General features: G+C 47.0%; 5 protein-coding genes across 7 annotated transcripts in view; 2 read left to right on the top strand and 3 right to left on the bottom strand.

Annotated features, from left to right (window-relative positions):
- Positions 1 to 3375: 3375 nt before the first annotated feature.
- On the bottom strand, positions 3376 to 21828 carry cpda (carboxypeptidase D, a). Of its 2 annotated transcripts, XM_061216645.1 has the most exons (22): positions 20893 to 21828; positions 20294 to 20541; positions 15859 to 16001; positions 15409 to 15578; positions 14584 to 14939; positions 13651 to 13842; positions 12844 to 13011; positions 11305 to 11414; positions 10876 to 10978; positions 10145 to 10287; positions 9815 to 9984; positions 8598 to 8882; positions 8150 to 8345; positions 7868 to 8003; positions 7014 to 7160; positions 6882 to 6914; positions 6075 to 6170; positions 5907 to 5971; positions 5344 to 5475; positions 4525 to 4710; positions 3860 to 3962; positions 3376 to 3688 (listed from the first exon to the last, which is right to left on the bottom strand). In XM_061216645.1, exons 1-22 carry the CDS (start codon positions 21549 to 21551, stop codon positions 3462 to 3464), a joined length of 4068 nt encoding a protein of 1355 aa, XP_061072629.1. In that variant the 5' UTR covers positions 21552 to 21828; the 3' UTR covers positions 3376 to 3461. The 2 variants fall into 2 exon arrangements, with proteins under 2 accessions (XP_061072629.1, XP_061072630.1); XM_061216646.1 differs by lacking the exon at positions 6882 to 6914 and having other exon boundaries at positions 20893 to 21824.
- A 9466-nt stretch (positions 21829 to 31294) lies between these two features.
- Positions 31295 to 34949, bottom strand: LOC133107632 (beta-crystallin A1-like). Its single transcript, XM_061216650.1, has 5 exons — positions 34824 to 34949; positions 33359 to 33477; positions 32865 to 33006; positions 32466 to 32608; positions 31295 to 31546 (listed from the first exon to the last, which is right to left on the bottom strand). Exons 1-5 carry the CDS (start codon positions 34860 to 34862, stop codon positions 31399 to 31401), a joined length of 591 nt encoding a protein of 196 aa, XP_061072634.1. The 5' UTR covers positions 34863 to 34949; the 3' UTR covers positions 31295 to 31398.
- Positions 34950 to 39397: 4448 nt separating this feature from the next.
- LOC133107633 (beta-crystallin B1-like) lies at positions 39398 to 42923 on the top strand. The gene is made up of 5 exons (XM_061216651.1): positions 39398 to 39466; positions 40471 to 40589; positions 41232 to 41364; positions 42179 to 42321; positions 42755 to 42923. Exons 1-5 carry the CDS (start codon positions 39398 to 39400, stop codon positions 42921 to 42923), a joined length of 633 nt encoding a protein of 210 aa, XP_061072635.1.
- Positions 42924 to 45901: 2978 nt separating this feature from the next.
- On the top strand, positions 45902 to 58834 carry unc119a (unc-119 homolog a (C. elegans)). 2 transcript variants are annotated; one of them, XR_009704602.1, is made up of 6 exons: positions 45902 to 46750; positions 51408 to 51521; positions 52543 to 52642; positions 56504 to 56676; positions 57323 to 57555; positions 57617 to 58834. XR_009704602.1 is itself a non-coding variant. In XM_061216648.1 (5 exons), the coding sequence occupies exons 1-5, from the start codon at positions 46462 to 46464 to the stop codon at positions 57433 to 57435; spliced, it is 789 nt and encodes a 262-aa protein (XP_061072632.1). In that variant the 5' UTR covers positions 45902 to 46461; the 3' UTR covers positions 57436 to 58834. The 2 variants fall into 2 exon arrangements, 1 of the variants encoding a protein (XP_061072632.1); XM_061216648.1 differs by having other exon boundaries at positions 57323 to 58834.
- Positions 58835 to 59686: 852 nt separating this feature from the next.
- foxn1 (forkhead box N1) overlaps positions 59687 to 70854 on the bottom strand; it is a 15595-nt gene continuing 4427 nt past the window's right edge. Inside the window, exons 3-6 of the mRNA XM_061216580.1 lie at positions 66249 to 66345; positions 62217 to 62439; positions 60788 to 61216; positions 59687 to 59808 (exon numbers count right to left, since the gene is read on the bottom strand). Coding sequence (XP_061072564.1) covers positions 59687 to 59808; positions 60788 to 61216; positions 62217 to 62439; positions 66249 to 66345 — 871 coding nt within the window. The remainder of the gene's footprint in view (positions 59809 to 60787; positions 61217 to 62216; positions 62440 to 66248; positions 66346 to 70854) is intronic.

Below are 70854 nucleotides of genomic sequence, written 5' to 3'. Positions count from 1 at the left end.
ATTTATTTATTTTTTTTTACACAATAGATACCCTATGGAGCCCCGTGTCCAAAATCTTGTCTAAGGTCTGGAAGAATTAAATGTGGGGGGAAAAAAGGCTGAGGCTTGCTAGCTCAGTAGTTAATATAATTAACAGAACATGGTTTCAGCTTAGCTTTATGGCTAAATAGCTGACTTAGCAAGCTAGACTTGTTACATAAACAGCAAAAGGTAAGTGTGCATTGCGTTACCGATTAGCTGCCAGGTCATTTTCATTCTGCACAGTTACAGTGCAGTCTGGACGCATTTGGGCATTTACACATTTTTTGCTTCATACTCCAGCCAACAGTTGAAATAAACAATCACTTTGTGGTTAAATTGCTTTCAGCTTTAATTTGAGGGTGAACCATGTAGGAAGTATAGCCTGTTCTATACGTAGTACCTCCAATTTTAGGGGACCAAAAGTAATTGGACAAATGAACACAAAGTTAAATAAGGTCATCATAGTCAATATTTTGTTGTCATTTGCTATCAATGAACACCTGGAGTCTACGGCCCAATGACATCTCCAGTTGCTTTGACTTGTGGTAGAACCTATGCACTTGTAAGTCACTTTGGATTAAAAGCGCCTGCCAAATGACAAAAATGTAAATGCTGGGTCTCTTCCCTGGTGATGCTCTGCCAGGCCTGTACTGCAGCCCTCTTCAGCTCCTGCTTGTTTCAGGACCTATGTCCCTTCAGTCTGGTCTTCAGCTAGTGAAATGCGTGCTCAACTGGATTTAGGGCAGGTGATTTTCTTGGTTGCCTTGCTTTATGTTTCGGTTCGTTGTCCTGCTGCATGATAAAACTTCAATCAGTTTTGAGGCATTTACTTGGATCTGAGCAGACAAGATGTTTCTGTACACTGTGAGATTCATCCTGTTGCTGCTGTCAGCAATGACATCATCAATGAACACAAGTGAGCCAGTTCCAGTGGCAGCCAAACATGCCCAAACTATAACACCCTCACCACCGTGTTTCTCAGATGAGGGGCTGCTTTGGCTCCTTTCAGCCTCCACCCTCTTCTCCTTCCATCACACTTTCTTTTGCAAACTGCAACCTGGCCATTCTGTTCTATGTTAAGAGACAACATGGCCATTCTGTTCTATGTTAAGAGACAACATGGCCATTCTGTTCTATGTTAAGAGGCAACCTGACCATTCTGTTCTATGTTAAGAGACAACCAGACTTGAAATGCAGATGGCACTATTGGAATCAACTCTAGACCTTTTTCTAGCTCTTTTATGCATGAACCAATGATGAAAAGTAGCACGTGTCCAAGAAACATTCAAGCAGCCAATTGTCCAATTACTTTTGGTCCCCTAAAATTTGGGGGTCCATGTATAACAATGGCTACAATTCCTACACTGTTATATATCTATACATATATATATACGCTATATATCTATTAAAAACCCTCAAATTTAAGCTAAAAGTCTGCACTTCAACCACACAGTGATTGTTTTATTTCAACGGTTTGTTCCCAGAGTACGAAGTGAAAACAACTAAAAAATAAATGTGTCAATGTCCAAATACTTACGGACTGCACTGTCATTTTTGCACAGATCGTTCTTATGGAAAGTCGAGTGTTCTATCTCTGGTATTTGTGCCGTTGTACGTGGTACACAAATGCATTTTATAAGCTGGCTAACACTCCATCCATTCTGTCACACAGCTACCTATATAATTCAGTGTAATATGGTGTGCAGAGGGAAACTCTTCATCGCATCCATAGCCAACTCTGACCAGTTCAGTCATAGACAGTTTTAGCTAACAACCCAATATGCTGTAAAAGCAGTCCAAATTACTACGACAGCTACGTAGCAATGTGTACTTTTATTAATTACTGTATATCAATGACATGGCTGGCTAGCTAGCAAGCCTCATCGATTTGACATGTTCAGGTCAGATTGATTACTTGCCATCTAACTAGAAATGTCTTCAATCAATGCAGTATCAATGACTTTAGCTTAGCTAGCAGACTCTATTAGCTGCATTGTTACTTATCAGCTGAACCACAGCAGTTAGATAAATATATTTCAAAAATAGATAGGCTGTCAACATTTTACATTATATTCTTACAGACATCATAGACAGGAGATTGGACAGGAGATTGGAGGCAGGGCTCCATAGGCTTTCTACTGTAAAAGCAAAAAGGTATTAAATCCACTTCCAGTGAGACAGGGTCAGAGGTCACATGGCAGGTAGGTGGGTGAGAGGAGTGTGGTTTGTGGCAGATCATAGGGGTTCACCCCCCGCCCCCTCAGATCACACCCTTTAGCTCACACACCCCCCCACCCCACATCATCACCACACCATCTCACGTCTGGCCTCCTGACTCATGGCTGGACATACAGAACACAAAATCACCTTCAAGATCATTTATCAACAACGTCCTTCGGCTGAGACAAAAAGCACAGTTTACAGGCGAAACACTGCATGTGCAAATGAAATAAATAACGTTTCGCCAGCGCTGGGGAGCGAGGGCTCGGGACCCTGGGGAGCCTCACCCCCACTGGCTGATTCACAGCCCATCAACCAGTCACTGTGAGTACACCAATTAAGGCCTTAATTAAAGCCAGGGGCGGAGTCATTAGGGCCCGCCTCCTCAGGAAGAACCCTCCCCACACTGCGATTAGCCTGCCAGCATCTTCATCACCAAACAGTCAAGGCACTGCGCTGTGTGTGTGTGTGTGTGTGTGTGTGTGTGTGTGTGTGTGTGTGCGTTGGGTTAAAATCCAAGTCCAAGTTGATGGATGAGGCGGCTGTACGCCTTCATTTGTGTTTGTAAATGGGCGTAACCTCCAGTGCAGGGCTGCCACGATTGGAGCGGAGAGCAGCACAGGAAGTGAGGGCAATTCTAGGAGAGCACTGCTCCTGTGGGGGGGTGGGCGGGGCTCAGAGCAGTGGGTGGGGCTTGGGGCAGTGGGTGGGGCTTGGGGCAGTGGGCAGCTCAGAGCAGTGGGCAGGGCACAGGGCAGTGGGCAGGCCCTGGGGCAGTAGGCAGGGCCTGGGACAGTGGGCGGGGCTCAGAGCAGTGGGTGGGGCTTGGGACAGTGGGCGGGGCTCAGAGCAGTGGGTGGGGCTTGTGGCAGTGGGCGGGGCTCGGGGCAGTGGGTGGGGCTCAGGGCAGTGGGCGGGGCCTGGGCAGTAGGCAGGGCCTGGGACAGTGGGTGGGGCCTGGGACAGTGGGCGGGGCCTGGGACAGTGGGTGGGGCTCGGGGCAGTGGGTGGGGCTCGGGGCAGTGGGTGGGGCTCGGGGCAGTGGGCGGGGCCTGGGCAGTAGGCAGGGCCTGGGACAGTGGGTGGGGCCTGGGACAGTGGGTGGGGCCTGGGACAGTGGGCGGGGCTCAGCAGTGGGTGGGGCTCGGGGCAGTGGGTGGGGCTCAGGGCAGTGGGTGGGGCTCGGGGCAGTGGGCGGGGCCTGGGACAGTGGGCGGGGCTCAGAGCTTGTTGGCGTACAGCGTGTCCTCCTCACTCTCGCTCTCGTCCTGGAACTCGGGGCTGAGCAGGGACTTCTCCGAGCCCATGGAGGTCAGCCTGATGTCGTCCTCGTAGTCCTGCCTGTGCTGCCGCAGCCGGTGGAAGCCGTCCTTCTGCTGTGTGGATTTGGCCGAGCAAACGCACCAGATGATGCAGGCGGTGATGACCAGAGCCGTCATGGAGGCCGCTGGGGGGGCAGGAACACACAACCCTTTCAGTCCCAAGCGTAACTTCCCTAAAAGAGTGCTCCACCTTATACCCTTTCCACAAATGTAAATGACTGCTATAGTAATGCAGTAGCTGCCTGAGCAGCAGCTGTCCTCCAGCCTACAGCGGCAGTGTCCCGACTCGAGCGTACCTGCGCTGGCCACCACAAATTCCCGCGGGAGGCCGAAGATGTGGTTGTCCATGTCGAACTCGATGGTGATGGAGCTGGCGGCTTCATACGATGACACAAACACCTAGCAGACACAAACACAGACCAACACCTCAAAAGACCCATATTATAATTTAGTTTCCATGTGTCCTCTTGGAGTCTCCAAATAAAAAGCAATGCAGAATACACATTTTTGCTGATATTTGAAACATGATTTGTCCAGTGTTGTGACTTAACTCCATTGTGTTTCTAAGTGCACCTGCCATAGCTATAACAATCTGTATCCAGTCAAAATCTTTTCAGTGAGGAAAAAAAGCTTCCACTTTCACTTTGTTTGAGCTCCTGTAACTTTGTTTTAGTAATACTTCGGAGTAATTCCCACTCTTGGAAAACAAACCCCAAAGGGTTAACCTATTCAGAAGAGTCAAATAGTCTGTAGTCAAAAGGGTTTAAGAATAGTATCCATCTTATTTTGGGCATGTCATTTTGAAGCTTGTGTCAAGAAAAGGGGCGATACTCAGCGAGAACCCAGAATGCCGTGTACTTTATGGGGGCGGGCCTTCCCTCGTGGGTACTTATGAGAAACATTGTATGAGCCATCGCTGATGTCATTATGATGTCATCGATGGGCACGGCCCTCCACCCACCTTCTGCCGCTGCTGCTGGTAACCATCGGCGACGGCCTCGATGTTGTGCGCCCCAGGGGCCAGCAGGGCGTGGAAGTACCCCCCCTCGCTGGTGAACACCCGCACCCCCCCGTTCAGCACTATCATGGCCCCCGCTATGGGCCTGCCGCTCCGGTCCTTAACCACGCCCCGCACGCCTTTATGCACCTGGGACACAGCCAGAGACACAGGGACACAGGTGAGCAGGGACACAGGGACACAGAGACACAGGGACAGAGGTGAGCAGGGACACAGAGACACAGGTGAGCAGGGACACAGGGACGCAGAGACACAGGTGAGCAGGGACACAGAGACACAGGTGAGCAGGGACACAGAGACACAGGTGAGCAGGGACACAGGGACACAGAGACACAGGTGAGCAGGGACACAGAGACACAGGTGAGCAGGGACACAGAGACACAGGTGAGCAGGGACACAGAGACACAGGTGAGCAGGGACACAGAGACACAGGTGAGCAGTGACAATTTTAAATAAACATTCCATTCATTCAGCACCAATGCCTTTTTAATACTAATGGACGCAACTTGGACTCAACAATGCAAGCTAGTTGATTAGCGGTTTAACTGGATTTTCTTTTTTTCAAAGGGCAAGAACAAATATTCCATTGATTCAAGTATATTATAACAGACAAATGACGGTCTACTTTTGCGTCTTCCCCATCGGAAGCCATTTTAGTTTGCACCCTACCTTCTCATACTGTTAGCTAACGATAGCTAATCGCTAATGGCAAACTGAAAAAAAGTTAGAATACGTTGTCAAACGTTAGTGAACGGGCCTCACCTCCACCAGCATGCTGAGCAGAGACTTGCTGTTCTGGGCCCACAGGCCGGAGAGCTGGCTGGCCGACGGGAACAGGCAGCAGCCGGTGTACACACTGATCTCAGGACAGTGGCCAAAATCCAGACTGAAATCCTGAGAGAACACAGGACAGAATCAGCATCAAACACACTCACACACACTATAGACACACACACACACTGCACAAACATGTGCACACACACTATAGACACACACACATACACTGCACAAAAACGCTCACACACTATAGATACACACACACTACACAAAAACGCTCACACACTATAGACACACACACACACACTGCACAAACACGCTCACACACTATAGACACACACTGCACAAACACGCTCACACACTATAGACACTCACACACACACAGACCCACACATACTGCACAAACACACTCACACACACAATATACACACTATGCACTCACCACACACACACACACACACACACACACACACACACACACACACACACACACACACACACACACACACACACACACACACACACACACACACACACACACACATTACCTTCATGCTGCCCATGTGACTGTGCCATTCCGCTGCACGCAGGACCCCACCCGGAATGTTCTCCACTGAGGACACAAAACCAGGGCGGTGAGGAGGATCTACTGTACCTCCTCTATCAGCAGACTTGCTCCCAAATCTAAACCCCTCTGAGCGTCACTGCCCGCCTACCTTGACTGTTTGGACATCCGGGACGCCCAAGGTGCATTGAGGGATGGTTGTTCGCATAAACTGAAGCGAGGTACTTCAGCGTGTCTTCATTCTCCACTGAGGAAAAACATGAGCAGAAGCCATTTGTCAGGAAACCGAACATAACAGGGCATCAGAGCCTTTCAAGAGGAAACGGAACATCATATGAAGCAGGGTGTCACGGGAAACAGTGACACCAGAGACAGAGCGACACAGGCAACAGCAACACAGGAAAAAGCGTTGCAAGAAACGGAGCGTCACAAGCCAACACGGGCCTGTTGTAGGGGTGCATGCCTGGTTGGACGGGCTTGTTGTAGGGGTGCGTACCTGGTTGGACGGGCTTGTTGTAGGGGTGCGTACCTGGTTGGACGGGCTTGTTGTAGGGGTGCGTACCTGGTTGGACGGGCTTGTTGTAGGGGTGCGTACCTGGTTGGACGGGCCTGTTGTAGGGGTGCGTACCTGGTTGGACGGGCTTGTTGTAGGGGTGCATGCCTGGTTGGACGGGCTTGTTGTAGGGGTGCGTACCTGGTTGGACGGGCTTGTTGTAGGGGTGCGTACCTGGTTGGACGGGCTTGTTGTAGGGGTGCGTACCTGGTTGGACGGGCTTGTTGTAGGGGTGCGTACCTGGTTGGACGGGCCTGTTGTAGGGGTGCGTACCTGGTTGGACGGGCTTGTTGTAGGGGTGCGTACCTGGTTGGACGGGCTTGTTGTAGGGGTGCGTACCTGGTTGGACGGGCTTGTTGTAGGGGTGCGTACCTGGTTGGACGGGCTTGTTGTAGGGGTGCGTACCTGGTTGGACGGGCTTGTTGTAGGGGTGCGTACCTGGTTGGACGGGCTTGTTGTAGGGGTGCATACCTGGTTGGACGGGCTTGTTGTAGGGGTGCGTACCTGGTTGGACGGGCCTGTTGTAGGGGTGCGTACCTGGTTGGACGGGCTTGTTGTAGGGGTACGTGGCGAGCAGTGACCCCCCATCCAGAGCCACAGAGAGGGTGAAGCCCTTTGTCTGGATCAGCTTCATCACTGCCTCCGTCTCTGGCTGCATCTCCCGGAAGCGCTGCGATGCATTCCCTGCACACAGGTACACAGGTAAACACACACACACAGGTATACAGGTAAACACACACACTCATGGGTACATAGGTAAACACACACACACACACGCATGGGTACACAGGTAAACACACACACACAGGTCACACATCGGTACACAGAAACACAACACAGGTCACACACACACAGGTACACAGAAAAACACACACACAGGTACAAAGTTACACACACACACACACAGGTACAGATAAACACACACACACAGACACACTGGTACACACACAGAATCACACATCTGTCAGAGATGTGTACTCCTTACATTAGCATCTTCAGGGTAGTTAATATGTATTAAAATGGCGTAGAGATTCCTGCACTTAATCGCCCTCTAGCCTGATCCTCCTATTTTTTGTCCTGCCCACAATTTTACAATGTCAGAATTTCCCAGCAGAGAGAATTACATACAAATAAGTAATCAAACCTTCACTGGTAAAAACAACAAGGCTAAGCTAACTAGCTATCTGAAATGAGCATGTTCAGAATAGCAACTACACCAATCGTATATAAAATATATAATATTTTAATGAAATGACAGTGATTGTTCATGAGAATGCAGCAGAACAGATTCAAGCTGTACATTGGGGCATTTGTCCCAGGGAATAAATGGGAGTTTGTTCTCTGGATTGGGACGGCTCTGGGGAATGTCTGAATGAGCAGGACGAACTGACCGAAGAAGTCCGTGTCCAGGTCCTTCTTGTTGGCGTTGGTGAGGCCCTCGGTGGAGGCGCAGTGCCTCTCCTGGGCCAGCTCTCTGCCGTCCGGGTTCACCAGCGGCAGGATCACGATCCTCGTCCTGTCAATCAGCTACAGGGGAGAAGAGGGGGCGGGGCATGAGAGGAGGGGCCTCAAGAGGCAGAGGGCAGGGCGGCTCATAGCAACTCACCTTGGAAACGGCGGGAGTCACCTTGGTTACGGCGGGACTCTCACCTTGGTTACGGCAGGACTCTCACCTTGGTAACGGCGGGACTCTTGCCGTAGTTGATGCACAGGAACGCGGCAAGCTCCAGCAGAAGCTCCGTGCCCACGGGCGCGTTGCCGTGGATACCGGCCACAAACCGGATCTTGGGCTCAGCGGGCTCGTCGACCGTGGGCTTGTTGGAGATCTCCAGGGCCCAGATGGTCCGGAACTCCACACTCTGTCCCAAACTGTCCCAGCCAATCAGAGAACAGCCGCAGGGAAACAATGAGAGAGGAGGGAATAAAAACTTGAGTTTCCATACTAGTTTCACAATGGAAAACACACATGAGTCTGAGCAGATGAGAGCAGGTCACTTACTTGTGCAGATGGGAACAAGCTAGTGTAGGGTTACGGTTAGGAGGTTATGGCTAGGGGGTTAGGTTTAGGTTTAGGGTTAGGGTTCGAGGGGGGTCAGGGTTAGGGGGTTAGGGTTTGCGTACCTGTGCAGGTGTGTGATTTTGGGAAAGTTGTAGGTGAGGCCCCTCAGGAACTCGGAGAGCTCGATGTAGGGCCGGTAGCGGAAGCTGCTGTGGGGGGCGGTGGACCGCAGCAGCTCCTCCAGGCCTCGCTCGGAGGAGAGCTCCTTAATGAAGTGCTCAAACTCCTCCTCCGTGGGGTCCCGGGTCGGCCCCGCACCCTCCTCACTGCGCACCCGGGTCAGCCGGAAGTCCACCTGCTCCACCCCCCCCTCCGGCACGGTGGCGTACACAGAGACGGGAGTGTACCTGCGGGGGCAAAACCAGCACTTACAGGCAGCAGGGAGGCATCACGGGTCACTGGGTAGGACACGGCTGTGGTACTCAGGCAGGATGAACCTGCATCACTGCAGTGCATCCAGCTGTGCGAACAAGCTGTGCAGATATGATGGCGGACACTGTGGAAAAGAGCATCTGCTAAATGCCAGCAATATAATGTAGCCCATGGGGGCGGCAGGGACAGGGTGGAGGGGGCAGAGACAGGGTGGAGGGGGCAGGGTGGAGGGGGCAGGGTGGAGGGGGCAGGGTGGAGGGGGCAGGGTGGAGGGGGCAGGGGCAGGGTGGAGCGGGCAGGGGCAGGGTGGAGGGGCAGGGACAGGGTGGAGGGGGCAGAGACAGGGTGGAGGGGGCAGGGTGGAGGGGGCAGGGTGGAGGGGACAGGGTGGAGGGGGCAGGGTGGAGGGGGCAGGGGCAGGGTGGAGCGGGCAGGGGCAGGGTGGAGCGGGCAGGGGCAGGGTGGAGGGGGCAGGGTGGAGGGGACAGGGTGGAGGGGGCAGGGTGGAGGGGGCAGAGACAGGGTGGAGGGGGCAGGGTGGAGGGGGCAGGGTAGAGGGGGCAGGGTGGAGGGGCAGGGGCAGGGTGGAGGGGCAGGGGCAGGGTGGAGCGGGCAGGGGCAGGGTGGAGGGGGCAGGGTGGAGGGGGCAGGGGCAGGGTGGAGCGGGCAGGGTGGAGGGGGCAGGGGCAGGGTGGAGCGGGCAGGGGCAGGGTGGAGGGGGCAGGGTGGAGGGGGCAGGGGCAGGGTGGAGCGGGCAGGGGCAGGGTGGAGGGGGCAGGGTGGAGGGGGCAGGGTGGAGGGGGCAGGGTGGAGGGGGCAGGGTGGAGGGGGCAGGGGGCAGAGACAGGGTGGAGGGGGCAAGGTGGAGGGGGCAGAGACAGGGTAGAGGGGGCAGGGGCTGACTCACCCGCGTGCGGAGGCAGTCAGCCGGTACGTTCCCGGGACTAGGAGGCGCCAGTAGTCCCCTGCCTTATTGGTGGTGATGGGGTGATCCACCTCTGCCACAGTGATGGTAGCATTGGAGATACCCGTGCCATCTTTACCATCCATCACCATGCCCTTCACCCCCCTGTGAACCTGGGAGAGTGGGGGGAGACTCAGTCAGAGAGGGGGGGAGAGAGGCAGAGGGACAGAGAAAGAGGGAAGGAAGGATGATAGAGAGAGAGAGAGAGAGAGAGAGAGAGAGAGAGAGAGAGAGAGAGAGAGAGAGAGAGAGAGAGAGAGTGTGAGTGCAGACCTGATGTATGAATTGCAGCAGGGCCCGGCGGTTCTGTTCCCAGTACATGGGCAGGTCTTTGGCTAGCGGGTATTTCACGCAGCCCAGCTCGATGGTCACCTCAAAGCAGTTGGTGTTGAGGTAGTTCCAGTCTTGCATGCCCCCTGCAGGCCACACAGAGAACAGCAAGGGTCAGAGGTCCAGACACAAGCAAACAGGCAAGCAATCAGCTACCGTATTACTGTTTACACAACTGCAATCAGCAACCACATTACTGTTTACACTACATAAATTAGCTGCAACCTTACTGTTGACACTACACAAATTAGCTGCAATGTTACTGTTTACACTACACAAATTAGCTGCAACCTTACTGTTGACACCACAGAAATGAGCTGCACCCTTACTGTTGACACTACACAAATTAGCTGCAACGTTACCGTTTATGCTATAGCAACCAGCTACCACTTTAGCGTTTACACCACCCTACCAGTACTCCATCAGAACAAAGTCAAACTAGAGTTTCAGTCGACAGGCGTTAATCAGTAACATAGCATAACATAATGGCGGGAACAGGCCATACAGCCTGTTTCTTCTGCTTAGTGCCTAAAAATTAAATAGTATCTCCCACTGTATCAAGCCTGGTCTTGAAAATGCCCAGTGTCTCCACTACGTGTCCTTGCAAGTAAGGATTCCACCCTCTCTGTGAAAATATTTCCTAATATCTGTGTTAACATACAGTGCACACTCACCTGGCACATTGTACCAGCCCGCCCCGTTGGTGATGCCATCCTGGAAGAACTCTTGTGGGTACAGCTTCAAGCAAGGTACCCCCTTACTCATGAGAGGATTCCCCTACAGAAACACACACACATCTGGGTACAGCTCTACACACGGTGCACCTTACATATGAGACAGTAGCCCACACACACACATACACACTTCCAAGAACATGATCAGCAGAACAGAAATCCCCAATGAATGACAATGATGCTTTTAATTTGTACCACACAACCTAAAGCCTGCGATTTTACCCTGATAAAACCTGTGAGCAACCATAAAACTAAGACTATGATCCTAGGTGTGTCTGGGCGTGTGTGTGCAGGTATGTGCACACTCAAGCATATGCCACTAACAGTGCGTATGCTGCTACCTGTGCCTATGCCACTACCTGTGCCTACCTGTGCGTATGCCAGAGACACCATCTTGAAGACGGCGTCATCGGGAGACTTGCTGTAGGTGGTTCGCCCCTCTGCGTTGTCATCGTAAGGGTAGTTCACCACCAAAGACCCTGAAGCAAAGCCAAAGCAGATCAGCTCCACACAGCTTCCCAGACCTGGACTGCACCTTCACTCAAACCCAGTTCAATCCTGTCTGCTGCCTTCCCTTTTGGCCCCAGCTCCACCCCCGTCTCTGCAGGACAAATTTATTATTATTTTAGGATCATTTCTCTTTTTGTTCCTGTGGATTCCTCACAGCTAAGACAAGCACTTGAGCTTGTCTGTGATGTGTAGGAAGATTCAATTCTTCAGGCCCAGACCTGTTCAGGACCTCTCCTCCAACTAAACATCAAACTGTATTTGATTCACGTTTCACGTGTTTTTGAATCACAGTTGTCGAACTATGTTTGCAGCAAACAGTTACTGTTTAACGATTTTAAATTAACATTCCATTTAGTTCGCCACCAACACATTTTTAATACAAATGGATGCAACATAGATTTAACAATACCAGCTAGCTGATTTGTTGCTTGTCTGCTATCAATGCAAGAACAAATATTACATGGACTGCGGTTCCTGTGCATGAAGCAGAGGACCTACTGCAGTAGTGCTTTTCCACACCTCTCTGAAGCCGAGTTTGAGTTAAGGTAAACTCGAGGACAGGCAAAAAGAGCAAGAGCATGAAATCCATTTGAGGGAAGAATAATAAATAAGAATAAGAATAAGTTGTTGGAGCATGAAATAGACTCCTGTTTTACTTGGAGTTCTATCACCTCACATTATCAGTTTTCCATGTTTTCACCTCCCTCAGGATTTGATGCTTGGAGGCATGTTAAATGATTCCTTGTTTTGTTGAAACAGATACTAAAGTATTTCCTTACTCCTAGGAGCTACTGAAAGTTGGAGCCAGTCCAATTAGGAGCCAACCTAATGTTGAGTTTTCAGCAGAAAAAGAAAACTTGTTTGATAGATGGTGCCCCTCTAAAAAGTAGAATCTGAAAAAGAAGTAAGACACTTGATTGATTCTCCTTGCAGAGTGAAAAAAAAAAATGTGTGACTCAAGCTCTTGCCACTTATCTAAACTCAAAATTGCCAATTAGCAGATGAATATGTGCTGGCACACAGTTCATTTTGAGCAAAAGCAGTATTCTGCGGTTTAACTGCCGTGACATGCATGACTCCACCATGGGAAAACAGGCTCTAGCTTTGATTTCTGCTCTGGAGAGCATTTGTTGCTGTGCATGTCGGTTCTTTCAGTTTGCCCCGTTGCGGTGCATGCAGACCGCATGCTTTCACAAGGCTACAACCTGGAGATCTGACATGGGAGAGACAATGTGCTGGCAGACGGTTCTCTCAGTTGTAAATTGTGCTCTGTTGTGGTACCTTTGCTTTTTATTCTGGTGACATTAATCATTGGTGACCTGCTCAGAAACCCCAGGTGTCCTCCCCTGTTCTCTCTCTCTGCCAGGAGGACCCTGGAGGAGCAATGGCGGGACTTACCTCCATGCAGGTTGGCGGACAGGACGAAAGGGAACATCCTCAGCCAGTTCATCACGGCGATGGACTCTGGCTGCTGGGGGTCAGGAATGGAGACAAACTGGTCCGGAAAGTTCCGGTTCAAGTCAAAATTGTTGCTGTTGTTGCGCCCCATGTAGCCTTTGACGTCACCTGAAAAACAAGAGCAATTTAGCAGATCCATTCCACCTTAAATGCACAGCATGTGCACAGCAGCACACGATAAAGAACAAATCCAGTGCAGCACATGACAATCAGGTCTACACTTGGTACTTCTGGGAGTGTCCGATTGATGGTCATGTCAGAGACAGGGGTCAGGGTCTAACCCTCCTGTGTGTGTCTGAGGGGTCAGGGTCTAACCCTCCTGTGTGTGTCTGAGGGGTCAGGGTCTAACCCTCCTGTGTGTGTCTGAGGGGTCAGGGTCTAACCCTCCTGTGTGTGTCTGAGGGGTCAGGGTCTAACCCTCCTGGGTGTGTCTGAGGGGTCAGGGTCTAACCCTCCTGTGTGTGTCTGAGGGGTCAGGGTCTAACCCTCCTGTGTCTGTCTGACGGGTCAGGGTCTAACCCTCCTCGACATGTCAGAGAGAAGGGTCAGGGTCTAACCCTCCTGGGCGTGTCAGAGAGAAGGGTCAGGGTCTTACCGTCCTGGGCGTGTCTGAGAGAGGGGTCAGGGTCTAACCCTCCTGGGCGTGTCAGAGAGAGGGGTCAGGGTCTAACCCTCCTGGGCATGTCTGAGAGAGGGGTCAGGGTCTTACCCTCCTGGGCGTGTCTGAGAGAGGGGTCAGGGTCTTACCCTCCTGGGCGAGCTCATATCCGTCCGGGTTCATCGAGGGCATGATGTGGATGCGCGTGCTGTTGACCAGCTGGGTGACCTCAGGGTCGTTGCCGTAGTTACGGCACAGGTACTCGATCAGGTTGAGGAGCACTTCGCGACCCACCACTTCGTTACCGTGCATGTTGCCGATGTACTTGAACTCTGGTTCCCCTGGAAACGGACAGAGAGAAATAGCACCACGTTCATGTGGTCACTGTGAAACAGGGTGGACACAGAAAAGCACTTCCTCCAAGCTCATTTTTGTGAGTATTCAAAAATCATATGAAAAACATATTTCAACAAATCTTTCTAAATATTCCTTTCTAAATTTCCTATCCTGACAAACACTGAAAACCTGAGAATCATTCTGGGAGAAGGGTCAACAGGACAACCTGAGGGAGACTGAGAAACCACCCAGATAGAAGGTACAATGTCTTATCTGTTCAACGTCTACATACAGTTACCCATAGGAACTGAGCTGAACTGAACTGAACTGAACTGAACTGAACTGAGCGCCTGGGGCCGGAAGTGGGCGTGGCCCAGGCGGAGCAGTAACGGGCAGATGGGGAGCAGTAACGGGCAGATGGGGATCAGTAACGGGCAGATGGGGAGCAGTAACGGGCAGATGGGGAGCAGTAACGGGCAGATGGGGATCAGTAACGGGCAGATGGGGAGCAGTAACGGGCAGATGGGGAGCAGTAACGGGCAGATGGGGAGCAGTAACGGGCAGATGGGGAGCAGTAACGGGCAGATGGGGAGCAGTAACGGGCAGATGGGGAGCAGTAACGGGCAGATGGGGAGCAGTAACGGGCAGATGGGGAGCAGTAACGGGCAGATGGGGAGCAGTAACGGGCAGATGGGGAGCAGTAACGGGCAGATGGGGAGCAGTAACGGGCAGATGGGGATCAGCACCTTCCTCGTGCACGCCCGGGTTGTCTGTGATCTCCATGACGTAGAGGTGGCGGTTCTGCACGGAGGTGCCGATGGAGTAGAGGCGCGTGATGGCAGGGTACTCGGTGCTGTAGCGGATGAGGAACAGCTCCATGTCGTTGTAGTGATGGTGTCTGAAGTCCTGGGGCTGCACGGGCGGTGGAGGGGGGGGCGGGGTGTCGGGGGTGGAGCCTCCGCTTCCGCTGCCACCGGGGGGGTCGGGCGGGGCTGCCGGAGTGCTGGGGGGGGGCTCTGCTCTCACCGCGGCCAGAGTGAAGTTCAGCTCTGTGGCCTTCCCCTCCACAACCTGCACACCCCCCACAGTCATGGGCAGGTACCTGAAACACACACACCCCCCCCTACAGTTATGGGCAGGTACCTGAAACACACACACCCCCCCCTACAGTCATGGGCAGGTACCTGAAACACACACACCCCCCCCTACAGTTATGGGCAGGTACCTGAAACACACACACCCCCCCCTACAGTCATGGGCAGGTACCTGAAACACACACACCCCCTACAGTCATGGGCAGGTACCTGAAACACACACACCCCCCCTACAGTCATGGGCAGGTACCTGAAACACACACACACCCCACAGTCATGGGCAGGTACCTGAAACACACACACACACACACACACACACACACACACACACACACACACATACATCCACACAACCCCCCCCCCCCTCAGTCATGGGCAGGTACCTGAAACACACACCCCCACACACACACCCTCAGTCATGGGCAGGTACCTGAAACACACACACCTTACACTCATGTTCAGGTGTCACACACTCACCCTGGGAGACTGGCTGTGATGTTGTAGCTGCCAGGCAGGAGCAGACGGTAGTAGTCTCCAAACCTGGCTGTGCTGATGTTGTGGTTGATCCCTGCCACAGCTATCCTCACGTCAGAGAGAACGCTCCCATTCTCTGCCCCTCTCACATACCCGCGAACACCAATGTGCACCTGCAGCACGCAGAGGGGGGTCCAATCAAGACCTGTGAATGTGTGTGCGCGTGTGTGTGTGTGTGTATGAGTGTGTATGAGTGCGTGAGCATGTGTGTGTGCGTGTGCGAGAGAGTTTGTGCATGTATGAGTGTGTGTGTGCGCATGTGTGGGTCCCGCGCATGTGTGGGTGTGTGCGTGTGCGCGCGTGTATGCGTTCATGCGTGTGCGTATGCACACAAAGCGTCTGCATCGCAGTGGGATGCAGTTTTAAGTGGCTGGTCATGGTTGCCACGGTTACCTTTTCCATGTAAGCCAGGAGAGATTCCCGGTTGTTGTCCCACTCGGCGTGGAGCTGCGAGGCAAGGGGGTGTTTACAGCAGCTCAGCTCCATGGTGATCTCCAGGCAGCTCCCCTGCAGGTAGTTATAGTCCTGCATCCCCCCTGAACAACCACAGGAACATTACAAACGGTGTCAGAGTCTCCACTTTGACATTATTCTGGGTCAGTGCAAGACAAACGTAACAGCCAACACAGAAAACGTATTTCGGGATGGATCTGTAAACAAAGACTTTGACATTAAATTAAGGCCATACCTGAAGCGTAAAGTGTGTATGTGCAAGCCTACCTGATGTTAAACACATTAAACATTACATAATAAAACACACATATCCACAGTCACCCCACTGGGCGTGCACCATGTTTCAATATTAGCAGTTTGTGTGCATTTGCTCAACGAACTCAACAGCAGCAGGTAAAGACAAACAGAATGACCTGTCACAAACGGTCCCAACCAGCACAGGGACTGCAATCTGACACCATGAGGCGACAGAGCCCAGCCAATCAGAAATGTCCCTCACAGAGCCCAGCCAATCAGACATGTACTTTACAGAGCCCAGCCAATCAGACATGTACTTTACAGAGCCCAGCCAATCAGGCATGTACTTTACAGAGCCCAGCCAATCAGAAATGTCCCTCACAGAGCCCAGCCAATCAGGCATGTACTTTACAGAGCACAGCCAATCAGACATGTCCCTCACAGAGCCCAGCCAATCAGGCATGTACTTTACAGAGCCCAGCCAATCAGGCATGTCCCTCACAGCCGATTGGGACAGGGCCTGAGAACAGCACTCCTCTCTCCCCATCACACCCCACCTTACAGAGCACCGATTGGCCGTTCACAGGACTTGGGGGGCTTTAACTGGTTAGCGAACTTAGTAAAACGATACACCGCTCCTCTCCGCAGTGCTCGTTTATATTTTAATTCCGACCTCATTTTGAGTTCATCACTCATATCCTGTACGCCCCAGACTGCCAGGACAGAACAATGCCCGGGGGGCTTTAATGGCATTGAACACAAAGGCAGAGGGAACTGGTCAGACTAGAAAAGCAGAGCGAGGCAACCTGAGAACGAGGTTGGAAGAAGCGTACGGTCTGAACGGTGTGAGGACCCTATAAAAGCACCTCTTCCAACGAAGGTCCATGCCCTCTCCATCTCTGACTATTGTTTGTTGGCTTTACCCGGTAGTAGGACTTGACTTGGGTGTCCTGGTTTCCTTCGTTTTTTGGAAATAAAATTCTCCTTCGTACAACCCCGGTGCCGTAACACACTAGGGGGCTAATTTATTTGGACCTTTTTTGGATTGAGAAATTTATGTGGACCAGCGAATGGTTGTAATAGCTACGGTAGTCCTGTCTCATCCCAGTCTTAGCTGTAGTCGGTGGGCAAGCTAGGGGGCTTGTCACTTTTTTTGTTTTGGGTGATGTTTATGAGTGGGGGTACGCTTTGGGGCACTGAAGCAGACTGATCAACTGGTTTGCTGACCGTGTCAAGCGTTTAAATTTGCCTCAGGCTCAGAAAGGCACTCTGCTCCCTTTAACACGGTATAGGTGGCACTCTGCTCCCTTTAACACAGTATAGGTGGCACTCAGCACCCTTAAACACAGTATAGGTGGCACTCAGCACCCTTAAACACAGTATAGGTGGCACTCAGCACCCTTAAACACAGTACAGGTGGCACTCAGCACCCTTTAACACGGTATAGGTGGCACTCTGCTCCCTTCCTCCAGTGATCCACCATGGAATTGGCTTCAAATATTGATGGCTTTATTGCAGATCCGTCATAAGAACTGCTGGAGGTATACATACATTACGGTATCAAAATTCACAGTAGTAACAAGCACCTTAAAAATATGGTTAAAATTATTTTAAAAGCCACGCTGAATTGCATTTTACGGTATACTGCTAACTGCTACGCTCGCGCATATCATCAACTTCATATAAGCAAATGAAGCATTACATCGTTCTGCAAGCACAAAATTACAAGGCTCCATATCATCAGCAAATTATCAACATGCAGCTTTTAAATATCGTAGTTACAAGTGTGCGGCCATATTTGTCTACCAAACACCACTGCGCTTGACATCAGACATCAGATGCAGGTTGCCATCGATAGGCTACTGGTTACACATATGTATCCTATTTGTAATCAAGTTTATAAGTTAAAATAATGCTGGTTAAGTCAGATTTTTAAATCGAGGTGATAAATGTATACAGACACACTGTCGGTGGCATTAGGGTGGTCCAATTGTGGAAATGTTGTTACTATTAAAGGGAAAGCATTATGGAAGTTCAAACTCAAGCACCAAGTAGTTTGCTTATATTTAGCTTTGGCCACTAAGTATACGGGAAGTATCGTTCCCGAAACATCCGCTTTACCTCCCTAGAGAAAATTGAGTTCTTCCAGCTATTACAGAGAGGGAGGAAGAAGATATTCCTCAAAGCCCAGGGACACACAGCTACTGAACACAGGGACACACATCTACTGAACACAGGGACACACACCTACTGAACACAGGGACACATTGCTACTGAACACAGGTACACACATCTACTGAACACAGGGACACACATCTACTGAACACAGGGACACACATCTACTGAACACAGGGACACTTTGCTACTGAACACAGGGACACATATCTACTGAACACAGGGACACATTGCTACTGAACACAGGGACACACACCTACTGAACACAGGGACACATTGCTACTGAACACAGGGACACACTGCTACTGAACACAGGGACACACTGCTACTGAACACAGGGACACACTGCTACTGAACACAGGGACACACATCTACTGAACACAGGGACACATTGCTACTGAACACAGGTACACATTGCTACTGAACACAGGGACACACTGCTACTGAACACAGCGACACATCTACTGAACACAGGGACACACATCTACTGAACACAGGGACACATTGCTACTGAACACAGGTACACGCTGTTGCCTGAACACAGGGACACACGCTGTTGCCTGAACACAGGGACACACATCTACTGAACACAGGGACACACTATAAGTTAAAATAATGCTGGTTAAGTCAGATTTTTAAATCGAGGTGATAAATGTATACAGACACACTGTCGGTGGCATTAGGGTGGTCCAATTGTGGAAATGTTGTTACTATTAAAGGGAAAGCATTATGGAAGTTCAAACTCAAGCACCAAGTAGTTTGCTTATATTTAGCTTTGGCCACTAAGTATACGGGAAGTATCGTTCCCGAAACATCCGCTTTACCTCCCTAGAGAAAATTGAGTTCTTCCAGCTATTACAGAGAGGGAGGAAGAAGATATTCCTCAAAGCCCAGGGACACACAGCTACTGAACACAGGGACACACATCTACTGAACACAGGGACACACACCTACTGAACACAGGGACACATTGCTACTGAACACAGGGACACACTGCTACTGAACACAGGGACACACTGCTACTGAACACAGGGACACACATCTACTGAACACAGGGACACTTTGCTACTGAACACAGGGACACATATCTACTGAACACAGGGACACATTGCTACTGAACACAGGGACACACACCTACTGAACACAGGGACACATTGCTACTGAACACAGGGACACACTGCTACTGAACACAGGGACACACTGCTACTGAACACAGGGACACACTGCTACTGAACACAGGGACACACATCTACTGAACACAGGGACACATTGCTACTGAACACAGGTACACATTGCTACTGAACACAGGGACACACTGCTACTGAACACAGCGACACATCTACTGAACACAGGGACACACATCTACTGAACACAGGGACACATTGCTACTGAACACAGGTACACGCTGTTGCCTGAACACAGGGACACACGCTGTTGCCTGAACACAGGGACACACATCTACTGAACACAGGGACACACTGCTACTGAACACAGGGACACACATCTACTGAACACAGGGACACACTGCTGCCTGAACACAGCTACTGAACACAATGCTGACTGAACACAGGTACACTGAACATAACACTGCTCTCCCAGAATGTACTGCAGTCGTAACACTGCTCTCCCAGAAGGCACTGCAGTCCTAACACTGCTCTCCCAGAATGCACTGCAGTCCTAACACTGCTCTCCCAGAATGCACTGCAGCCATAACATTCCTCTCCCAGAATGCACTGCAGCCATAACAATAATAAAAAATCCTCTTAATAGGAACAGAAACCATGTACTCAGCGCATCTTGTTATTAACAGCTCTAAGGTGCCCACCAAAGTGCCATAACAAGGAGCTGTCCTACGTCACCATGGCAACAGGGTCACCTGGGTTTTATCAAAGCGCGTGATGGATGCAAATAAGATTGCGATAGGTCAGGAAAGAGCAATAGGATTGTAGCGTTATGAACTCACCTGGCACGTCGTACCACTGTGCCCCGTTTACGATGCCGCCCTTGAATGTCTCGAGCGGAGCGTCCGGGCAGTTGGGCTCGCCTGTTCTCATGACAGGGTTGTGCTCAGCGTACGTCTGGGCCAGGTACCTGAACAGCGCGTCATCCGAGGACTTGCTATAGTGGCCGTCTGGATCGTGTGATTTAGAGTCGTCAAAGGGATAGCTGGCCACAACAGTACCCCCGTGGAGATTACCAGATAGGACGAACCTGAAGAACAGGGTCTGTCAGAATGGCGAGACCATCTCCTTCCTAACATTACCTTTACAAACAATACAATAACCTGCAAGGTGGCACACAATACAAGTGTGCGTTACGATTGCATTTCTACTACAAAATGTATCGTGAAGGCAGGAAACATTGATGGTAACATGAACAGACATTTTTTTAACCATCTCCGACTGTTTTTCTTGCTCTAATTACGTTAAAGTGAACAGTTATGACCCGGTCATAGGATGGATCCTTTATTAACAACACGCCAAGTAAGTCCGCTAGCTAGCTAACACAAACTAACCACCAAATGTGATTAGGCGATGGTCTGAAAGTAAAGAATGACCGTACTTGTTATCAAGAATCCATTTAATGACGGCCGTGACTTCCGGAATGTCTTCCTTTCGAACGTTTATGGTGTCAAACTGGTCTGGAAAGCTTCTGTTCAAGTCGACACTTTTGGCATTCTCTCTACCCCCGTTTTTTCCGTTACAGTCTCCCTCCTTGGACTTCTCGAAGCCGTCGGGGTTCATGCTTGGCATGACGTGGATGTCGGTGTTGTTGACCAGCTCAGTGACACGCGGATCCTCTCCATACCGGGTTAGTAGGTGTTCTATCAGGTACACCAACACCTGCCGGGACACCGTCTCGTCTCCATGCATGTTCCCCACGTATTTAAATTTAGGCTTCCCCGGTCCATCCGCTGTGGGGTCCTTGGTGATTCTCATCACCCACAGCTCCCTGCCCTGTACTGACTGACCCACGCTTGACAAGTTCGCGATATGAGGATACCTGGTGGACAAAGATTTGAGAAGCCGCGTCAGATTCCCGTAATTATAGTATTTATTGTAGGATTCTACCTCATCTGACAAACTCCTCGTCGCCCTAGCCTCGCAGACGGTAGAGGGGTTGAGAGAGTACAAGAAAACAACAACAACGACAATCAAGGCCGGGTGGGAGATTATATTTTTCTTCGATTTGTGCAGCTGCCCTTGTTTTACAGTCGCCATACTTGCGAGATTCTTCTTTTCTGATCTTTCACTTGGAACTCTCGTCAGTACGTGAATTTTCCGGGTTTTGTTATTTGACTAGCTTCCTCCTTTCTCTCAACTTCCCTTTTAACCGCGAGGAGCTCCGCCCCACAAATTTCCGGAAATCAACATAAATATTATGGTGGCAGTTCGAACTCTCAGAATTGTGACTGTAGCCAGGTCAATATTTTCGCTGGATACTCGGTATGTCCCGCCTTATAAGTCCAAAGTCCCTGGTTACTTTTTAATAGTTTAAATGGATTTTGACAATAGACACGTCAGACTTCAATCATGTTAACGCTCTCGAGCTTGCGTCTATGTTTAAGTAGAAAATAACCGTGTTGTATCCTTCTGACGTAATTAACATAGCTCCGTGAAGTTGGCAACAATTAGACTTCCTGTACAGAAGTTCCGGTCTCGACTTCCTGTGATTTTCCGTCAAAATAAGAGCTGAGTAACGTTAAATAATGAGAACATAGTTACCGCGTTTTCTGCGCTTCCTCACATAATTAACATTGTTTAAATTCATTGTTGATACAACTTATAAAAGTCAGCAAGCAACTAGCTTGTTATTTGACTAGTTACTATAATTGTAATTGTAAGTGAAGCATAAATTGCTTGATACTGTCGGTTCAATAACAGCTCATTTGCATACCTGCTTACTTGCCAAATATGAAGGGGCATACATTAAATCTATGTATAATATCTATAAAATTATACATTTATTATCTAAAATCATGTTCCCAGCAATTGTTGCTGTATTTAGAGTGTGGTAAGGGCATGCAATGCCATTGACTGTCAATTCACGACCAGCTCATTTGCATAGCCCATAACTCAAAAACTATAAATTGTTACCAAATGAAAGGGGTTATACATTTACTCTATATACCCATATCTTTAATATTCTACAGTCCTTTCTGTGAAATCATGTTCCCAGCCATTGTTACTGTGTTTCCAGTGTGGGGAGGCCATACGTTGCTATTGACTGTCAATTCACAAGCAGCTCATTTGCATAGCTCATAACTCAAAAACTATAAATTGTTTCAAAATGAAAGGGGGTATACATTTGTTAGCTGGACACATATCTTTAATATTAAACAGTCCTTTCTGTGAAATCATGTTCCAAGCATTGACAGTCAATAGCAACGTATGGCCTCCCCACACTGGAAACACAGCAACAATTTCTGGGAACATGATTTCACACAAAGGACTGTAGAATATTAAAGATATGGGTCCAGCTAACAAATGTATACCCCCTTTCATTTTGAAACAATTTATAGTTTTTGAGTTATGAGCTATGCAAATGAGTTGGGTGGCAACTGACAGTCAATAGCAACGTATGGCCACCCCACTCTGGAAAGACAGCAACAATTGCTGGGAACATGATTTCACACAAAGGACTATAGAATATTAAAGATATGGGTATATAGAGTAAATGTATAACCCCTTTCATTTGGTAACAATTTATAGTTTTTGAGTTATGGGCTATGCAAATCAGCTGCTTGTGAATTGACAGTCTTTGGCAATGCACGCCCATACCACACCTGACAGACAGCAACAACAGGTGGCAAACAGTTTTTATTGAAATTTGTGCACAATTTTATATTCTCTGCAAATACATCACAATCATATCCAACTGTATTAATTTAACAATTAAAATTGACAAAATTACAGTTCATAAATAATTTTATTCACCGAACTTTTATTTTGATAAATAATAAATTTGTGGAAAAGTCTCCAATTGTGGCCAGCAACATTTGCCAACTTCACGGAGCTAATTTAAATAGCAACTGAACTCTCGCAACAATATAAATGAATGACGATTCAGAAAATGTATAACTTTTAAAGATTTAAATAAATCCTGTGGTGGGACTTTTGCGATTTATGGACGGTGCGACAGAAATATTCGGTGCCGTTGAACGAAATCGAATGCTTTTATTTCTATCGTTCGAATGACCAAGTGCCGTTAAAAAGCAAATTTTATGGCTTTGTGCTATTCGCGTATGCTAACCTCGTACATCTCCAGCTCAATGTAACCGCTAGCTCTAATGTTCGGTAACTGATATTGGGTGTGATCTGGGGTGACTATGTTTATCTTCCCAGCAGGACTAGCTATATCTTGATATGGCCAGCACCAACGGTGAAGCTTAACATAATCTAATAGATGCTCCCTTTCATAATTAGTTTGTGTTATCCAAATTGTACTTAACCAGATAGCTAGTATTATGATAAATTGGTATGTCTTGTTCAACTAGCTAATACCAGTCTGTTTCATTCATATTTAAGAGTAACATACATCGCAGCTAGTAAGTAACTGTTAGACCTAACAACAGCCATTCTACCTATATTAGCTACGTTAGCTAGCTAAGTTACTTACATGCATGGTGTTTAACTTAGCTATACAGACTCAGTTTACTGTTCACCCTATGCTTCCACATTCTGTTGTATGCTCATGATCTAACTTAACCTAACGTTAGACATTTCTAGCTCTAGTCAAATGCATTGATTATAGTGAGCGTGGTTCATACATTGTTATGCATACTAGCTATGAAAACAAAACCTTTGGGTAAGAGCATAGACGGTAGAAGGCTGAGAACAAAGAATGTATAATCAATGTGTTGTGTTGCACATTGAAGGGGAAGGGAATCAATAAGCAACTACGCGCGCAATTAACGATATAACATTTTATTCAGTATAACAGACACGAAGCACGTCCTTACAGTAGTCATACTCAGCCGCAACTCCCGGCAATTCTTCATACCTTTCTAGTACATCCCGTTTCACTCCCCGTTTTACGTCACAAGTATTAAAGACACAGGACACAACACAATGAACTAGTGATAGGCTAGTTCGCGAACAAACTGATCTTTTTGAATACATCTTTCAAATGAACGAACTGAGCCAAAGCTTCTCCATGAAAGATTTGTTCCTTTGCCTCTCTGAGATCGTGCTGAGATCTGCCCGCCCCACAGCTCCGGCAAATGTTGCTGGCCACAATTGGAGACTTCCGGTTCGCATTTGGTTTAGGTGACGTCATCCTAAACGGAGGCGGGAACTGTGTTATGGCTCCGTATCAGGGGGCCAGGGTTTGCCTTTCTCTGAGAAACTCGCTAACGCAAGTGGTTACTCGAGGTATTGCAGTTTTGTAAACATTGGTGCCAAAAAGCAAATTTCGCCATTGAAGTCCATTCAAAACTACCAATTTACCCGGGACAAAACATATAATTTTAACAAAAAAAAAAATTCGGGCTGAAATAATTACTCTGCAGCGACCGACTTCTTTTCTGATCTATACAGAAGAAGATACAGGATTTATTTAATTCCAAATTGGTCCACATGGTTTTACGTCACGCTGATGACTATGAGGCCACAATTGACTGACTCATTGACTGATTGTGGCTGTGGCAATTAGAACCAATTTTCAACCAATGAGCTTGAAATACTTTACAGCTGTACAATGTTTTGATACAGAGTGACGGCTGTCAACTGTATGTTTTGAAACCCAAATTTAAGGACTATAAACACAGGCAGAGGGTGAGTCAACATGTCAGTGAGCCTTTTTCAATGATAGGAAGGGATTTACAATGGTCTTGTAACAATGTTTTAACACAAACATCTTACCTATTGTACCTTTAAATCTCACTCATATTGAACCATCAGAGTGAAGTAGTCATTACATTAATGGTATTTGGCAGGTGCTCTTATCCAGATTGACATACAGTTGATTAGACAAAGCAGGAGACTTGACGGATCTTATTGTGGCTACACCGGGGATCGAACCACTGACCTTGCAGGTCCTAGTCATTAGCTACTATGCTACAGGCTGCCCTCATCACCACAAAATTCCAGGGCCCATTTCTAAGGCTCTGGGACTCCAGTGGTGAATCTTCCCTGGAGAGGCTGGTCTGATAAAATGTATCCAAGTGTGCAGCGATAACTCATCCAGGAAATCACAAGAAAGATCCCAGAAGAACATTCAAAGACCTGCAGGCCTCTCTGTCCTCAGCTAAGGTCAGCTAGCACTACAATAAATAAGAGACTCTTTCTTGGGATTCTTGGGAGAGCTGAAACCACTGCTAACCATGTATTTGCATTTGGTGTCAGTCAGCACACCCTGATCTTCACAGCTTATGTAGGACGTGTGAGGTGGAGACAAACTTAATATTAAGTGTTAAACTTAAGTGTTTCCCTCAACATAAGGTCACATTTAAAGTTCCCCATGACAAATAAGATCCGCACAGCCATTGGGCCCCTGGGCAAGGCCCTTTACCCTGCATTGCTCGAGGGGAGGATTGTCTCCTGCTTAGTCTAATGAACTGTACGTCATTCTGGATAAGAGCGTCTGCCAAATGCCATTAATGTAATGTAATGTAATGACTACTTCACTTCATCGTGGAAAAGCACATAAAAAAAACTCCATAAAACTCCATAAAACTCCATGGCCTTGGCTTATTATACAGTGGGAGCAATAATTATTTGATCCCTTGCTGATTTTGTAGGTTTGCCCACTTTGAATTTTAATCATAGGTACATTTTAACATTGAGAGACAGAATATCACAAAATAATCCACAATAACAACATCATATCAATTTTATACATTTATTATCGTATTTTTGCATGAAATAAGTATTCAGACACCACCACACCTCTGGTATAGAGAGACAAGATGTTATTAGTCTTGGTCCGCGCCCTGCAGATGAAAAACCGTGTGCACTTCTCATCCTCCTGGAGGCCCTGGAGTTTGGAGCGGAAGGTCTGTTTCTTCCGCTCCACCCGGTAGAGGGTGGTGAGGCACAGCCGAGCTTCCATGATTTTGCTGCTAACATCGGCCTCGGGACCGGAGGAGGCTTAGTCTTTGGAGGGCAGCATTGTGGTGTTCAAAACCCCCCTCCTTTCCCTCGCCTTCCTCCGCCCGGACTGCCCGGAAGTAGCCCCGCACTCGCTCCTTCACCATCTCCCACCACTCCACCGGGGAGTCAAAGAGATGTTTCAGACTCACCCACTCCAGGTATCTTCTGGAGTGAAATCTGAGGGTCTTGGAGATGGGGGTCATTTGCCAGAGCCCTTTACCCACGGTTATAGATTTCTCCCAGACCAGGACACGGTCACCATGTGGTGGTCTGGGAAGTGCACCCCCTTGGTGGAATAGCTATGCACCCTCAGGCCTGGGGAGAGCAGAAACATGTCAATTCTGGAAGAGGAGGAGCCAGAGGAACTCACAAACGTGTGCTGGGGAGGAGAGGTGCCCCCGGCGTCGCAGAGGGAGAAATCCTCTATGAGGGACCGCAGCAGAGCGCTAGAACAACCCTGCCTAGGTCCTCTGTGGTCCTCATCTCTAAAAACACAGTTTAAATCTCGCCCTATGACAATGGGCATTGTGCAATGTAGAAGTGGTGATCATTTTGTAAATAGGGAGACCCTCTCTGCTACACTGGTGGGGCCGTACACGTTGACAACCCGTGGGGTGACATTGGCTCAGGCAGTAAGAGCAGTCGTCTGGCAGTCGGATTGTTTCTGGTTCTATCCCACCCTGAGTGTATTGAAGTGTCCCTGAGCAAGTCACTTCACCCCAAAATGCTCCTGACGAGCTGGTTGGTGCCTTGCACGGTGTGTGAATGGGTGAATCAGAAGCATCAATTGTACAATTGGATAAAGGTGCTATATAAATCCAACCCTGAGTGGGGAACCCCCAATCTCGAGGTCAGAAGATTTGCCCACTCTCCACGATGTTATTGGATGTTATTCTGACAAAGGGATTTTTAATCAACGTGCCTTCCAGTGTGAATGAAAAAGGGTTTGTGTATAATAAAGTTAGGGAAAATGCTGGTCACAAAGCATTGCGTTTTGTATCCACCTTTCTAGTGACCATGGTTGTTCACTAGATTTTACAGTGCATTATGGGATATTTCTAGTGCCCTAAAAATGTGAGTAAAATGACTGAATTCGGAAACTAGAGCAAGATAATAAGCTGTTCTAATTTGTGTGTGTTGCATGAATGTAAGTATTATAGTGTGAATGAATCTAGAAATGGCAACATAGGCCTATACACCAAATGCAGCATTAGATCATAGACCAGAGAAGTCTAGTTGGTCCAGTTCACGCAGCAAAAAAAGACTTGTTTTCCACATTGAATGCCTAGGTGAATCTCCCTACAAGATACAATAAAGAACGTAACAAATTAGCCTACTGTGTGCTTAGTGTGGAATAACCAGTGCTGGTAATACAACATTTACAACAGCCTCAGCTGACTTTAAACATGAAGCTGCAAAGCTGCATAATGACAGCAGAAAGCATGAACGTCTGCACAGAGATAAATACATGACGCAAGGAGCAGCTCCCTTGCCACGGGTATTCAGGTCCTGCCCACCGTAATAAAGTAACTGGACCAAGGAAGTGCTTTTGCCCATAGGGGTAAAGTTTAAAATTTGTATCTGTTAATGAGCAATTACACAACTCATTCTTCAAACAATGTGTGTTGCATATCAGTCGATTTTAGAAAATTATTATACTTATTATAGTATATAGCCGAAAATTATAGGTATGAAAAATAGGTTATGAGTACATTTTCTTTTTCTTTTTATAAGGGGGGGGGGGGGGGCTGAGGGGAATTTGCACTTATTTGCACTGTGCATTATTGTTGTTATTATTATTATAATAATAAAATTAAAAAAATTGTATTTAAAATTTTTCCAAAAGAGAGTTATGTGTTGTGTTATATGTTCTCTGCAAGCGAGTAAAGCTCTAATTCTTATGCCCCCGCACAGGTGACAGCCATGGCTGGAGGCATTATGTTTTCGGGTTGTCCGGTCCGTTATTCGTCCCATTTTATGAACATGATATCTCAGGAACATCTTGAGGGAATTTCTTAAAATTTGGCACAAATGACTCAAAGATGAACCGATTAGAATTTGGTGGTCAAAGATCAAGGTTGCGCTGACCTGACAAAAATAGGATAAAATTATGAAGTGATGACATTTTCATTTCCAAGAGGTCATAATGTTTTACTTACCATTGTAGCTGGGAAAGCGATCTTGGGTTATTTTGCTTGTTGATTGGTAATATAATCATGAGCAGATATTTTAGACAATTGAAAAAAAAATTTTTTTCAATTGTTGTTGGTTTGACAAATGTTTTGTTCTGTTTTTGACAAAAATTATTTGTTTAAACGCGCAATTTTATCCAAAAATGTAAATCATTAAATATTTCTCTGGGTCTTATCATTCCACTACTCTGCCTTTAACTAAATATTCAGGTTGTAATGATGTTGTTTACATTATAGGTAACACCAATGAGTCTGGACAGACAGGGATGTGAACTGCGACTTGACTGGTTGGCGGAGGTATACAACTGTGGCGGTTATTTCGCTCTGGTTATATTGACATGCAAAGTTTCCTTTGAAATATGCTTTTATTTGAATGTTTTAATGTCCTTTATTGCACTGTTTTCTATTTTGCACTCAATTATTCTCAATTCACTTTAATATGTGTGTTTGTTGTACGTCGCTCTGGATAAGGATGTAATGTAATGTAATGTAATATTAAACACCATTGCACCATTTTTCATTTTAATTTCATTAAATGTAAATATCCACATCTGAGATGATATGCATTTCTATTGTGTAAGGCCATTGGGAAAATGGTGCCACCAAAACAGGTGCATGTGCATGAACTGATAAAGTCAGAATCAGCATTGAGAATCAAGACAAAAGATACAAAGGAATGTGTTCAAGTTGGCTTAACCAGGCCAAACTATCAGAGCTCTTCATCTGAGGAACCTTGTGCCCAGGGAAATTTATTTTCATGAGGCCTGTTAAGGAAGTACCATTAGCACTTTGGTTTGTTGTTATGCATTAAGTGCATAGGATAAAAAGTGTATGAATATAAAATGTTCCACATTATTTCTGCTTTCATCGCCTTAATGTAGGCCTAGTGTGCAATGAATACAGGCCTCTCCAAAATGTAGTAAAATAACTTAATGTGCAATTCCACAGCAAACTTTTTTGATGACAGTTGAAAGGTTAGTCTGGAGCCCTGGTTAGTGCCCAAGACTGCTCTCCAGAGTCGGGCTGAAGTTTGATGTACTTTTAGAGAATGTTGGAATAACAATTGATAATTTTGTGCTGTTTTGTAATAATCAAAGCAGTTGATTATTTCATATAAGCCATGGTTAGCTCACTTGCTAGTAACATTAATCAACAAAAACGCTAGCAAACCAAGCTTCTTTGCTTTTTCACTGAGAGAAACTGACAAGTAACGTTAGGTGCATTGAGAACAAGTGGAAAGATCTGAGGGAGAGCTAAAGAAACGCTAACTTTCAGTGATGTAGGGATCCTGTCAATCATGTAGCGTACACAATAATTATATTTATAACATTATTAAGCACTGGACAAACTAATTAACCTGTGGTACAGGTTGCTCAAAACATTTCTTACAGAAACAGTAAAACACCTGTGCAGAAGAGACCAGAAAAAGAAGAGTACAAACAGGAGACAGGAAATATTGAGAGAGAGAGAAAGAGAGAGAGAGAGAGAGAGAGAGAGAGAGAGAGAGAGAGAGAGAAAAGAACCACTGAAAGATAGCACTGGTGACAGGTGATCATCAGGTGGTCAATTTTTCAGACTACAGGCTACTGTAGACTAGTTACAACAAGGGGTGTTGAAACAAGTAAGTGGATATTGTCCTTAAAAGCCTGCTAAATTGCTTAGACTGTTAAGACAATGACCATCTATTCAGTAAATTATACATGATCTCTGATAGTAAGAAAAGTAAGACTATATAGACTAGTGTAATTTTTCAGTTTTATAAAAGTCCCTATTTAATCCAAAAAGTATTGCCTAAAATGCCACCCCCCTATCTTTATCTGTCCATGTAACTGCAATTCAGGGCTCAGCCCCCCCTGACATACAATCCTACAATCGCCCCTGGTGACATGAGTGATTTGGCACTCTCTTATTGACTTTTACTACTGTAACCTGCACTACAGCCTGCAGTTTTAGACTAAATATATGTTACCTGAATACGGTAGTTTTGGTTGTGTTGTTTGAGTAGAATGTGAATACACTGCCCTCACCTCGGATGCTCCAACATTTTACCAGCCAGTTATCCACGAGGTGGAAGGACCAGAGGCACACGTTACCCTGGTTCATCTCCACAGAGCCAATAGGTAATGTCTTATCCTGTTACTTTTTCATTTTCATATCAGAGTGTGTGTCCCAGCAGTCCTCTGTGTAGCTCTCTCATGCCAGTTTGAGGGATCACCTGAGATCCAGGCTTTGCTGAGATTGATATGGGAAAGACAGCTTCAGGGTGGACAGGGTTATGACATAGAGTCCCAGCTGGGTAAGGTTATGGGTGGTCAGAACAGATGCAGGCAGTTGATGGTCATTTAGTATTTATGTCATTGTTTAGTTCGGTCATGTTCTCTTTATTAATCGCTTTGGCACAGATGGTACAGTGATGACAATGAGAAGTCAATTCCAAGACGTCTTTAACGCCATCTTCCCCTTTCTTCACATGTTGGAATAAAAGTGCTGTAAATGTTAGCACCACAGAGCCAGGTTATAGACTTATAGCACTATAGCATCTGTTAATTAACATTAACAGCAGCAGTTGGTAAGCTGTAGTGCTACAGTACCAGGTTATAAACTTTAGCACATTTGCGCTATGGTACCAGGTCATAAACGCTAGCATGTTAGCACTGCAGCACCAAGTTGGCAGTCCATGATCTGGGGTCTCGCAGGCATATTGAAGTAGTGGGCAGGAGGTGGGGCCATTAGGAAGAGGAGGAGGAGGAGGAGGAGGAGGAGGGAGAGGAAGGGCATCCCACTCACTGCTGGATCCTTCGGATGGACTGGATTTGGAAGGTCTGGGCGTGGGTCCCCCACTCCCTGTAATGTTTGTATTCGCCTCCGTGACGATCGCACTCCATGATGTACTGGTAACCGCGGTAACCAGGGTACTGGTAGCACACCCACCTAAGGAGGTAAGAGGGGAGCCATCAGAAGCATTCTCACTGGCCATCACATGACATGCACCTGCTATGAAAAAGTATGAGGCACATGTAAGACAATTCCTTAAAGTGAAGAAAAAAGCATACTGTAAAGAGCACTTAGTTTCAGTATTTGTTGTTATCACCATTCGCCTTTAAAACAGCATAATTTCTCTTAGGTACACTCCCGCAGTTTTATTAGAAAATCAGCTGGTAGGTTGCTCAAAACATTGCTTCCGTCTTGCTTCCGGCTCTCTGTCCCTGTAATTTCTTGTAAAATGTAATCTAAAATTTGTACTTTTCTGCTGACACACACGTATAAAACAAAAAAGAAACACCTAAGACTATATTTATGCACAAAATAAATATGCCTAAGACTTTTGCTCAGTGCTGTACGCTAGTGAGTCATTACACATCACATTATCCAGAGCGACTAACACAGCTTACCTTCAGAAAGATCCACTCCATGTATACAGGTTAATATTTACTGAGTACTTCAGTGCTTCAGGATAAGGACCTCGCTCAAAGGTACAACACCGAACCTGTCGCTAACCATTATACCAGGCAGCAGAGCATGCAGTTAGCCATTTACTGTACATCTGAAAATAAGCTGATATTTATTACAGCTCAACAGCTGTGCTGTTTCTAAGCTGTAAACTGCCATCTAGCATTGACTCACCACCCAATACTGTCTGAGTTTATCTGATATCAGAGTTAGGGTACCCCTGAGTTTCCATCTCAGAGTTAGGGTACCCCTGAGTTTCCATCTCAGAGTTAGGGTACCCCTGAGTTTCCATCTCAGAGTTAGGGTACCCCAGAGTTTCCTCTCAGAGTTAGGGTACCCCTGAGTTTCCATCTCAGAGTTGGGGTACCCCCGAGTTCATTCTCAGAGGTAGGATACTCACGCGCCACTCTGGACCTGCATGGAGCCAATCTCGTTGTTGAACCAGCCCATGGCCTGCAGGGAGGGGTAGTCATCACACATCTCCCACTGCCGGCCCATGAAGTTCTCGCCCTCGAACACCATCATCCGGCACTCCTTATGGGTCTGTGGCAGGAAGCAGGGGAAGCACTCAGACACTCAGCACCCCACAGCCCCCTCTGCTGCCTTTCATTTCACTCTTCACATTGTATTCCCTGTTATTCATTTTGTTATGTCTATGTTTTATTTTGTCTATGATAAAAGGTCTGCATCGTCCAAGTTAAGTCATTGGTCCATTCTGCTGAAACATATATTTAATGTAAAGCTTATGTGCTGGGTATGTGCTGCCACTCTGACCTCTGGCACAGGAAGAGAAACTCACAGCGGAGCAGATGGGGCGGAAGGACATCATCCTCTCGATGTGGTAGGCGTTGTTGCCGCTCCAGGCCTCCCAGCGGGGGTAGTCTCCTCTCTCCAGGATGAACTGCTGCCCACAGAAGCTAGAGTGCTCATAGCCCACCCAGCTGCACAGGTGGACAGACACACCGAGAAGGGTTACTTCGGGAGCTTTTACCTTACATCAATGAAACCTCAGGGTTCACTGTGAATTGTGTGTGCTTTTTACCTTTTTAGGATGTTTCAAATCGCATTGGCTACATTACTGAGAATTGATTTGCGCATTAGCAGCCGTTAGCTTCATGAATGTTAGTTCACCAATTTTGACTAAATTATTCAGTTACTGGTCTATTATACAGTTACTGGTTGTATCCAGGTTGGTTACTGGGATATGAACAGCTGGAGTAGTGGGGCCTCAGGGCAGGGCCGTGGGCATGGTGTGTCCAGAGAAAGGGGTGATGGTTTGGAGGCGGGACTCACGCGCCACACTCCACCTTCAAGGAGCGGATGTTGTCCATGCAGCACTCCATGATGTTCTGGCAGGAGGCGGTGAACTCCATGCGCCTGCCCTGGAAGTACTCCTGGTCATAGACCGTGATCTGGAAATGCACACACACACTGCATCACTGCATCGCAGTGCACTGGAAATGCACACCCACTGCATCACTGCATCGCATTGCACTGGAAATGCACACACACACACACACACACACACACACACACACACACACATTGCAGCGCACTGGAAATGCACAGACACTGCATCACTGCATCACAGTGCACTGGAAATGCACACACACATTGCAGCGCACTGGAAATGCACACAGACACTGCATCGCAGCGCAGTGGGAATGCACAGACACTGCATCACTGCATTGCAGTACACTGGAAATACACACACACACACACACACACACACACACACACACACACACATCACTGCATCACAATACACTGGACACACACACACACACACACACATCACTGCATCGCAGTACACTGGAAATGCACACAGACACGCACACACACACACACACACACATTCATCACTGCATCGGAGCACACTGGAAATGCACACACACACACACGTATCACTGCATCGCATTTCATTTTCAATAAAATTGAGCTTTTATTTCATCTTTTAAAAAAAGACTGGATATACACTCACCGAGCACTTTATTAGAAACAGTTTTACTTTATTACACCAACTTATTCATGAGATTATCTGATCAGCCAATTATGTGGCAGGAGTGCAATGCATGTAATCATGTAGATACGGGTCAGGAGCTTCAGTTAATGTTCACATCCACCATCAGAATGGGGAAAAATGTGATCTAAGTGACTTTGACCATGGAATGATTGTTGGTGGCAGACAGGGTGGTTTGAGGATTTCCTGGGATTTTCACACACACTAGTCTCTAGTGCAAAGAATGGTGCAAAAACCAAAAAAGAATCCAGTGAGCAGCAGTTCTGCAGACAGAAATGCCTTTTTAATAAGAGAAGTCAGGGGAGAATGGCCAGACTGGTCAAAGCTGACAGGAAGGTGACAGTAATGCAAATAACCACACATTACAACAGTGGTATGCAGAAGAGCATCTCTGAAGACACAACGCATCATAAATCTAAGTGAATAGGCTACAGCAGTAGAAGTCTAAAAAATAAGTCTAATAAATACCTAATAAAGTGCTCACAGAGTGTATATATATATAAATATGCTCACATTGGCTTTGTATGCACAATTAACATGGTCCTCAGTGTAAATCTCCAGTGCTCAATGTGGACTGTGAACTGAATGGGCAATTTAAAACAGGACTAGATTTGGGGAAGTGTTTGGTTTGGAGAAGAATCCTGGAATTATTAAAACGACCTGGGTTTTGGGGTTGGGCTTTAGAGGGAGTGTTTGGAGGGTGTTGAGAAAGCGTTGGGTTTGGGGGTTTGTACTCACCTTCCATGGGCCCATTGGCATAGGGTTTGTCAGAGCCATTCTGTATCAGAGCTTATTACTGACCTGCCAGGGACACAGAAACAGCCTATCACTGCACTCTGCTGCGATCTGCATCACACAGACAGCCTATCACTGCGCTCTGCATCACACAGACGGCCTATCACTGTACTCTGCATCACACAGACAGCCTATCACTGCGCTCTGCATCACACAGACGGCCTATCACTGTACTCTGCATCACACAGACAGCCTATCACTGCGCTCTGCATCACACAGACGGCCTATCACTGCACTCTGCATCACACAGACAGCCTATCACTGCGATCTGCATCACACAGACAGCCTATCACTGCGCTCTGCATCACACAGACGGCCTATCACTGCACTCTGCATCACACAGACAGCCTATCACTGCACTCTGCTGCGATCTGCATCACACAGACAGCCTATCACTGCACTCTGCTGCGATCTGCATCACACAGACAGCCTATCACTGCACTCTGCTGCGATCTGCATCACACAGACAGCCTATCACCACAGTTCACCCGCCAACCCTAACCCAATCCAGCATATCACAGCACAGCCTTGTACAGGTAAATTAATGTGAATAGTGTACATATTACAATGTGGAATATATCCCCAGACTTTAAAATATAAGTGTATATTCTGTATAGTGGTATATATATACATAAACATAAAACATAAAAAAGGGTTTGATGGCAATAGGTCATTCAGCTCAATTTGGCTCATTTCAATTGAATTTTTTAAATGTATTCATTTTTTAACAAACTAATTAAATAAAACCATCACCAAACAGTAAAATAAAAAGAAAACAATCATTACAGTAATCAATAAGCACAATGAACCCCTATAAATCTTATTGTAAAAAAAAAAACATTTACACTAATGGCAATGCCCTGCTGTCACATTTAATCATCACAGGTATGCTGGCATAGATATTTCTTGCTGTACACAAGCATTCAAGCTTTTTTAGAGAAATAATCTGAAAGTCTGGGCGTGTTCTTCTCAGGACACAGAGGGACCAAAGACAGGTAAACAGCACACAGGACACGGCACAACCTCACCCGACCTACCCAAAATACAGACGTGCGCGTTGAGGGGTCCACGAAACGGTCTCTTTTGCAGGGGTGCGTTGAGGGCCCTATATACGGGGCAGGGGCGGGCGAGGGGCCAGGGCACCGGCCAGGGCTGGATCAGCACATTGCTTTGGGCTCCTTTGTTCTGCTCTGAGCCACGGGCTTTAGCGCTCCTCCGGGACAATGTGGGAGGCCACGCCCCCGACGGGCGGGGTCTGCGTTAAGCCCTGCCTCCACACTAATCCACAACCACCCCTGTGGCATCTACACTGCAGCTCAAATAAACTCTTAGGTCAGAGGTGTTCAGCGGGTGTATTTACTTGCATGGTTCTTTTCCAGATGGATTTAAAAGATATCATGATTGTGCTCCCCTCGTCCTCTGTGTATCTCTGAGCTACTTCCTAGGACCTTTTGATTATATAATGATTTAGGGCCTGATTTGCCGACACGGATTATGCCTAGTCCTTGACTAATTTAAATTTTGAATGGAGATTTTCCAAACAAAACTCAATTTAGCCTAAACTATGGCTGTGGAACCAGCTTGTAATCTCTGACATGGTTACATTTCTTACAGCCCAGTTTTAATGAAGGAAACGAATACACAAAAAAATAAAATGAGGCAAATTAACACATGACACTGAAAAATCTAATGAAATTACTCAGACAAATGTGTATTGTCTGTTCGCAGTTAAATGGGCTGATTGTGTGCCTGAAAAAGAGATTTAGATTTTGTTTGTGTATTCTGTATGTGAAAGAAAGAGATGTAGGTTATGTGTGTGTGCAATATTTACTTTTCTTATGTCTAGGCTTGGCGGCATGGATGGCGCAGTGGGTAGCACTGCCGCCTCACAGCAAGGAGGTCCTGGGTTCGAATCCCCGTCGGCCGGGGCCTCTCTGTGCGGAGTTTGCATGTTCTCCCCGTGTCTGCGTGGGTTTCCTCCGGGTACTCCGGTTTCCTCCCACAGTCCAAAGACATGCAGGTTAGGCTGATTGGAGAGTCTAAATTGCCCGTAGGTATGAGTGTATGAGTGTGTGAGTGTGTGAGTGAATGGTGTGTGTGCCCTGTGATGGACTGGCGACCTGTCCAGGGTGTATTCCTGCCTTTCGCCCAATGTATGCTGGGATAGGCTCCAGCCCCCCTGCGACCCTGTTCAGGATAAGCGGGTTCAGATAATGGATGGATGGATGGATGGATGTCTAGGCTTATTATCTGCCATATCCCAAGCAACCTTCTCTCTATGTTACATTAACACCTTCTCTCTATGTTACATTACAACCTTCTCTCTATGTTACATTACCACCTTCTCTCTATGTTACATTACAACCTTTTCTCTATGTTACATTACAACCTTCCCTCTATGTTACATTACAACCTTCTCTCTATGTTACATTACCAACTTCTCTCTATGTTACATTATCAAACAGCTGCGGAATTATTCTCCAAAGCCAATAAAAGAATACAGAGAAAAGGTGGTGATGAAGAGTGATAGATGACTGCAGAAAAGACAGCTAGATTGACGTGGGGAATGGAGTGAGGACTGGACTGTCAGGACAGACTGGGCATTTGGTAGGCCATCCCAGAGTCCTGCCTGGATGGACAGTATTTGGGCAACTGTGATGAAATTGGGTTCTTCCTGTGGCACACATGCACCCAGGCCTGCCCCCTCTCTTAACCCAAACCCGCTTTACAGATGTGTGCTGTCCCGGAATGCCCAGGCCTGCCAGGCCTACACTGGCAGGAAGTGACCACCCTGCTGTAAAATCTTGAGAAACTAAACTGGTCATAAACCTGGTTTAGCTGGGTATGAGCAACCCAACCAGCATGGCCAAACTGGTCATAAAGCTGGTCAAGCTGGTATGAGGTGGTCAACCAGCAAGGCCAAACTGGTCATAAAGCTGGTCAAGCTGGTATGAGCTGGTCAATCATCTAGTGCTGGTAGCTTGTCTGAGCTAGTAGTTGGTTGACCAGCTGGTCATGTTAAGCATGTTAAGCTGGGAGCTGGTCTGAACCAGTCAACCGGCTACCAACTGTTTCAAAACCTAGCTGGAGCTGTTTTTTTCAGCAGGGCAGACTGTTACCATGCAGCCAAAAACACCACAGAAACCAGCCCGGTAGCCTGCAGTGAAATCCCTGCCGCACAGAGACAGCGCTGGGCGCGCGGCACAATGCCACCAGACCCCAGAGCTCAGCACATTGCCCCATTCTCTCGCCCTCATTCTGCTGATGGAGGCGACTGCACACCCGCCCCCCAAAACAAAACGATGAGCGGAGTCAGCGAGACCTCAGATCAGCCCCCCTCCCCCACCCCTCCCAAAGGAGAGGGAGCTCCGGCCAATGGCCCAGGGGGCTACTATGTGTAAACACACACACAGTGTGTGTGCCTATATATACCCCTCCCAGCTGAGCCCAGCACTTCTACTGCATCTTCCTCTTCTTCCTCTCCTCCTACTCTTCCTCCTACACTCTGTACCAGCCTGCTGCCACTAGGTGAGACTCTGTTTTTGGACGGTGTGGGGGGAGGGGGTTTGGCAGAGGTGGGGGCTCAGTCAGAGCTGGCCAAATGCTTGCTATATAGCCCCACTATTTCTTAATGCAGAATGACAAACAGCCATGAGCTCAGAGAAACAGGAAATAACATCCTGCGTCCTGGTCAGACAGGAAATTGTCTGTATTTAGAAATAGATCATTTTTGGCTACCAGGTCTTATTGGATCTCACAGGAGAGGAAAGACAGGGTGAGACAGGGAGAGAGAGAGAGGAGGGGTAAGAAGAGGAGGAGAGAAGAGAGAGGGAAAGAAGAGGGATTCTCATATTGCAGTGTTCTTCCCAGTATGACTGGAGTGCTATCAGTCAGGCTTGCTATGCGCTATGTGTTCTGATTGTTCAGACCCAAAGAAGCCTTCATACCAGTTCAGAAATATACCCTAGTCAATAACAACAGATTCTGGGGGAGAAGCACATGGTATGGATATAGGCCAATGAAAGCCATAAATATAGTTAGTTTAAGACAGCCTGCTCATCCACATGTACAGTGCAGGTCCATATGGTTGTATGATATGGAAGAGCTCAGCTAGTCCTCCCTACAGGCTGAATGGAGCTTGGTTTGGGGGTGCTCCAGAATTATGTGTGTGATCTAACGTGTGCGTTATTCCCTGTTCCAGTGTGATGCTGTCCCAGACCTGCCCTGTCTCCCTGTACTGACCTGCCCTGTCCCCCTGTACTGACCTGCCCTCTCCCCCTGTACTGACCTGCCCTCTCCCCCTGTACTGACCTGCCCTGTCCCCCTGTACTGACCTGCCCTGTCCCCCTGTACTGACCTGCCCTCTCCCCCTGTACTGACCTGCCCTGTCCCCCTGTACTGACCTGCCCTGTCCCCCTGTACTGACCTGCCCTCTCCCCCTGTACTGACCTGCCCTCTCCCCCTGTACTGACCTGCCCTGTCCTGACCTGTCCGTTTCTCTCTCCCTCTCTGCAGACATGTCTCACTCCGCAGCTCAGGGCAGCATCGGCAGCCACTCCTCTGGAGCAGGACTACGCTCTCACAGAGTAGGTCTTACACACACACTCACACACACACACACACACACACACACACACTCTCACAGAGTAGGTCTTACACACACACACACACGCTCTCACAGAGTAGGTCTTACACACACACTCACACACACACACACACACACACACACACTCTCACAGAGTAGGTCTTACACACACACACACACACACTCTCACAGAGTAGGTCTTACACACACACACACACACACACACTCTCACAGAGTAGGTCTCCTCACACACACACACACACACACACACATGCTCTCACAGAGTAGGTCTGCTCACACACACACACACACACACACACACACGCTCTCACAGAGTAGGTCTCCTCACACACACACACACACACACGTTCTCACAGAGTAGGTCTCCTCACACACACACACACACACACACACACGCTCTCACAGAGTAGGTCTCCTCACACACAGACAAACACACACACACACATACACAACAAGAAACAATTATTTTATTAGTCTTTTTGTTGTGACCACCCGTTAAACCGAGCGAGCGTAACAATACAGCACAGCTATAAACAATACACGTAGCACTCTAATATCAATAAACACAACATTCAAACACAACATTTTAACATTCATTCATTCATTTTTTTCAAAAAAATAAATAAAAGAAAAAATAAACATTCATTCATCATTCAGTCACTATTTCAAGTGTCACCTTTGATACTATTATTTCTTGCATGTGGATGAAGTCGCCTAGGCTACTGTCAGTAACAATGTAGCTTATATCCAAAAGGAAATAAACTGTGTTTAGAATAACGTTTTCCGGGCAGTTAGTCTACAGCTTTTTATTCCGCCATCCTCAAATTCTGGATGTCAGATGATGTAGCCACTGTTATTGTAGGATGAAATCTCTGCTCTTATTATATCATTATTAGCTCTGTGTGACAGCAATGAAAGACAGGATATTGCCCGGGCTACATCGCAGTGTGACAACTGTCCACGCATGTTTTTCCCTGTTGGCAGATGTGTGTCTTCGAATTCGAGAACTTCCAAGGTCGCAGGATGGATATCAACGGAGAGTGCCGGAACTTGTGTGAACGTGGCTTTGACAGAGTCGGGTCGATCAGGGTCGAGTGCGGACCGTAAGTCTAATACACACCTCACAACCAGATCAAAGGGACAGCGCAGTGCCTACACATACCCACGCACACTGCACACTCACAAGTGCATCCACACACACAGTCACACACACACAGAACATCTCTAAGAAAAGGATCATATCTATCCATCATTCTAAATGTACACTTTATTAGGTATTTATTAGACTTATTTTCTAGCCGCATTGGCCTGCTGCTGTAGCCTTTCCACTTTGAGGTTTGACACGTTGTTGTTGACACTGGTTGTTTTTCGTTTTTCACACCATTCTATGCAAACTCTTAGAGATTCTTAGAGATTGTCGTGCATGAAAATCCCAGGAGACTATCAATTTCTGAGATACTGAAACCATCCTGTCTGGCACCAACAATCATTCCAAAGGTCAAAGTCACTTTTAAGCATTTAGTTGCTGCCACATGATTGGCTGATTAAATATTTGCATTAACAAGCTGGTGTATAGGTCTACATAATAAAGTGGCCACTGAGTGTATATGCTCCCCACCAGCCAATGCCAAAGCCACCAACCAAAAGTGCTGCTCAGTTCATGTGATGTGATAGGGCAGTGGTGTAATGGGACTGGATGGTGTAATAGGGCAGTAGTGTAATAGGACTGGATGTGTGTCACACAGCTGGGTGGGGTTCGAGCACCAGAACCTGGCAGGAGAGATGTTCATGCTGGAGAAGGGGGAGTACCCCCGCTGGGACACCTGGTCCAATAGCTACCGCTGCGATCGCCTGATGTCCGTCCGGCCTGTCCGCATGGTGAGTGACTGTCTCCACACTACTCTCCACCAATCAGAACAACACGTTCACCTCCACCACTCAGAACAACCCCCTCACCTCAACCAATCAAAACAACACCCTCACCTTCATCAATCAGAACACCACACTCACCTCCACCAATCAGAACAACACACTCACCTCCACCAATCAAAACAACACACTCACCTCCACCAATCAGAACACCACACTCACCTCCACCAATCAGAACACCCTCACTCTTACTTTTTTATCTTCAAAATGGATTCATTTTTCCTGCAAAACTTTACAGCAAAAGCTTATGTTAACAACTAAATGAAAGAAACATCAGTATATCTCTCTCCCTCTCTCAAATTCAAATGCAAATGTGCTTTATGAAAAGTGAACTTGTGTTGCAAAAGTTGTCTACAAGAATAACCCCTTCCCCCCACAAGAAAAAGGGGGGGAAATAACAACCCGTCCCCATATACTGTACATATGTAAATACACACACACACACACACACACACACACTCACGTAGTGGGCTCCAGAATTATTGGCACCCCTGGCTCACAATGCACAAATTTCTGAGATATCACCCTGTCTGGCACCAACAATCATTCCACGGTCAAAGTCACACATTCCTGACATTTGGTCTGAAAAACAGCTGAACCTCTTGACCACGTCTACATGCTTTTATGCATTTAGTTGCACACATGATTGGCTGATTAAATATTAGAATTAATAAGCTGGTGTACAGGTCTACCTAATAAAGTGATCACTGAGTATATATGCGCAAACTCAGGTCAAGTTTCCACCTCTCCCTCCCTCTCTCAGGACCCCCAGGACCATAAGATCTGCCTGTTTGAGTGTGTGAACTTCGAGGGCCGTAAGATGGAGGTGTGTGATGAGGACATTCCCAGCCTGTGGTCCTACGGCTTCCAGGACCGCGTGGCCAGCCTCCAGGTCACTGGGGGAACGTGAGTCCAGCCTGTCAGCACAGACACCAAGTACAGACTACCGTACAGACACCAAGTACAGACGACCGTACAGACACCAAGTACAGACTACCCATACAGACACCAAATACAGACTGCCCGTACAGACACCAAGTACAGACTACTGTACAGACACCAAATACAGACAGACATACAGTCACTCTATCCAAACTCAAACGCAGTCAAAAATGCTCTCTGTACCTTAGACAGCGAAGGGAATGATAATGCACAGTATCTGCGAAAATCTGAGCAACTGAGCAATTTTGATTAGACACTCTGCTGGACCCTAACCTACACACATAAATATACTTTCAATGTAAAAACACAATTATTATAGAATAATCACTATAAACAGCCATTATCTCTTTCATCTAATACTTATCTTAAAGGGTATGGGTCTGCTTGTCTCTTGCAGGTGGGTAGGGTACCAGTACCCCGGTTACCGTGGCTACCAGTATGTTTTCGAATTCGGGCCTTACAAGCACTGGAACGAGTGGGGCGGGCACCACGCGCAGATCCAGTCCATACGGCGTGTGCGTGACATGCAGACACATCGCCGCGGTTGCTTCGAGATGAGCGCGTAGGAGCGAAACTCGGCGCCCGGCTGGCACAGCAAACACCGTCAACTAGAGACCGCCAAACGCTCTCACCGCTCCTGACTGCCACATTCTGTCCAACCACACCATTTCACAACAGCTTTTTAATTACTGCCGCTTCTATTACAACAAGCGTCATGAGCCATGGCGTGTTCGAAAACAAACAGCAGCCCGATTGGTCATTCGGGTGGAAGTAGTATATTGGTTATAATTATTGTGGCATTTTAAGAGTCGGGAAATATTATATGGCCTGAATGAATTAAGGTGCAAAAACATTTTAAAACGGGGTATTTTGGATTATTAGTACTAGCATGCACTGTACAGTTTTGTTTTTTTAAGATTATTTAGAATTTTCTGCAGCCCCTCTGTTTTGTATTTCTCTTCCTTTATGTTTTAATTACGGGCAATTTAATGTGTCCACTAATCCTCGAGTTTACCCCCCGCGGTCTGTGATACATATACAGAATAGCCTACATTTGATAAAACTACCAAACTACCAGTTCCTCCTGCAAGCCTGCAATCACTTGAGTGAACCATAGGGGGCTGTGTTTCCTCAAGCGCTGTAACAAAATCGTATTATCTCTTGATGACGCCCAGTATATTCTGAGCGCGCGAGAGGCGCCAGAGGAGATGGTTTGTAGCAAGGACTGGTAGCGAGGTTAGCCGGAATTACAGCGCTACTGTGACAAAATACTTCTGCAGGTTTGTAACCGCCTATGTGACAACCAATTCTGCAAAGTATTGTTCCACTGTATCTTTCTCAGGGATGCTGGCATCTGGAAAGTGAATTTCCTCTGAAAAATAAAAGATCTCACACCTCAGATACTGCAGCTGTCAGGAGCTCATGCTCCAGAGCAGCTCTGTTGTCTCTTTTCATTCGTCTGTGTTTCACCTGTTGCATTTACGGTCTGAAGACATCTGTGAATAAATGTGGAAAGCTTGTATTTCATGTCCCCTGACAATCATCACATAGCACGTAGACGGACCAATCACTAGTAAAGAATTAAAAGACAACTTTGATATATTATGTGAACTGAACTTCTCGAAGTCTTGGGACAACAACATTTCTTTCTTGATTTGTCTCTATATTCACATCCACAATTTAAATTCACATGTGGTTAAAGGGCAGATATTCAGTTTGTATTAAATATTACATATTTTATTTGATATTTTATATATATTCCTTGGCCTGTGAGTAGGTTTCTTATTTTTCAGCCTTGTTTGACTTTTATCAACTAGTAACACCAGTAACAGGCAGTAAAAGGCAAACCAAAACCTAGAATCAAGACTTGATACTTAAAGCGGTCATGCGTGCACCATGGAAGGGATCAGCCCCACCTGACCAATCAGAAACACCTGTGAAACCTTTTTCCATCATATCACTGGTGCCCTGAAATTCAGGACTAGTATATACAGTCCCCTCCAAAAGTATTGGGACAGCTCGGCCAATTCCATTGTTTTTGCAATACACTGAATCCATTTGGGGTTGAGATAAAGATAAACACAAGACAATATTTCAGAAATTCATCTTTTATTTTCAGGTATTTACACCTAGATGTCTTAAACTACTTAGAACATAGCACCTCTGGCATCAGTCCTCCCAAATTTAAGGTGAGCAAAAGTATTGGAACAGAGAGTATTTAAGCAAATGAAAATAAATAACACTTAATATATGGTAGCATATCCCTTGCTTGCAATAATCATCAAGCCTGCGACCCATTGACATCACCAAACTGTATTCTTCTTTTGTGATGTTTTTGCAGCCTTTTTACTGCGGCCTCTTTCGGTGGTTTGTTTCGGGGAGTTCTCTTCAGGAGGTGAAATGAATGATCAATTGGGTTAAGGTCTAGTGATTGACTTGGCCAGGCTAAAACCTTCCATTTTTTCTCCATAATGAAGTCCTTTGTTGTGTTGGCAGTGTGTTTTGGGTCATTGTCTTGCTGCGTGATGAAGTTCCTCCCAATTAGTTTGGACACATTTCTCTGTTAGTTGGCAGACGGAATATTTTTGTAGACTTCTGAATTCATCCTGCTGCTACCATCATGAGTTACATCATCAATAAAGATTAGTGAGCCCACTCCAGAAGCAGCCATGCAAGCCCAAGCCATGACACTTACTCCACAGTGCTTCACAGGTGAGCTCGTAGGTTTTGGATCATGAGCAAATCCATTCTCTCTACACATTGGCCTTTCCATCACTTTGGTAGAGGCTAATCTTGGTCTCATCAGTCCATAAAACCTTGTTCCAGAACTTTTGTGGCTCATCTCTGTACCTCTTTGCAAATTTGATTCTAGCCTTCTGAGTCTTACTACTGATGACTGGTTTGCATCTTGTGGTATAGCCTCTATATTGCTGCTCTCCAAGTCTTCTTTGAACGGTTGATTGAGATACCTTCACCCCTGCCCTGTGGAGATTGTGTGTGATGGCACTGACTGATGTTTTGGGGTTTTTCTTCACAGCTCTCACAATGTTTCTGTCATCAGCTGCTGTTATTTTCCTTGGTCGACCTGTTCGATGTCTGTTGCTCAGTACGCCAGCAGTTTCTTTCTTTTTCAGGACATTCCAAGTTCTTGTACAAGCTGTCCCCAATGCCTGTGCACTGGCTCGGATTTCACATTTTCTAAGCTTCCAAATGGCTGCTTTTCTCCCAAAGACAGCTCTCTGGTCTTCATGTTGGTTCATCTTTTCTAACACAAATGCAGTCTTCACAGGGAAAACCCAAGGCTAAAATCAAGAGTAGACATTCAGAACTATTTATTGCTTAACCAATCAATCTAACAGGACACATCTGGGCAACAAGAGACACCTGTCAGTGACATGTTCCAATACTTTTGCTCACTTAAAAATTGGGTGGTCTGATATGTCCTATGTTGTTTAACAAATCTAGATAAAAAATCAATTTTTGATCTAATTTATTCTGGATCTATCGAACTGGCATCTATAGGCTGCACATTTTTACAAATGTGAAACGTGTGTCCAACTGCGGTGTTATGTGTCGGTGGTTGTGTGTAGGCACTAATCTAGCACATTTAAACCCCACAAATGAACAGCACTGAACTCCATTTTAACCGCTGTCTAAACGTCTGAAAATCGTGTTGTATCATATCACCAGATCGCGGCGTGCCAGACGTATGGCTATTACGTTATGTTAAGGTCCAGCACAGAAGATTAGGCATTTTATAGTTTTAGCTTGAGATAATTTATTTCTACCCAGTCCCAGCCACAGTGAGTTCGTCATTTCCCTAAGCGATGCGCACTCTGTGCAGCGGTTTTTTTTCGCTTGCGTGAGTGTGAAAATGTGACCACACCGCTGTCGGCTTCCTCCCCAGAGAAACTTAGCTCGGCTGAACGCACGCTGCATCCTCTACTGCATCCTCTGCTGTCTCGTACAGACGGCGGACGACAGTAAACGGTTTAAAGAAAAGGGGATTTGAATTAGCCATTGGACGAGCGAGCTGCTGGTTACTGAGTGGATGAGGGAGGGATATTGTTTTGTATCTTAACAACACTGCAGGGGAGGGGGAGAATGAGCTCTCTGTGTGGAGAGGCTGCCTTGTACGATAGCCAGGACCCATCTTGCAACAGCGTTAAGAAGTCTTGCTCTACTAATAATATTAGCAGCAAGGGCGGCGGAACCACCTGCAGCATCGACGGCAGTCAGTCGATCCAGAAACCCGAATCACTAACAGCAATGAAAGTCAAAACAGGATGCAACTCCACAGACGCGGGTGTTCTCGTTACCACGGAGGAGCAGTTACTCGGGAACCCCATCATTACTCCAGAAGATGTACTTGGTTTGCAGAAGATCACCGAAAGTAAGTTTTACACTGTGGTAGCCTGTTACGGCATAGCTACCTACAGCACCACTTTCTCAAACGTTACTCTGAAATTCGGGACCAGATTTAACCTCGTCAGTTAGTTGTATCTACTACCCTGGTGTAAAATCCTGCTATGTCCACCTTGAAATGACAGCTGCCAGCTATTTCAAAACATGGCTTGAGCTGATCAAACCATGTTAAGTATGTAGCTGGTCTGAACTGGTCAACCAGCTACCAGCTGTTTCAAGACCTAGTTTGAGCTGTTTTGTCAGCAGGGTAGCTTACCTCCGGGTCGACCAGCCTGTACTGTGAGTTAATTTCATTGCAAGCTAATGTCAGACGAAGGCAGATGTAGTAGATTTGCCTATTGCTGACATTTTCTGTCAACGGATCAGAATCCAACAGAACACCTTTGGTGTGATTCAATCATGTCAACATGGAACATAATCTCAAAGGATCATTTTCAACATCTTGTGGAATCCATGCCAGAGAGCAAAGGGTGGCCCTACCCAGTTTTAGTATAGTATTCCTAATAAGGTGCTCAGTGAGTGTATATACACAAATGTGTTAAATGCAGAGGAATATTGGGAGACCGATTAATGTGTGCCTGGATTATAATGCCCCCAGTTCCGCTACACGCTAATCTGTCAGATAAAGTATTCCCAGTGCAGCACAAATCCTGTGAGTGAGATTAGGTAACAGGTGGTCCGGGGTGCATATTGAGTTAGACCTGACTATTTCAAGACGAGCATTAGGCCTAGATGTTACACAACAACAAACAACTAAGGAAGTCTTCCATCAGAACATCACTCTAGTGCAGAGCAGAAATATCACAGTGATTTACACTTGAGTGCAGAACAGAAGTATCACACTGACTTGCACTGTAGTGCAGTGTCTGGGGTGGGGTGTGATTGTGATGTAGGACTGGGTGATATCACAGATTTACACTGTAGTGCAGTGTCTGGGGTGGGGTGTGATTGTGATGTAGGACAGGGTGATATCACAGATTTACACTGTAGTGCAGTGTCTGGGGTGGGGTGTGATTGTGATGTAGGACTGGGTGATATCACAGATTTACACTGTAGTGCAGTGTCTGGGGTGGGGTGTGATTGTGATGTAGGACTGGGTGATATCACAGATTTACACTGTAGTGCAGTGTCTGGGGTGGGGTGTGATTGTGATGTAGGACTGGGTGGCTCGGGAGGTCCAGTCGTCGGTCGATAGCGAGACGTAGCCGGCAGCATTCAACCTTTGAGTCACGTTTTGTTTAGGATCTCTGTAAAGGGCTGGGACTAGGCTACGTTATAACTGAAATGTGCGCTCGAAAGTTTTAATCAGGTTCTGAAATCTGTTGTTCTCAACAAAGGGGGGCAGCCTGTAGTGTAGAGGTTTAGGTAAATGACTGGGACACACAAGGCTCTAATCCCAGTGTAGCCACAATAACATCCGCACAACCGTTGGGCCCTTAAGCAAGGCCCTCAACCCTGCATTGCTCCAGGGGAGCATTGTCTCCTGCTCAACTGTACGTCGCTCTGGATAAGAGCGTCTGACAAATGCCAATAATGTAATGTAATGTAACTCAAAACGGCGTTAGGTTTTGAGTCATATAAACATCTCTGCATTTGCTCATTTCCTTACTCATCTACTTGAGTAAAGGTGTTGCAAATGGTTGTCCTTTGGCTAATTTGAGAATTGTTGGTTATGTGAATTTGTGAATAATGAATTTGTCATTTTGCAATACAGTTTTAAGCTCCACAATCCATATTGTCACAATATTTTTTGTGTCACAATATTTCATCCCACCCCTACTACCTACCAAGACACCTTCCTTTGGCAAGATTCAACAATCATCATTTGTTACAGATAAATCCTCAATCATTTGTTACAGATAAATGACAGGTGATGATGAAATAGAGCTGTTCCTAACCATATGAAATAAAAACTATGACCTTAACCCTGACCAAACCCAGCATTAAATTAGTTCAGAATTAACCCCTCAAATCTCACTGGCCCTGGGCCGGGTATAACCTTAGCTCTTCAAAGAACCGACTATGGAAATGTTCTAGAAGTGATGACTAAAAATAATTTTAGATAATGACATTACGTTTCCGACAGTGTATAATTTGTTAGGCTTGCATAAAACAACACAGCATTTTTTCAACTGTGTAACGAAACTGCAACTGTTGCGCATTCGCAAAAACAGTACTTTACAGTGGTCAGCAGTTTTACTTGCAAATGCATGTGGGTGTGCCAGATTTTGCAGTGTTTTGTACACCATCAGAATGTATTTCTTGTCGTCTCCATGTTGTTGGGACAAGGTGTTCTGCAGGATGAGGGGTGGGTGGTCTGCAGGGAATGCTGGTCTCGGAGCAGGGAATGCTGGTCTGGGCACAGGGAATGCTGGTCTGGGCACAGGGAATGCTGGTCTAGGAGCAGGGAATGCTGGTCTAGGAGCAGGGAATGCTGGTCTGGTAGGTGTGATGAGTGGACAGTTGAATAATTCCCCTCACTATTTCGCCCCTGATTCTCAGCTTCACAGCTCTACACCCCCAAGAAGCTGTTTTGTTCTGTGGTTCTGTCAGAGAGACAGGATCTGAAACCCACAGGCTGACAGACTGACAGACAGGCACACCCACAAGAACACATGCAAACACACACACACACACACACACAGACACGCACACACCTCATACCCACACTCACACAAATGAGAACACGCACATACACACATATGCACACAGCTTTGTTTAGCTCAGAGCTTGGTAGTTTGTTCATTGTAATCTTGCTTACGAAAATGCATTAAGACTACCAAAGCACTTCATGCATCTCAAAATCTCTGCATTCTACGATAACACAGGTATCGCCCAACAAGATTTGTCACTCAGAACAGAATGACCAAAAAACAGGTGGCGTTTTTTCTTTGAAGCATCATTTGTATTTTACATAAACTACAGATTCCAATGTAAAATAAGAATGGCATGCAATGTTATAAATTATATTATACATCAGGAATGGCGTATATACAAGTATAGAGTATATTTACAGTTTTTTACAATTGGTTATACCCTTTTCTCAATTCTCTTTTTTTTTGTGGAAACATTTGTATTACGTTCTACCAACTATGTTCTTGTTATTTTATTGTTATATTAACCCTATATAGTTTATAAAGCCTCCAAGGTTAAGATTGTTGTTGAGTATATACAATTAAAAAAAAATATTGGGATAGCTTTGACTTTCCTTTGTAATTATAGAGGTTGGAGGTGAGTACTGGGGTGTATCTGTGCGTGCACGCGTGTATATTTCCCAGGTAAGTGGCCACCAGCCCCCTCTGGTGGTCAGGAAGCTTCTTAATAACTGCTGAAGTGCCCATTTTGTTTGAGAACTGTCAAAGGGCCCATTTTGATGGTATGCATCTGATATGTTTTGTCTTGATGACAGCAGCAGCTGCAGTCATGGGCCGCTGTTCTCACAGCCACAGTGCAGGCCCTGAAGGCCTATATCTGTGTCTTTAGCTTCTGGCTAATCTGCTGGATTAGCGTCTATAAACAGCACCTGACCCTGGCGGCCATTTTATCTTCAGCCCTCTGGGTGGGCGAGAGCGTCACACTCAATGTCCATGCCCCCTGTAAGCTGCCTGGACCAATCAGCAAACAGTATCCCTACCTGCCCTCAATGGAGCCATGCCTTCCTGGAGATTAGGGCTGCAGTTGACGGCCTCGCAGGCAGGGAAGTGTTGTGAGTGTTTGGCCAGAGTCAATTATTAGCAACCTGTACTGTCAATCAAATGCTACCATTTTAAGTCACTCAGGCAGAAAATGCAATTCAAGCGGTTTAGGAGTTCAGAGCTGCTCAGTTTTAAACCTGCCGAAGGGCATTCCCTCAAACGATTTCTCTCAGATTTCACCGCTCCCTCTCCCACTCCTTCCTGCCCTCTGTTACCTGTGTGTGGAGTGTTCTGGGATCAGTACTGTTTTCTGCTGCTCCCCGTTTACTGTATGCCCACCTGTAAAATTATCCAAAACACGGGAAACAAATAACAGGTGACATGCTGTATGTCGGGTACAGTACCATACGGTATACATGTAGGGATTAGTCTTTCAAGCACATAATGACTAATTAGCAGAAACGTGAGGAGATTAGGACATATTTCTGAAATGTTCTATGGATGTTCATATAGATGTACATGTAATTGTTCATAACGTTAGCTAGCTAGCTAGCTAGTTTGTTTTCATAAGGACGTTATAGTTGTGGTTTTATCTTAACTTTGCTAGCTGACTAGCAAGAATTATTATTGGATAAGTCAGCATCCGTACCTTAGCGATTGATAGTTGATATACTAGGGTAGCTAGCTTGTGAAAATCCAGTCTCCCAAGATGAGTGTGTATCATGGAGATAGCTATAGTAACAAACACTTTGTCTCAATGTATCAGTACTCTGTGGCTTCAATTATTGGCACAATTCAAGCACTTTGGACACCTTGAAAATAAGTTATCTACCCACTCAAAGGCATCTGACCAGCGTTGTGCAAAATCGTCAGAAGCCTCCTTCAAGTTCAACCCACGGGTTCTGACATTCTTGCTAGCATAGTCACTCCGTTCAGTCTCTCCTGCCCTATTCAGTTTGTGGACGGATAGTCATGTGATTCTGCTTGCAGGTTACCTGTGCATTCCTGAGGAAAACATTCACAACATCGACTTCACCAGATTCAGGATCCGAGACATGGAGACAGGGGCCATACTGTTTGAGATCGCCAAACCCCCCATCAACGGTGAGCATCACCAACTCTGACCCTATAGAGCCTTATAGGATCCCTTTAGATCAGGCCTGTGTGATGCCCCTATAGGATCCCTTTAGAGCTGGCCTGTGTGATGCCCCTATAGGATCCCTATAGATCAGGCCTGTGTGATGCCCCTATAGGATCCCTTTAGAGCTGGCCTGTGTGATGCCCCTATAGGATCCCTATAGAGCAGGCCTGTGTTATGCCCCTATAGGATCTCTATAGATCAGGCCTGTGTGATGCCCCTTTAAGATCCCTATAGAGCAGGCCTGTGTTATGCCCCTATAGGATCCCTTTAGAGCTGGCCTGTGTGGTGCCCCTATAGGATCCCTATAGAGCAGGCCTGTGTTATGCCCCTATAGGATCCCTTTAGAGCTGGCCTGTGTGGTGCCCCTATATGATCCCTATAGAGCAGGCCTGTGTGAAAACTCTATAGGGTGGGGGTGTATGGTCACTCTGCAGCAGTCTGGTACAGTGTTGGCTGTGCGGTGTAATGTATCTGAGGTGTGTGTGTCATGTACAGTACTGTGCAAAAGTCTTAGGCACCTGCATAGCATTGTGTACAGATAAGATTCTTTCAAAAAAAATAAAATGAAAGGTCCTAAATAAACGTACTATACATTTTACATTACATTTTAGTAATTTGGCAGAATAGTCACCAAGATTAATATTTATGGTGACCACCCTTCGGCATTAAAAGTGCGTCACTTCTCTGAGATATAGAACTGCAGGACAGCGTTGGCTAAGACAATCAGCTGGGAGGTTGTTCCAAGCATGTTGGAGAACTAAAAATTAGTCAATTGCTTACAGTAATATGTTACTTTTTGAAATTAAATACAAAAATGTCTCTGTAAAATTAAATCTTTTGGAAAATGAATATTTGGAAATCTCACATGTGTTCTTTTATACTACACACACAAAAAGAAACATATATATAATACAGTCAGGGTGCCTATGACTTCTGCACAGTACTGTAAATGTGGTGGTAACAGGTTTATTTTGTGGCACTCAGAAAGAGCCGGGGATAAGCAAGACTTCGACCCCAACGCAGGCCGGTTCGTCCGCTATCAGTTCACCCCTGCCTTTCTGCAGCTACGGAGGGTCGGAGCTACGTAAGTCAGTCAGTCAGTGTGTGTGTGTGTGTGTGTGTGTGTGTGTGTGTGTGTGTGTGTGAGTGTGTGTGTGTGTGTGTGTGTGAGTGAGTGTGTGCGTGAGTGTGTGCGTGAGTGCGTGCGTGAGTGCGTGTGTGAGTGTGTGAGTGAGTGTGTGAGTGAGTGTGAGTGTGTGGGTGTGTGCGCGCACGCGAGTGTGTGTGTGTGTGTGTGTGAGAGTGTGTGTGTGTGTGTGTGTGCGCGCGCGCGAGTGAGTGTGTGCATATGTGTGTGTGTGTGTGTGTGCGCGTGTGCGTGTGTGTGTAAGAGAGTGTGCGTGTGTGTGTGCGCGTGTGTGTGTGTGTGTAAGAGAGTGTGTGTGTGTGTGTGTGTGCGCGTGTGCGTGTGTGTGTGTTTGTGTGGGCTCTCGCAAAAAAAAAGTTTGTAAATTACTGTTCTATTTCATTCCTTCTGACCGTCAGAGAGATGGTGCTTTAGCACATTTGGATTCTCTCTGTCTTACACATGCGCAGGTCGAGACCTTATAACAACAGAGTCACCTGTTGTACCCACATCATCCACACCTGTTCCTAAAAATCTTCTCGCAATAGCAGAGAATGATAAGCAGGCATCCGACTTTCCTGCTTTCTCTGTGGCTTGTCAAGTGGTGTTTATTTCATGTTATTGGTAATAGCCCACAGCACCGGATTCTAGTCAAGAGTGTGCCTGCAAAGAAAACAGTCACAGCTTCTGTAGCCGTGGCTACTAAAAGCTGCTGATCCAAACAAGGAGACCACTGACTGGGGTCAGCGTGTCCTCTGTAAATCAGTTGTAGTTTCTGTAGCCATTGCTACCAAATGCTGCTGATCTTAACTAAATAAACTACAAACTGGTGTAGGCATTCTGCTATGAACCAGCTGCATTCGCATAGCGATTGTCACCTTAAGGCCAGTGTTCCTGCTGCTTAGTCAGCTAGCGGCACAGTGCGGATACTTTCTGTTGTTGTGGTGGTATATTGGTAGTTTTGCCACTGTGCCTGCCACCCCCGCTTCTGGTGTGGTCACTGCTACCAGGAAGAGGCTGCACCGTGTTTGGGCGACTGCGGTACCTAAGAACAGCAGGTTAGAGGCGCTAGCCAGATTAAGGTCCTCATATTGAACCTCCAGCCTGCCAACGAGGCAGCTCCTCCTGTGTGCCGCTCATGCGGGATGAGGAAGAGCTTTCCGCAGCAGCCTCCTACGGCAGGTTTTATGACCAGGAAGAGATGGAGGATGAGACTATATTGTGTGTGAAATACAATATTCCAGGGGACAGCCGCCACATAAGTGATAGCAGGCATTTGGCTCCTACGCAGGATCCAAGTGGCTATGAGCTGGGCCAAGTGCCCCCTATTCATGCGAATATTGCCTCCCGTGCAGTTCCGCTGAAGCCCACGGGCAGATGCCCCTGCAGTGATGATGATGAGCAGTTGTGACATAGCAGCCGTATAGGCGATTCTATGTCCCATGCAATTTTATGTCAAGGGAACTTATCAGGTTATGTCGATGATGGCACTGGTGTGTCGCCAGGTCTGGCTGTCTTGATCCCCCTGGTCGGAGGTCTCTTCTCCTCCGCACGGTTCCAGCTAGAGTGTGGCATGCAAATAGGCCATGCAGTCTGCTGGTTTGTGGAGAAGGCTGAGCTGAGTAGAAAGTGCAATTTCTGGTATTTTCATTTCGTATGCGCCAGAGATCAACCAAGTTAATTTCATTCATGAAGCAACTGAGGACCGATGGTTTGAAGTTTCACCCGTAGGGCAATCTAAACTTGGGTTACAAATAGCATTAAAATCTCTGCCAATAATAAGATGGGTGTTGCAACTTTTTCCAAAAATTAAAAAAAATAAAGAGCTAAATAAAAAAGTGCGTCCGAACATGGATAAATGATACATAAATGGGCGACTGTTTCGAGACCCAAATATAACGGACTGTGAGCATAAAGTCTCTCTTTTACGCTAGTATGCGCATGTTCTCGCCCAGATCCTTATCGGTAAAATAGGCCAATTGCAATACCATTTGGTTACATGCACTCTTATTATAATTTCACTTATTTTATTTTATTATTACTATTGTTATTATTATTATTTATTTATTTTAGTTTTTTTTTTTTTGGGGTACCTGCATTTAGAAATTTAACACAATCCAGGGTACTGTGATACAGTAACGCAGAATAGCTGCCCGCTTGCATCTCCATGCATTACCTTACGATACCCGGTGGGCTGGAGTCAGGAAGGGGCCGTCAGGATGCATGCTTCCAGGTGGAGTGTGATGGTTTTGGTGAAGGAGGTAGTTTTGGAGGCTGAAGACATAGGGTGTAGGGATGAGGGAAGGTGGAGGGGGGTAGGGGCTGGATGGATGAAGGGCGCTGTTTGACGGGAAGGGGGACAAAATTGGAATGGGGATGAGGGACAACCAATAGCTTATTTAACTCGGCTGTCTTTTTCTCTTATTCCCATTTATGCTACTCTCTGACATGCAAACTTTCCTTTGCCATAGTGGTGAAACATGAAAATATCCCTATAAATGTCCCAGGGTGAAATAAGCATAATCGCCTGGCCAAATGTAAAAAGTAAAGAGCTGTATTTAATTGGTTAAAGGAAAAAAGTATCAAATACTTTGCATACAGGTTTTTAGGTTTACTGATTTTAAGGTTCATGAGGCTAAAGTTGATACAGGAGGAAGATGGCTCATACTTAATATAGAGTTGAATGAAAACATAATTTGTATTATTCACGTCTATAAGGATGATGACGATGACCCAGTCTTCTTTTAAAACCATTTTGGATAACATTTTAAATTTACAAGATAAAATACATTGAACAGTACAAAATAACTCCTTAGATAGAAAAGGTAATCATTCTTCCTATTATTACCCAAATTCAAACAGAGATATGACATATTATGAGCACAGTAGACCTGGTTGGTATCTGGACATTAAAAACCCCAGATAAAGAGGCTTTTACATGGCATTATTCATCCCATAATGCTTTCCTTTTCATCGTGACGAAATTTCCACAATTGGACCCTCCTGATATCATGAACACTGCATCTGCATTAATTTATCATCCTGACTATGCAATTAAAAAAATTCCACTTAACTGGCATGATTCCAACTTATGAACTTGATTACAAATAGGATACACAGTGGCCTATCGATGGCAACCAAAACCGCACGGGCACAAATGTGTTGGTATACCTTAGGGTGGATAACGTCATCTTTGTCATACACAAATCTGACCATGCGCTCGTAACTTTTTTTAAAAGCTATGAAAAGCTGCATAGCGATAATTCACGGATGATCTGGAGCCTTGTAATTTTGTGTTCATGGAATGATTTAATGATGCATTTGCTCATATGATGTTGTTGGTGCGGTCTATGATGAAATCCGCTAGCATAGCACTTAGCAGTATACCGGAAATGCCATTTGGCGGGACTTCCTCTTTACCTCACTATTGGGTTGTAGCATTTCCTATTTTTATTGCTATGATTCTATGAATGATTGATCTTCAATCTTCAGTCCCCTGTCGTTCTTGTGAGAAGATTCCATGAGAACAGATGAGCAGATGACATGGGTGCCTGTGTCACAGGTGACTCAGCTGACTGTTGTTATAAGGTCTCTACCAGCGCAAGCTGAAGATGGAGAGAATCCAAATGCGTTAAAGCACCGTCTCTCTGGCGTTAATCGGAACTCATACAACTGTAATTGCATGCATAACTCCTTTTCTCATTACTCTGAAAAGTTTGCTGATTGTTAACAATATCCCCTCATTAATTAATAAATACCTAGCTATTAATGTCTAGATCCAGGGCAGAGGTGAAAGTGACCCTATTTCCTGCTCTGCAGTGTGGAGTTTGTGGTCGGTGACTTGCCCATCAATAACTTCCGCATGATCGAGAGGCACTTCTTCCGTGAGCAACTGCTGAAGAGCTTCGACTTCCAGTTCGGCTTCTGCATCCCCAGCAGCAAGAACACCTGCGAGCACATCTACGAGTTCCCCCCGCTGTCCGAGGACACCAGTGAGCCCCGCCCTCAACCTGACCACACCCACTCTGCCCCGCCCTCAACCTGACCACACCCACTCTGCCCGTCCCTCAACCTGACCACACCCACTCTGCCCCGTCCCTCAACCTGACCACACCCACTCTGCCCCGCCCCTCAACCTGACCACACCCACTCTGCCCCGTCCCTCAACCTGACCACACCCACTCTGCCCCGTCCCTCTACCTGACCACACCCACTCTGCCCCGCCCCTCAACCTGACCACACCCACTCTGCCCCGTCCCTCAACCTGACCACACCCACTCTGCCCCGTCCCTCTACCTGACCACACCCACTCTGCCCCGTCCCTCAACCTGACCACACCCACTCTGCCCCACCCCTCAACCTGACCACACCCACCCTGCCCCACCCCTCAACCTGGCCACGCCCACTTGCTATACAGGCCCATTCTGCATACTTTCAATAACACAGTGGTAATACAGCTGTGTTAAATACCTACACTACCCAGAACACATGCTAACAAACTACTGTTCAGGCCAACTACATTGCCAAGAAAGCACTGGGAGATGTATGTAACTGCACCCCTGTTGATAAGGCTGTGTGCTGTGTGGTAGGTCTTGGGGTCATGTTCCTGAGCATATTCCTGCTGTTGGTATGTTGCAGTGCGTGACATGATCCTGTACCCATACGAGACCCGGTCTGACAGCTTCTACTTTGTGGACAACAAGCTGGTGATGCACAACAAGGCTGACTACTCCTACTGTGGAGGGGTCTAGAGCCAGGAGCCACAGCCATGACACAGGAACCCACTGCCACGACACAGGAACCACCGCCACGACACAGGAACCCACCGCCACGACACAGGAACCACCGCCATGACACAGGAACCACCGCCATGACACAGGAACCACCGCCACGACACAGGAGCCCACAGCCATGACACAGGAACCACCGCCACGACACAGGAGCCCACAGCCATGACACAGGAGCCACCGCCACGACACAGGAACCACCGCCATGACACAGGAACCACCGCCACGACACAGGAACCACCGCCACGACACAGGAACCACCGCCATGACACAGGAGCCCACAGCCACGACACAGGAACCACCGCCACGACACAGGAGCCCACAGCCATGACACAGGAACCACCGCCACGACACAGGAGCCCACAGCCACGACACAGGAACCACCGCCACGACACAGGAACCACCGCCACGACACAGGAGCCACCGCCATGACACAGGAACCACCGCCATGACACAGGAGCCCACCGCCACGGACAGACAGGAGCCCACAGCTACGGACAGGAAGTGAACCTACCACTGGAGGACACACATGCAGAAACGCGCACACACACACACACAGGAAGAAAAAAAGTACATACACAATGTTCTTTAGCTGCACTGTGGGGTCATGCCCACTGTCTCACCTCCAGCGTTCGTTATTTATCAGATGTTTTGAAAAAGCACTTTTTACTCCAGCTCAGCTGCCATTCAGCAAACTGGGAACAGCACTGAATCAGAGGCACGTACAATGACACAGACTGCATGCCTGGCTTTGAAGAGAGGAAAAAAACCCTGTTCTGTTTCTCTAGCAAACCAAAGGGATTTATGTTAAAGAGGAAAGCAGGGAAAATAGTGTTGCCTGTTCATAGTCCTTCTAGAACATTCCACAGAGGAGTGAATACACATCTCCCCTCCAGTGTGCACATTCCCATTTTGTCCAAAAAGCCATGTTTGGCTGACCGATGTATTGACAAATTGTACAGTATGTGTCTGTTATGTCAAAAAAGAGGGGGTGAGTGAGGTTTGTCTCTTTCTACTACTCAAAATACTTTTATTTTACAATTTTCTAAGGTGTTTCAGGTATAAATGTTGGAAGCAGTTAGTCCTAGTTTACATTCCAGTAATTAGTTATTTGTTAAGTGTGTGACCTTGCTTGCTTTTGAAGGGCTATACTTTCAGTAGTGTGGTTTCTTTGGTGTGAGGAACATGCTAAACTGATTCTGGAAGTATATAGAGAAACTATGTTCAGTCTGAGGCTTTAGGCAGTTTAATGTGTAAAAATGTTATTACTGTCAAGTTATTTTTAACAGCACGTCGACTTGTGGACTGTTGAAATACATACCAAGAAAATGAATAAACTATATCTTATTTTTTGAAATTCTCACTTCAGCCTTTGTCTTCTTTTGTGGAAGAAAACCTTTGAGAGAAGAGTTAAGTCTGTTGAAAGGCGTTACACCTGCCAGTAGTCAACTGTGACCTGCTCCAATTATGCAAAATATTTAATTTGTTATTATCACGCATAGCATCATACCCGGATTGCTAAATGTCAGTTAGTTTTTGTGACTCATATACTACAAACTAATTCAGCAATTTAAAACTAGGAGCCAGGTATCCCTAATGTTACTGAATAAGCGTTTGAGGCACAACTGACAATATCATAGAACATAAGCTGTTAAGTTACAGTAAATGGGCCTATTTATGTGTGCAGATTTTTACTTTTATCCAATGTTTCTGGTTAAATATTAATTTGTGTCTCGAGACTTGAAACTTAAAAGCGATTTTGTTGCTTTAATTGGGCTGGCCATGTGTAAGATCTGTAATGGGAATATGTGTGGGTTTGACAAAACATCTGACTATTTCTTCAACACAGGACGGTGACTTTTTAATGAAAAGCTTGTCCAATTACCCCTCGTTCACGCCTTTGCTCCACATAATTCCAGTGGAGTGGAGGAGTGGTAGTGGGAGAGTGGAGTAAAGGAGTGTGGAGTGAAAAATCATGGGACACACCCCCAAAATATGGAACGAATTGATCCAAAGAACTATACTGCCGTCTTGTGGAAGGTTTAGCTTGTTCAAGGTCTGAATGAGATCCATGGTTTCACAAAAACTCAGCATCACAATCTCCTCTGTCTGCCTCAGTCATGCACATGCATATTCCATAAGGAGACTGTGTGTCTGTTTTAAAGTCAACAACAATGTCCTCAGCTTATTCCAAATCAAAATTGAGTGAAATCCATCACTGGCAGCAGGGGGAGAGGGTCCCAGTGTGGCTGGAGGGGGCGGGGCTGGCTCCAGTAGGCACGAGCTGCAGCGAATCAGGGGCCAGGCTGTCATCTCTCAGCTCCTCCCACAGGTTACCTGAGAACAGACAGGAAATAACAGGTGAGTGCAGACACCTTATTCCCCCGCCCCCCCTCGGTGTTTGTGGGGTTGAGTGTGTCAATATTACACACCCTGTAGTTGCAGGTGTGTGAGTGTGGGGTTGAGTGTGTCGATGTTACACACCCTGTAGCTGCATGTGTGTGAGTGTGGGGTTGAGTGTGTCGATGTTACACACCCTGTAGCTGCATGTGTGTGAGTGTGGGGTTGAGTGTGTCGATGTTACACACCCTGTAGCTGCATGTGTGTGAGTGTGGGGTTGAGTGTGTCAATATTACACACCCTGCAGCTGCATGTGTGTGAGTGTGGGGTTGAGTGTGTCGATGTTACACACCCTGTAGCTGCATGTGTGTGAGTGTGGGGTTGAGTGTGTCGATGTTACACACCCTGTAGCTGCATGTGTGTGAGTGTGGGGTTGAGTGTGTCAATATTACACACCCTGCAGCTGCATGTGTGTGAGTGTGGGGTTGAGTGTGTCGATGTTACACACCCTGTAGCTGCATGTGTGTGAGTGTGGGGTTGAGTGTGTCAATATTACACACCCTGCAGCTGCATGTGTGTGAGTGTGGGGTTGAGTGTGTCGATGTTACACACCCTGTAGCTGCATGTGTGTGAGTGTGGGGTTGAGTGTGTCGATGTTACACACCCTGCAGCTGCATGTGTGTGAGTGTGGGGTTGAGTGTGTCGATGTTACACACCCTGTAGCTGCATGTGTGTGAGTGTGGGGTTGAGTGTGTCGATGTTACACACCCTGTAGCTGCATGTGTGTGAGTGTGGGGTTGAGTGTGTCGATGTTACACACCCTGTAGCTGCAAGTCGGTGAGCGTGGGGTTGAGTGTGTCGATGTTACACACCCTGTAGCTGCATGTGTGTGAGTGTGGGGTTGAGTGTGTCGATGTTACACACCCTGTAGCTGCATGTGTGTGAGTGTGGGGTTGAGTGTGTCGATGTTACACACCCTGTAGCTGCAAGTCGGTGAGCGTGGGGTTGAGTGTGTCGATGTCGTTGCAGGGTTCCCCGTCCATCAGCAGCTCCTGTATGGTTCTGGGCCTCCAGTGCTCCCCCTGTCGGGTGGAGCTGTAGGGTGGGGTCTGAGCTGCCAGGGGCACTTCCAGGCCGCCTGTCTCCTGTGGAATCCCAGAGGAGGGGTATGAGAAGGGGGGCGGGACAAGGCCTTGGAGGGAGTGGCCAAACGCGTAACCAGGGGGTGCTGGCTGGGATTGGCTGAAGGAGGGGGGCGTGTCCGAGCCAGGCCTGCCTCGTGGGGGCGGAGTCTGCCCTGGGGTGCCAGGGTTGGCAGGGCCTTGGAGGTGGCTGGGGCAGCCGAAGTAGGAGGGGACATGTCTCCGGAAGTCAGGGTTCTCTCCCAGCAGGCGCCCAAGTTCCTCTGGAGGACAGAGACAGACCCAGAGACACAGTGAAAATGTCCACTAGTGTACCCATATAACTACAGCTCACTGAATCAGCTAGTCTAACCATATGAGTCCAGCTCGCTGAATGAGCAGGTGTGAGTGTATGAGTCCAGCTCACTGAATGAGCAGGTGTGAGTGTATGAGTCCAGCTCACTGAATGAGCAGGTGAATCTGCTCGGGGGGACTCGGGGGACACGGGGGACTCGGGGGACACGGGGGACTCGGGGGACTCGGGGGACACGGGGGACTCGGGGGACTCGGGGGACTCGGGGGGACTCGGGGGGACACGGGGGACTCGGGGGACTCGAGGGGACACGGGGGACACGGGGGACTCGGGGGACTCGGGGGGACTCGAGGGGACACGGGGGACACGGGGGACTCGGGGGACTCGGGGGGACTCGGGGGGACACGGGGGACTCGGGGGACTCGGGGGGACTCGGGGGACTCGGGGGACTCGGGGGGACTCGGGGGGACACGGGGGACTCGGGGGGACTCGGGGGGACTCGGGGGGACACGGGGGACTCGGGGGGACTCGGGGGGACACGGGGGACTCGGGGGGACACAGGGGGACTCGGGGGGACACGGGGGACACGGGGGACTCGGGGGGACTCGGGGGGACACGGGGGACACGGGGGACTCGGGGGACTCGGGGGGACTCGGGGGGACACGGGGGACTCGGGGGACTCGGGGGGACTCGGGGGGACACGGGGGACTCGGGGGACTCGGGGGGACTCGGGGGGACACGGGGGACTCGGGGGGACTCGGGGGGACTCGGGGGGACACGGGGGACTCGGGGGGACTCGGGGGGACACGGGGGACTCGGGGGGACACAGGGGGACTCGGGGGGACACGGGGGACACGGGGGACTCGGGGGGACTCGGGGGGACACGGGGGACACGGGGGACTCGGGGGGACTCGGGGGGACACGGGGGACACGGGGGACTCGGGGGACTCGAGGGGACTCGGGGGACTTGCCTGGCCGGGCCATGCTCTTGTGCACGGTCAGCGGGTCCTTGCGGCGCCACTTGTGCAGCTCCTCCTGCATCTTCTCCACGCGGGCGGGGTTCAGCGCCCACAGACAGCCCTTCCGCAAGGCCCCGCCTCCAGCCCCGCCCCCACTCCGTGTCTCCACCTTCTCAAAGCACTTGTTCAGAGACAGGTTGTGGCGGACCGAGTTCTTCCACCCGTCAGGGGCAGTCTGTGGGCCAATGAGGAGACAGGACATGTGTCGGGGTACTGCAAAGCACCGGTCGAAAGGGATGATAGGTTTGAGTGACTTCTAAGTCAGCGACTGCAGTTTCTCAATGTCATCGGTTCATCCTTATGGTGAGAATGGATATAATAAGTTTAATCACCTAAATGTTATTTATGTCATGGGCAGTACTGGCATGATGATTCCTGTTAATAAATTCTCAGAACTATTTAATTAATTTTTATGCCATTTGTCCTGGAGCATACCCTCCCCCCCAGCTCTTAGTGCCTCATATTTCAGGCGTTTGGAGAGTGGCCATGTTCCAGGACATGAGGGAGCACCTGTCTGCCCTGCATGTGAGCACCTGTCTGCTCTGCATGTGGGCACCAGCAGCTGCTCGCAGTATAGAAAGGGCTCATTCACTAAGCTTACTGTGAAACCCACCTGAGCCTCCTCAGGCAGACACCTGCTGTTTTCCCCTGAGTTACACTCAGGAGCTGGCTGTCTCTGCGATAGTGTCTGGCTCATTTAATCCAGTGGTTAAACAGCAATGCACAGTCATTTACAAAGGTTTCATTTGCTTTCATTTGATGCCTCCATTTTCAGATTTATTAACTATGATGTATCTGATGGTGTTGTGCCTGTCCTGTTCTGGTCTGATGGTGTATCTGGTGGTGTATCTGATGGTGTTGTGCCTGTCCTGTTCTGGTCTGATGGTGTATCTGGTGGTGTATCTGATGGTGTTGTGCCTGTTGGAAAGCATATCAAATCTTCCATGATTATTACCATGATAAGTAATTTAATGGTTAACAATTATTCACAATTACATGATTATCCAAATGGTGCTCAGGGCTAATTGGATAATCATTAATAATATTTATAGTTACATGTATTTAACTAGGTAGGTCACCTGAGAGCTCAGTTCTCATTGGCCACATGTGGAATCTGAATGGATAGGCAATATGAGGGATTGTGTAGCCAATCAGATGTTTGTTGACAGGTATTTTTATATGTATGTTTATTACAACTAAAACCAAGCAGATTCCAAGCCTCACATAAAATACTTGCCTGTGCAGAACTTTGTCAGTGCTGTACCCTGCCTGTGCTGAACTCTACCCCAAACCCATCTACTCCTACAGCTAAACCTACAGACATTACCCAAAGCCCATCTACTCCTACAGCTAAACCTACAGACACTACCCAAAGCCCATCTACTCCTACAGCTAAACCTACAGACACTACCCAAAGCCCATCTACTCCTACAGCTAAACCTACAGACACTACCCAAAGCCCATCTACTCCTACAGCTAAACCTACAGACACTACCCAAAGCCCATCTACTCCTACAGCTAAACCTACAGACACTATCCAAAGCCCATCTACTCCTATAGCTAAACCTACAGACACTACCCAAAGCCCATCTACTCCTACAGCTAAACCTACAGACACTACCCAAAGCCCATCTACTCCTACAGCTAAACCTACAGACACTACCCAAAGCCCATCTACTCCTACAGCTAAACTTACAGCTGCTGCCAGATATGCAGTAGCTATGAAAATAATTGTTTCTTCTGAGGAATGTTCCTGTTGAACCCAATGGAAAAACAATTATTGTAGTATCTACTGCATGTCTGGCAGCAGCACGGTAGTTTGAGGCTCATTTGATACCTTGATGACTTAAAGCCATTTAGCCAACAAATGTGTTCCATACTGTATCAGCATAATAATCAGAATCCAGTCCCACCCCCCAATTCCCATATAGATCCCATTAAATTGAAAGAGTTTTAGTATCGCTTGTAGGACAACCTGAAAATAAGGTATCCAGACTCTGATGACGTTGGTCGGTCACAAACATCAGGACGCAAAGGCATGCAAAGGACATGCAACAAAATACTAAACATTACTACTTTCATTTACATAACATTGCTGTGTCACAAACATTATGGTGCCCTGAAATGGGGGGACTATGTAAAAACACTGCTGTAATTTCTCTATGGTGAAACCAAAATGTATAAACATTTTCTTTATTAGAACGGTTGATTGAGATACCTTCACCCCTGCCTTGTGGAGATTGTGTGTGATGTCACTGATTGATCTTTTGGGGTTTTTCTTCACAGCTCTCACACTGTTTCTGTCATCAACTGTTGTTGGTCAACCTTGGTCGACCTGTTCGATGTCAGTTGATCTGTACATCAGTGGTTTCATTCTTTGTTGTTCAAGCTATCCCCAATGCTTGTGCAATGGCTCTGATCAATTTCCCCTCTTCAAAATGGCTTGCTTTTGGTTTATCTTTACTAACACAAATGCACAGGCAATTCACAGGCAAAACCCAAGGCTAAAACCTAGAGTAGACATTCAGAACTATTTATTGTTTGACCAATCAATCTAACAGGACACATCTGGGCAACAAGAAACACCCATTCCAATACATTTGCTCACCTAAAAATGGGGTGGTCTGATACAAAAGGTGAAGTTGTTTAACAAATCTTGAAAAAAATACCAGGAAATAAAAGCTGAAATTCAGATCTGTCATCTCATGTACACATTTTGACCTCAAACTCAATTGTCTTCAGTGTATTGCAAAAACAAAGGAATTGACCTTGCTGTTCCAATACTTATAGAGGGGACTGTATACTGCATATACAGTGCAGGCACCCAAACATGTAGACACACACACACACAGGCCATGAGGCTAAAAGAGAAAGGCTTACACAGGCCATGGAGAGTGTGATTATACAGCCAACTGCCTCAGTTACTGAGCTGTGATTAAAGCAACTACACAAACCCAGCTGACCACAGAGGGAACATTGCACAGCAACTTCACAAACCCACCTGACCACAGAGTGAACATCGCACAGTAACTACACAAACCCACCTGACCACAGAGTGAACATTGCACAGCAACTAAACAAACCCACCTGACCACAGAGTGAACATCGCACAGTAACTACACAAACCCACCTGACCACAGAGTGAACATTGCACAGCAACTACACAAACCCACCTGACCACAGAGTGAACATCGCACAGTAACTACACAAACCCACCTGACCACAGAGTGAACATCGCACAGTAACTACACAACCCACCTGACCACAGAGTGAACATTGCACAGCAACTAAACAAACCCACCTGACCACAGAGTGAACATCGCACAGTAACTACACAAACCCACCTGACCACAGAGTGAACATTGCACAGCAACTACACAAACCCACCTGACCACAGAGTGAACATCGCACAGTAACTACACAAACCCACCTGACCACAGAGTGAACATTGCACAGCAACTACACAACCCACCTGACCACAGAGTGAACATCGCACAGCAACTACGCAAACACACCTGACCACAGAGGGAACATCGCACAGCAACTACACAAACCCACCTGACCACAGAGTGAACATCGCACAGTAACTACACAAACCCACCTGACCACAGAGTGAACATTGCACGGCAACTACGCAAACCCACCTGACCACAGAGTGAACATTGCACAGCAACTACACAAACCCACCTGACCACAGAGTGAACATTGCACAGCAACTTCACAAACCCACCTGACCACAGAGTGAACATTGCACAGCAACTACACAAACCCACCTGACCATAGAGTGAACATCGCACAGGAAAGGAGCACTGCTTCTTCATGCTCTCCATTTACTATGAAGTAAAGGAGAGGAGAGAAAGAGAGAAAGAGAGGAACACGGAAGAGGCTCTGCATAGGGGACAGGGGAGGGCAGGGGAAGAGCTGAAGAGTGTGGGAGGAGAGGAGAGAGCTGAGAAATGACATCACACGGTGATGCACGTTCACCTTGAAGTAAGGGAAGTGCTCGGTCATGAAGCCATAAATCTCGCTGACGGGCAGGCTGCCCGTCCGGCTGCTCTTGAGCGCCATGAAGATGAGGATGCTGTGGAGAGATGAAGGCCTTGGTCAGGAATCACACACATCTGTGTTCTGTGATGAGATGTCTAGAGTATATCAGGAATCACACACATCTGTGTTCTGCGATGAGATGTCTAGAGTATATCAGGAATCACACACATCTGTGTTCTGTGATGACATGTCTAGAGTGTCTGTGAACAGAATGCTGGGATAGGCTGCAGACATAGATATTGTACATCAGACTTGCCATCATTGTTTCCAGTCAACATAGCCCTGACACTAACTACCACAGAAACATACTAATGCCTTGCTGTACACCTAGATTCACATCTCACTTACATAGTCACATTCATATTCTAACGAAGAAACTCAACCAGAAACTGTATGTATTTAACAAAATCAGACCTTATCTTTCCCACACAGTATCTGACACATACTTACATGCAATCATTCTTTCAACAATATCATACTGCCTCCCAATCTGGTCCCTCATCACAAAGGAAATCATTGAACCAATAAGCAAGACTATAGAATAGAGCCTATAGGATCCATAGCAATCTTCCTCCCTGGACTCACCATTGCATTGCACTTTCACATTCCAACGTCTTGACTTTCCAAAACTTTAAAAAGATTAAGCCATTAAATCTTACTTTCAGATTCAGAACAATCACTCCCTTCCCTCACTTACTGTGCTACTTCCACGACACAAGCCAGGAACGCATCACGAGATCACTTTCACTAGCACTTAATCCTGCATTGGCTTATAAAACAACTGTGGCCAAAGATCTTTTTTTCACACATACACCAACATTTGGAATGTGATCCCATATCACACCAGAGTAATATCCTCTATTTCACACTTCAAAAGGGTATTTAAAATTAATCTACAGTGTCTGTAGGTTTAGCTGTAGGCATAGATTGGCTTGGGGTAGAGTGTCTGTAGGTTTATCTGTAGGAATAGATGGGTTTGGGGTAGAGTGTCTGTAGGTTTACCTGTAGGAGTAGATGGGTTTGGGTAGTGTCTGTAGGTTTACCTGTAGGAGTAGATGGGTTTGGGGTGGAGTGTCTGTAGGTTTATCTGTAGGAGTAGATGGGTTTGGGGTAGAGTGTCTGTAGCTTTACCTGTAGTGTCTATAGGTTTACCTGTAGGAGTAGATGGGTTTGGGTAGAGTGTCTGTAGCTTTACCTGTAGTGTCGGTAGGTTTACCTGTAGGAGTAGATGGGTTTGGGGTAGAGTGTCTGTAGCTTTACCTGTAGTGTCTGTAGGTTTACCTGTAGGAGTAGATGGGTTTGGGGTAGAGTGTCTGTAGCTTTACCTGTAGTGTCTGTAGGTTTACCCGTAGGAGTAGATGGGTTTGGGGTAGAGTGTCTGTAGCTTTACCTGTATTGTCTGTAGGTTTACCTGTAGGAGTAGATGGGTTTGGGGTAGAGTGTCTGTAGGTTTACCTGTAGGAGTAGATGGGTTTGGGGTAGAGTGTCTGTAGGTTTACCTGTAGTGTCTGTAGGTTTACCTGTAGGAGTAGATGGGTTTGGGTTAGAGTGTCTTTAGGTTTACCTGTAGGAGTAGATGGGTTTGGGGTAGAGTGTCTGTAGGTTTACCTCTAGGAGTAGATGGGTTTGGGGTAGAGTGTCTGTAGGTTTACCTCTAGGAGTAGATGGGTTTGGGGTAGAGTGTCTGTAGGTTTACCTGTAGGAGTAGATGGGTTTGGGTAGTGTCTGTAGGTTTACCTGTAGGAGTAGATGGGTTTGGGGTGGAGTGTCTGTAGGTTTATCTGTAGGAGTAGATGGGTTTGGGGTAGAGTGTCTGTAGCTTTACCTGTAGTGTCTATAGGTTTACCTGTAGGAGTAGATGGGTTTGGGTAGAGTGTCTGTAGCTTTACCTGTAGTGTCGGTAGGTTTACCTGTAGGAGTAGATGGGTTTGGGGTAGAGTGTCTGTAGCTTTACCTGTAGTGTCTGTAGGTTTACCTGTAGGAGTAGATGGGTTTGGGGTAGAGTGTCTGTAGCTTTACCTGTAGTGTCTGTAGGTTTACCCGTAGGAGTAGATGGGTTTGGGGTAGAGTGTCTGTAGCTTTACCTGTATTGTCTGTAGGTTTACCTGTAGGAGTAGATGGGTTTGGGGTAGAGTGTCTGTAGGTTTACCTGTAGGAGTAGATGGGTTTGGGGTAGAGTGTCTGTAGGTTTACCTGTAGTGTCTGTAGGTTTACCTGTAGGAGTAGATGGGTTTGGGTTAGAGTGTCTTTAGGTTTACCTGTAGGAGTAGATGGGTTTGGGGTAGAGTGTCTGTAGGTTTACCTCTAGGAATAGATGGGTTTGGGGTAGAGTGTCTGTAGGTTTACCTCTAGGAGTAGATGGGTTTGGGGTAGAGGGTCTGTAGGTTTACCTGTAGGAGTAGATGTGTTTGGGGTGGAGTGTCTGTAGGTTTACCTGTAGTGTCTGTAGGTTTACCTGTAGGAGTAGATGGGTTTGGGGTAGAGTGTCTGTAGGTTTACCTGTAGTGTCTGTAGGTTTACCTGTAGGAGTAGATGGGTTTGGGGTAGAGTGTCTTTAGGTTTACCTGTAGGAGTAGATGGGTTTGGGGTACAGTGTCTGTAGGTTTACCTGTAGTGTCTGTAGGTTTACCTGTAGGAGTAGATGGGTTTTGGGTAGAGTGTCTGTAGGTTTACCTGTAGGAGTAGATGGGTTTGGGGTAGAGTGTCTGTAGGTTTACCTGTAGTGTCTGTAGGTTTACCTGTAGGAGTAGATGGGTTTGGGTTAGAGTGTCTTTAGGTTTACCTGTAGGAGTAGATGGGTTTGGGGTAGAGTGTCTGTAGGTTTACCTCTAGGAGTAGATGGGTTTGGGGTAGAGTGTCTGTAGGTTTACCTGTAGGAGTAGATGTGTTTGGGGTGGAGTGTCTGTAGGTTTACCTGTAGTGTCTGTAGGTTTACCTGTAGGAGTAGATAGGTTTGGGGTAGAGTGTCTGTAGGTTTACCTGTAGGAGTAGATGGGTTTGGGGTGGAGTGTCTGTAGCTTTACCTGTAGTGTCTGTAGGTTTACCTGTAGGAGTAGATGGGTTTGGGGTGGAGTGTCTGTAGCTTTACCTGTAGTGTCTGTAGGTTTACCTGTAGGAGTAGATGGGTTTGGGGTAGAGTGTCTGTAGGTTTACCTCTAGGAGTAGATGGGTTTGGGGTAGAGTGTCTGTAGGTTTACCTGTAGGAGTAGATGTGTTTGGGGTGGAGTGTCTGTAGGTTTACCTGTAGTGTCTGTAGGTTTACCTGTAGGAGTAGATAGGTTTGGGGTAGAGTGTCTGTAGGTTTACCTGTAGTGTCTGTAGGTTTACCTGTAGGAGTAGATGGGTTTGGGGTAGAGTGTCTGTAGGTTTACCTGTAGGAGTAGATGGGTTTGGGGTAGAGTGTCTGTAGCTTTACCTGTAGTGTCTGTAGGTTTACCTGTAGTGTCTGTAGGTTTACCTGTAGGAGTAGATGGGTTTGGGGTAGAGTGTCTGTAGGTTTACCTGTAGGAGTAGATGGGTTTGGGGTAGAGTGTCTGTAGGTTTACCTGTAGTGTCTGTAGGTTTACCTGTAGGAGTAGATGGGTTTGGGGTAGAGTGTCTTTAGGTTTACCTGTAGTGTCTGTAGGTTTACCTGTAGGAGTAGATGGGTTTGGGTTAGAGTGTCTTTAGGTTTACCTGTAGGAGTAGATGGGTTTGGGGTAGAGTGTCTGTAGGTTTACCTGTAGGAGTAGATGTGTTTGGGGTGGAGTGTCTGTAGGTTTACCTGTAGTGTCTGTAGGTTTACCTGTAGGAGTAGATAGGTTTGGGGTAGAGTGTCTGTAGGTTTACCTGTAGGAGTAGATGGGTTTGGGGTGGAGTGTCTGTAGCTTTACCTGTAGTGTCTGTAGGTTTACCTGTAGGAGTAGATGGGTTTGGGGTGGAGTGTCTGTAGCTTTACCTGTAGTGTCTGTAGGTTTACCTGTAGGAGTAGATGGGTTTGGGGTAGAGTGTCTGTAGGTTTACCTGTAGTGTCTGTAGGTTTACCTGTAGGAGTAGATGGGTTTGGGGTAGAGTGTCTTTAGGTTTACCTGTAGGAGTAGATGGGTTTGGGGTAGAGTGTCTGTAGGTTTACCTCTAGGAGTAGATGGGTTTGGGGTAGAGTGTCTGTAGGTTTACCTGTAGGAGTAGATGTGTTTGGGGTGGAGTGTCTGTAGGTTTACCTGTAGTGTCTGTAGGTTTACCTGTAGGAGTAGATAGGTTTGGGGTAGAGTGTCTGTAGGTTTACCTGTAGTGTCTGTAGGTTTACCTGTAGGAGTAGATGGGTTTGGGGTAGAGTGTCTGTAGGTTTACCTGTAGTGTCTGTAGGTTTACCTGTAGGAGTAGATGGGTTTGGGGTAGAGTGTCTGTAGGTTTACCTGTAGGAGTAGATGGGTTTGGGGTAGAGTGTCTGTAGGTTTACCTGTAGTGTCTGTAGGTTTACCTGTAGGAGTAGATGGGTTTGGGGTAGAGTGTCTTTAGGTTTACCTGTAGGAGTAGATGGGTTTGGGGTAGAGTGTCTATAGCT

The sequence above is a fragment of the Conger conger genome, chromosome 13, assembly GCF_963514075.1.
Source record: "Conger conger chromosome 13, fConCon1.1, whole genome shotgun sequence".
In the NCBI taxonomy this organism is placed as follows: domain Eukaryota; kingdom Metazoa; phylum Chordata; class Actinopteri; order Anguilliformes; family Congridae; genus Conger; species Conger conger.
The sequence above is the reverse complement of the archived record's forward strand: the minus strand, read 5'-3'. Positions and strand labels throughout refer to the sequence as shown.

Coding starts and splice junctions, on each gene's coding strand:
- unc119a (XM_061216648.1), top strand. CDS start 46,462: ATGAGCTCTCTGTGTGGAGAGGCTGCCTTGTACGATAGCCAGGACCCA. Junction 52,643..56,503: donor CTACGGAGGGTCGGAGCTAC/GTAAGTCAGTCA, acceptor CCTGCTCTGCAG/TGTGGAGTTTGTGGTCGGTG. Junction 56,677..57,322: donor CCCGCTGTCCGAGGACACCA/GTGAGCCCCGCC, acceptor GGTATGTTGCAG/TGCGTGACATGATCCTGTAC.
- cpda (XM_061216645.1), bottom strand. CDS start 21,551: ATGGCGACTGTAAAACAAGGGCAGCTGCACAAATCGAAGAAAAATATA. Junction 10,979..11,304: donor TGTCTCTGGCATACGCACAG/GTAGGCACAGGT, acceptor GTGTTTCTGTAG/GGGAATCCTCTCATGAGTAA. Junction 10,288..10,875: donor GGGCTGGTACAATGTGCCAG/GTGAGTGTGCAC, acceptor TGTGGCCTGCAG/GGGGCATGCAAGACTGGAAC.
- LOC133107633 (XM_061216651.1), top strand. CDS start 39,398: ATGTCTCACTCCGCAGCTCAGGGCAGCATCGGCAGCCACTCCTCTGGA. Junction 40,590..41,231: donor ATCAGGGTCGAGTGCGGACC/GTAAGTCTAATA, acceptor TGTGTCACACAG/CTGGGTGGGGTTCGAGCACC. Junction 42,322..42,754: donor CTCCAGGTCACTGGGGGAAC/GTGAGTCCAGCC, acceptor TGTCTCTTGCAG/GTGGGTAGGGTACCAGTACC.
- LOC133107632 (XM_061216650.1), bottom strand. CDS start 34,862: ATGGCTCTGACAAACCCTATGCCAATGGGCCCATGGAAG. Junction 33,478..34,823: donor TGCCAATGGGCCCATGGAAG/GTGAGTACAAAC, acceptor GTGCATTTCCAG/ATCACGGTCTATGACCAGGA. Junction 32,609..32,864: donor TCCGCCCCATCTGCTCCGCT/GTGAGTTTCTCT, acceptor TTCCTGCCACAG/ACCCATAAGGAGTGCCGGAT.